Source organism: Dermacentor albipictus, chromosome 1, assembly GCF_038994185.2.
Source record: "Dermacentor albipictus isolate Rhodes 1998 colony chromosome 1, USDA_Dalb.pri_finalv2, whole genome shotgun sequence".
In the NCBI taxonomy this organism is placed as follows: Eukaryota; Metazoa; Arthropoda; class Arachnida; order Ixodida; family Ixodidae; genus Dermacentor; species Dermacentor albipictus.
Genome location: NC_091821.1, coordinates 327,404,668 through 327,465,615, shown reverse-complemented (window position 1 = coordinate 327,465,615; position 60,948 = coordinate 327,404,668). Strand labels below are relative to the sequence as shown.

The following is a 60,948-nucleotide window of genomic DNA, read 5'->3' as shown; positions in this document are numbered from 1 at the left end:
GCACTTGTGAAGTAGGATGAAGTAACACTGAACCAATGTTAGGTTACAGTCAAGCGGCGGGAAGTTTTTTCACTGCGTCGGCTCTCGAAAGAGGAATGGCAACGGAGTTGACGTGGTCATGGGCTGATCGGGCAGTTGCATCCGCTCGATCATTGCCATGTATGCCACATTGACATGGCAACCACTTACATATCGTCTTCTTTGTCAACTGTGCGATGGTGGACCTGTCTGATCTCTGCGACGAGCTGTTCACGTGATCCATGGCGCAGTGCTGACAGTAAACTCTGGAGGGCTGCCATGGAATCACAGAATATTGACCATGGATGGGGTGGTTCCTCCTGGATGAAATGAAGAGCCGCACAGAGGCTCTCTTTGAGAATGCAAGTGACGTTTTAGCTGTATTTTAACTGATTTTGCTGAAATCACAACCGCGGCATCAGAACTTGTTTGTGTGACTGAGCCATCAAACGTAAACATGTACGCGATCCCTGTGCACCTCATGTAAAATTCCTAATCTGAACAACAGGGCGTTCGATTGCATGTTAGCTTTCGATGTGATTCATGGGACGCAGAGGCGTATTTCAGGTTTGTGCAGGCACCATAAAGGTGAGGATGGTCTTGCTCCAGGCATGTAATTTGATGGAAACGAGGTACAGTTGGCAGCAATTATACGATTGAAAGTTGTGCGCGACCTCTCTGCAAGCAAAGAAGCAAGATGGTTAGAAGGTAGTCGGTCAGCGTGCCGAATATGCGCCCTGAGAGCATCGGTGGCTAAGTACGTTGATACTGAGTAATCTCACGCCATGACGGTTGTTGCCGCTGTAGACGCACACTTCGCAAGACCCAGACACGTCATTGGGGCTTGAGTTTGTAGTGCCTGGAGCACACGCAGGTTTGTTTTGCAGGTTTTGACAAGTACAGGGACGCTATAATCAAATCGTGGTTTTGGCATGTAAAGCTTCGGAATTTATTTTAGAGCGCTATCTTGCGAAACCGAGTAACTACGCATTATTTTTATTTATTTAACAATACTGTAGGTCTTTGCACAGGCTCAAACAGGAAGCGGATTGTAACAATACACATGAGCATGGGAGGAAACAATATAAAGAAGAAAAGAAAACTGCCATACAAGAACCCTGGCATTCAGCACAAGACACTTTCTTTGTTTCTCATGAGTCAAGCAATAACAAAAGGTGCTCAAAACAATTGCAGTATTAGTCGTATAACATTCTTGTAGTTATTGGGGATCAATAAAACACCACTGTTCAGCACATTGCAAAAAACACCACTATTCAGCACATTGCAATATTTACATTTAAATCATAAGGCAGTATACAATCACACGTGTACTAGTGTCCAATCATTCAACCAACTCATTATCTTTGAACTAGGCGCTCAAATACTCAAATGGCTCCAATTCTGCGACAATGCCATCCACAGAATCTGATTCTACAATTTCCTTTGGAAACGCATTCCAGATTTCGATTGCCCATGGGAAATATGAATATCTAAACGTGTCGCACTGTGTCGGATACTGCGTGATATGTTTATTATGATAGGTTCTATTGGAGTGTCGGTGTGGTGGCTGCACGTAATCTCGCTGTAAAGCTGCAGCGCTGACCGCACCAATGTGCCCCATGACTTTCCGCCGAAAAATTTGAGGAGGTGTGTTACTGTTGGTAGCTTGAAATAATCAGGTATCTTATACATGCTTATCGTTCTAAAGTTTTGCCTAAATCTCCTTAATCTTTTGTCTCCCATAAATACTCTAATTGTCTCTTCATTATCTCGCCTGCTGACCGGTTAGCGGTACCATAAGAATTAAATCCCAACATTTCTAGAAGGCGTACGTTACCTGTAGACCTAGCTCGGTGAATACCTTCTGATTTCATTAGGATATGCTGAGTTGTTTCTGAATGTTTTGCTGGCGCAGGCACATGCCCCGTAGCGTTCCAAGTATTTCTCTGGTATGGTTTCGTCTTTAGGCAACCAGCTCGATTCTCAAATAGCAAGGCACTGCCCTTATTTCATAAGACAGGTATGGTGTAAAGAAAAGCCTACGTACATATCTTAGCGGCTGTGTTCATTCATGCGAATCTGAGCAAATCACTTTCATTTAGTTTAATTTCATTTATGAATGAAATGCTCATTTATGCGTTACAGGGTTTACTTGTGGCGTTACAGGGTGGTAACTGTTTGTTACACATACAGAAATGCAGCGTCGATCAGAGCAAAAAAAGAATCTTCAGGGCTTTCGAACCAATCAATACTCCACCTTGACTTTCAGGTAGATGAAGGAGAGGAACGTAGTATTCGACATGCATAAAGCTCGGATAATTGTCATGGCCGTATTAACAACATGCGGCCAACTGTGATCCGCAGAATTTAGTTATATCACGAACGTGGAAAACCAAAAACATTTAGGGTAATACGGACTGTGTACACTTTCATACTAATTTTCAGTTCAACCATGCTATATTTGTGACTTTACAATCGGAAAGCGAATTAGGAGTTTTGGTTTTCATCATTCGTTATGTAAACATATTAAAGTAAGAGCCCGGTACACCCTGCTGGTAAGCTTATTGTTTATGCGTCACCTGCACATAAATTCGACTAACATAACACGTTCAGGTATATTATTTACTTCGCGTCAGCTGATATTACAGTGTTCGACAACATCTGCTTTATTGAAAATCAACTTCACAGTTATGCCAAGATTTTTAGCGACTTTATGGTCTAACTTCAGTCACGCGTTTCGGAAAACTTCGGCACCACTGGACTCTAACGGCTCATTATGTGTGGTCTTTCAATGTCAAATGACAAAGATGACGCTAACTAGCGCGCATATATATATAAGTTGCTGTACGCGACTGTTATATTGCACGAAACTGACTTCGGAGATCTATTTTATTCTACACTCTTCTAATAAAGTTTTATATACAGTTTATTACCATTTATTATGTCACTTATTTACACTTTTCTACTTACGCAACGAAGCACTACAAGTCGTTACAATGCGAACCAGCATATTGGGCAGATTAGTTATATTGAACCGGTTGTCTATGCGTGTGATGTGCGTAGATCAAGACAGAAAACGCATCAAGACCGGCGGCCATGAATGAGCAAGACGGAATGGTGGCAGAATGTAACGGTAAGTGGTGTCTGCTTGCAAAATACTGTTAAAGAAGTCATTGTAGTAGCTCTTATTATTCTAAACATGATACTGCAAGATTCACTACACCATGGATGCAAATGATGAAAAGCACAATCCACTTACGACTACGTTCGCTCGCAAACGTTCAGGACAACACACTTTATTTATATATTTTATACTAGAAGCAAGCATCTGAAATATGTACAGTTGAGGCGAACTACCTGGAACGTTGTGCTTGCATTATGGAAATCACAAATGCCGGTGGACTAATGCAGCAGCCATCCACATTACCGAGTGGTTGTACTTCTTCTTGCAGCTTACTATTATAGATAATGTGATACTCTGAGAACAGGCCGTAGAAGAGTTGGCTATCTCATAATAATTAAATATAAACCCTAGCTACGATAAGATATAAACATAAAGCGAAAAAGAAATACATACAGGCCAAAAACCAATTGGACAAGTCAAAGCATAAGGTAGCTGATTCAAGCGTAACCTGACGTCGGAAGTCAAGAGGAATGAGGGTGCCACATTCTGTGCTTCGTCGGAGCCACTACAAAAGCTGCAGCACACGAAAGTCTGACCTGGTGCAGAGCGCCGACTACAGGCAGTTTGTATATAGAAAAGCAATCCAGGGCATGCACGCCAATATCAGCCGCACTCCTAACCAAACACTCTTGCATGTATATAGGAACGAAGATCACTGGTGATTCGAGTCCTACGATGATCAGTATAGGCTTTTTAGGCATCACTTTGTCTTGGTTTTCTAAGCGCATAAATCAAACGACCTCTTTTATTTAAGATTACCCGTTATAATCATGGAGTTAGTCTCGCGGCCATGGCCTCATATTATTGCCAACATGTCATTCAAGCAAGCAATATATTTCAGGAACTTTTATGGGGCTGATTTTATGAGCACTGTAAGAATAAATTAAAGTTTCAAGATGCTTGCTCACTGGGGAAAAAACAAACGTTTTAAATACAGCCTCCGTGCTAACAGCAGAAAGGTAAAGACATAAATTGGGTTCCGCCTCGGTCGTACTGTGCTTACCATTGGAAGCACCCAGAAAGAGATATCACTTCATTGCTTTTTTATTTCGCTTCACATACATCAAGATTTAAAAATTAGAAAGAAAGTTGCAGTCCAAGTCACCTGGTTGGACATCGTAAAAGATGGTCTCCGATGAGCAGTTTCAAGACACATAAACCCTTTTTGCAACCGGAATCGACGAACTAAACTTTTATATCTAAGCCCGGAAACAGGAACACCAGGTCACCGTAAACTCTGAGCCGAACTTCTCTGCGTTGGCGTGTTGCTGTTCTCTAAGACTAACTGGTGTGAAAGCCATCGTTGCAAATAATAAATAGAAAAGGTGGAGGCGAAAGGATACGAAAGAATTTAAACTCGCGATCCCAAAAACATAAAATCATAGCACTGTTCACGGTTTGGCCTCAATTTGATTTCTGCTTTCGTACTCTTGTCGCATCCCTGGTCTACTTTAATAGCACCAAGACTCTGAAGTGTGTGCAACTGAACGAGAGCCTTACTTTGAGAAGTTCAATGTAAAAAAAAGAGCATTATATCAGGGATATTTTCTTCTTTCTTTATACATGACAAAAGCGGCCTGAACCTGAGTTTTGTCCTTGATAGAAGGTAGTTAAAAGAACTCGGCTGGTAAAAACCTTTCAGGTCGTACTACGTCATCACTGCTGAAGTCACTTGCTATTTGCGAATGCACTTTCGTCAATCCCGTTTTCTTTTTATGTTTTTCTCATATTGCATAGAATGCCCAAGAAGTTCTCTAGCGTGCAAAGAAAACAAGTATGGCAGCATCCTGCCGCATTTCATAGAGCGAATATAGTGTTCTCCTTTTTTCTTTTTATTTCTTTTTTTTTCTTTTTCAGGAATATGCTATTTCTACTGCTTCCACGCAAAGTGCAATTGCATGATTGGCAGAAAATTTTCACCATTCTGTCAAAGCAATTAGAAGCACATTCAAACGATGGCTGCCTGAGTGTGCCAAAGATATCGCCCCAAATTTCATTTTACGAAACGTACAACAGAAATATTCCAAAGTGGTGAAATTACTAGTGGTGCTGACATCAATAGTGCTTCAGAGAAACTAAGTCTGATTTCACAAAGCTATTCTTTCGTAAGGGCTCTTTGACATTGCCTAGCCACCTTCGCTAGCAATATGTATACATTACAAGGATTGGCTGCAGTTCGCACTTGCGAAATATTTCAGCGTAAGAGTTTTTTTTTTTTGTGATTAGGGGACGAACTACACGACAATTCTTTCAGGCTTTGCAAGTAAATTGCGACTACTGCGAAAACAAACATAACAACGACTAAACTAATGCAAAGACAATCTTGTAGAGAAGGAAGAAGAGTTTGTCATTCATGATAAAATTCTTCGAGACCGAGTTTTTTTGTGATTACGGGTTTGAATTACACAACAATTGTTTCAGGCTTTGCAAGTAAATGACTACTGCGAAAACAAACATAACAACGACTAAACTAATGCAAAGACAATCTTGTAGAGAAGGAAGAAGAGTTTGTAATTCATAATAAAATTCTTCGAGACCAAAATACAGAACAAAAAAAAAGAACAGGATGAGAAGTGATGCCCAGGATTCAGCTGCTTTGCTATCCTGCACTGGTGGAGCATGAAAGAGAAATAAAAAGGAGGAAAGCGTTAAGGGAATAAAGTTGGTGCTCGCACACATAGCAGCGTTCGACGAGCGTTGAAGGGCAATCGCAGAGGGCAGTCAGCTCTCAAAAACGCAACAGGACTATAGTGGGCTTCCGAGCAAGTGATGATCGAGCCCAGTGTCACAATGTCTTTTCTTCTGTGGGTGCAATGTCAAATGGCTTAAGACTTGTGGACTGTGTTTGGTCATCAAAATAACAGCGGGAGCATAAGAAGCATAGAAAATTTTAATGCCCTCTTCGCCATTCCGGTAAAAAAAAAGCTTGACTTTTTAAAGATACATGTCGATACACGTCATTCGTATGCCGACACTAAAACGACATTTCGCCCTAACGTTCTCAGGGCTTAACACTGTGGTTTTCAAGAAGAGAGCATTTCTAAACACGCATAAAGACGACATGGTCTTCATTATCTGCCATGTTTGGTTTCAAATTAGACTCGTTCTTCTAAGAAAATAGTTTCGGCGCATTCACCAACATGACAATGCCTAACGTGGAGCGATGCACGTAAATGAAGAACAAAAAATGTTATGCTTCTGTTCGTCGCCCTAAATATAAAATGAAATAAATGTAAAGGGTGCAGGCAAGGGATACTGTGACTGATTTACGATTTTGTGAAAGTAATTTTGTGATTTTTCAAAGAAAGACATGTCATTTATAACATATAGCTAGGCGCTTTTCGTCAAGGTCAACTTGACATCGCATGACGTTGCGCTTGGTCGGTAGATCCATAGATGCTTGTGCTAATTTATGCTGATCGTTAGCCACATGAAATGCTGGCCCAGAGACACGGAATTATGACCCATAATAGCAAAAAGCTCTTGGGCTACAATTATTCGTAAGAGAATATTCCACCCAGTACCGATGCTGGACATATTAGCGAAGCAGGCCAGCCTATAGAAAAGAGCACTTAGAAACTAACAGATTTGTGAATTTGGCCCAAGATCTTTCAAGAGGATCCTTTACCAGAAATGCTATATTTTAAACATAACAAACTGATTGTGACATATATGTCGCTACTGCCGTTTTCATATTGCCATAATGGTTAAAGTCATATCCTGTTAGAATCGATGAGTATGACAGTTACTTAATTACGGACAAAGTCCGCACAAAGCGCAGCCTTATATGTAAGAATGATTACATGGTAGAACTATGTAACCTAGGAACCAACTGCGGGCGCTGCGAGAACATGCGTTTTTGAAGCTCAGGCACGGTGTGTCGTTGTCTTGATCATTTTTTCTTACTTTATTGTACCCTCAAGACCGAAGTATTACAGAGTATTACTCCTGTTTAATGAGACGGCTATAGCCTGTCTCCTGAACTATACGGGCACCTGTGATCGATTGCACGCTGCCGATAAGTAGAATCACTCCATCGGCCCATTGATAGGAAGATTCATTCTAGTTCTTGAAGCGCTACATTCCGCTTCGTGCTGCAGATAACGACTTATACGCAACAGACGAAGGGCATGAAAGGCATTTTCGACAACTAATTATTGTATGTCGAGCTGACAGCCATATCCTAAAGCGAATCTTTCCTTTCCTGTACACTTATCCTCCAGCTTTACTGCAACCGCCAGAAAGGACCACTTTATTTGCACTTAATGTTCACCTACAAACGACAAAATAGTGCCCGCGAGTAAACCTCTGTTTTGCGTAATCAAACAACAAATCTTGGCATAAAATCTGTACATGAAATGCCGGGCCATGGGTATCTCCATAGCACGCAGTCCTTTTAGTTCACTTGCTCATAGTATTGAATGGCTTCTTCGATTTCCTTAATATTCCTATGTTTGCCTAAACCATCCTTGGGCCAATATTGATAAGTGGCACGAATTATGTGGACATTCTTTGCGAATCCCCCAAAAGGTCTATGTATCACTGAGACACAATTGCTATAAGAGCATTAGGTGCATTTAAATGTGTCTCATGCTTATTTGTACAAACACCTCTCAGCATTCATCCACTGACAAGCCTCGTATGCCATGGTCGTCCCTGTGACGTGGCTGCATAGACATGTCGCACTGTGCATAAATCTGATGTTGTACTTGCATTTTGGCACGCTGTCCTGGATAAGCATAAATATTGCATGTAACTACAGTTGTGACATGTGCAGGGCAGAAACAAACCCTACACGAGATTTCGAATTGCACAAAATAAAAATAAAAAGAATGGTATCACTCAGATTACACAACACGCGTTCCACCTGATTGAATTTTCTCTAAAATTTAGAGAGCCCTGTAAAATCAAAAGCACAAGGTTCACTGCTATTCAGAAAGTTGCTTAAGCATAAAATAGGGATATGATCATGACTTCACCATGTTACAAAAGCGAATTGGGGGATGTAGTTTGCTGACGATGCCAAAATATTCGCGCCACGCATACCTCCCGCTCTGAATGAAATGGCAATATGTGCGAAATGAAGCCCCAAGACGTGAATCGCTCTGCGAGACAAATATGATTTATTCTGCAGCTTTAGCGTGGTCTAGATACCTTAAGAGCCATTGTAGATACAGCATGTGCTTTTATTTATACGTTTATGGGGCTGCGTAGCTGTGAGAATTGGAGCTCGAAGGAAAACTGTACCTGATGGCACCACGACAAGGAAATGTATGTACTATCGCCCTCAATATGAGTTGTGACAAGGTAGCCTATTACTGTGGAATCTCGGGACTGCACAGCAGCGCCGACACACGAAAATCTGGTGAACTAAAACACCATTTCAATTACTGGAAGCATCTCGCTCCCCACAAAAAAAAATATGCGAACTGTAATTTTTTTCTTAGCAAAAGTAAAGTGGCGGGTGTACGCTGCAACTCACACTAAGCGCGATAGTAACTACACTAGGGTATGGACACTTAGACACGCTGGTATATTTCCTTATCCGGAAACGGAATTGCGTGACGACGGAACACGGGCAGGACGACACATGCCGGCGTGGTTTCCGCGAAAACGTGCCCCCCGATCACACATTTATTTATTATTATTATTTATTATATATATATATACATATATATATATATATATATATATATATATATATATATATATATATATATACATATATATATATATATATATATGTATATATATATATATATATATATATATATATATATATATATTTATATATTGCGTTCACCTTCTCTGGCTTCTTTCGATGCGTTAGCGTAGACACGCTCAAGTTATTTCATGGTGTTATTCACTGGGTTATATATTCCAGGAAAAGAAAGAAAGTGTCCCACTGCAGTCCCCTCAAATGCTACACTTTACATAAGCACCTGCATACCTGTCGATACACCTAGAACGTAGGGGCTGGGTAAAACTGGCAAATTTGTCGTTCGGTGCACAAAACCCGCACGTATCTCTTTCGCAACGTCCTAATATCGAAGCACTTCATCTACATATGGTCCACTTATGAAGATTTTTTTTTCCTCTGCAGGAAGAACACTGAACTTTATGCGCTTCCAGCATTGTAAGCTGCGGTGAATGCGTCAGGCCCCAACATCTAGTCGTTCACACCACGCGCAGTTCGATCGCTGAATCGATGAAGCGTGCCTCGAACAAAAGGCGACGGAAAATAGCCAGCTCGCTGCGTCCATATTCTATTTGCTGCCTTGCTCCCAACATAGGAACGTAGCGAGCTCTGGCGTGTTTGTAGGCCATCTGTTATACATCGAGATGGGCCTCATAAACCGCGCTTTGCGGCACAGGAGAAATGACCGAATCTAAGCATTGTTTACCTCCGCCTTTACCGGTCAATGCGTATTTTCATACACATTATTATTTTCCACCGTTCATTTACAGTAAGAAAACGTTGAAGTAAAACGTAAATCGTATCAATAATTGCCACATAATGGTCAAATTTAGGATTTATAGGCGCTCAGTGATTCATTTTCTTTCTTACAGCTACTAACCGTGTTCGTTCGTGCATCGCCAACAGCAGTGTATTATTGATAGACTTCCAGCTTACAAAAATGTGTAACAAACAAAATAAAATTTGGCTGGGGCAAAAAGAAAACTAACATACGACCATGAAGCTGCAAGAACTTCAAGAAACACTGTGTTGCGCCATGAGATATATCTTTTAGTCCTGGGAACGTCCAGAAATACACATTAATTGTGTTTTTCACCTCAGTCAACCAACCCTTACGTTCGCTTTTTCACTCGTGGTTGTTCTGATGCTGCTTAAGTAATGTTATACGTTGTTGTGCGAAGGGAAATAAATTAGAATTTTTCAGCATGAGGGATGCACGCCAAAATTAATGCAGGTTTTGTTGACGGATTAATGAGGTTTAACGTTATACGGCAGAATGCAAGGCCGGTGAGCCCCAATTAAAAACATTATTGCTATTATAAATGTCGTAGTGGTCGGCTGATGTTCCTTATAGCGCTATAAAAGCGCGGTACACGAACGTTTTATCATTGCAGCACCATAACAATTCGGTAGCCGCTGCCACGGTTCGCAGCTGCAACCTCATATTCAGTTGCAGATTGTCATAGCCTCCGTGACAACTTCAGCATGCCTAACCGTTGGACCATACAATTTCCTACAATAATTAGTAGAGGGAACTATGGCGCTGCAATTGTTCAGCCACCATGGTAATGATTGGAAATATAGGTATTTGCCTTATCCTCATGCTTGTCGACTCAAACGTTCTTGTGGCTTTGTTTATTGTGCTTTTTATGCCTTCATTGTCGTTAATTTTAGAGCAATCTATACTTTTTGACATGCAGAAGACGCTGCGAACACGCAAAATTCCTACTAAATGCAACGGTTCAGCTTCTCAAGGTCGCCACATCGAAACGCGCCGAGCGTCTGAAGGCGCTAGTTTGCCCACGATAAATTCATAGGGGCGCTTTATGACACTTGTCGATTCATACGTCCATGGCTTAGTGGCATCAATGTCGGGCTTCTGTGCTAGATGCTCTTTGTTCGAATCCTGCCATTGGAAAACTTTATTGATGCTTGTTTAAATATTTATTGCACATTTGTTGAAAATGACAAGTTTATAGAATCACGAAGCTGTTTCAAGCCAGAAGGACGAAATATAGGCAAATCCATGTACCTCCCATAATTCCATGAAAAAAGGAAAAAGATAAGGCGGCAATGCTATTGAAACCAAGCCTCATGGAGACCTGGGGTCGTATTGTGTAAGAGTCCGCCTAGTAGACTCCATTTCGGCCGCTGCTGATTGGCTGCAGGGGCCGCTCGTCTCCTCCTCGCTCGTGCAGCTGCATCCATTCAGCAGCGGCCGAAATAGAATTTAAACGAAGTGGACTCATGCAGAATACCCTCCCCCCCCCCCCCCACTTCTGGCTCAACATGCGATCGGACGCCAAAGTGCATGGTTGGTTTTAGTGTTCCCGCTCTGCAGGCAGAGCCGCGACAGGGCAGCAGAAGAAGCGCTCATCGAATGAACAAATTTGGAGGACCCTTAAGCTTCACCTTTAAGAGTGGAATGTGATACCATTCAAAGATCCCCGACTGCTGCTCAGGCTGGCTTCCCGGCAAATGCAGTGTATGTAACTGTAATGTTTACTGGGAAACGCTCGCGGCGAACGCTACACACAAGGGTGAGCTTTCTCACAGAAATGCAGCCTCTTGCATGGACCGCGATGCGGCGGAGGTGAGCGCCATCTGGAAGTGTTTCAAGGAAACGGGAGCGCCGCTTCGTGGCCTCTTAGATATTTACTCGCCGGCGTGCGCAAATGACGGACGCCGTATCCGGTCTATGCATTCTATAAACGCTGGAAAAAAGGCTTGTTTGAGTTGTCGCGTAACAGAATTACGTTTTCTCGTATATTCAAATTACAATCCGAGATTTATCATATCTGCGGGTTGTGTGTAAGTCCTTGTTTACGATTTTGCTGCGTATTTTAGCTTGAAAAATTCAATAATTTCAGTAAGTACTTTGCATCACATATGGAAGGTCTGAGTTCGCGTGGTTCGAAAATCTTTTTATTGGAACGCCGAATTTCCTCGACACGGGCTCCTGTACGCTTCGCGTGAAAGATTGGATGCGGCTTAGCTCAGCTAACCGTGGATATGCAAAGCGAAAGCTTGCTTTAGCCTGGTTAAGTTTTGGTTTCACTTGGTTATCCTTTGATTTAGCTGTAATTATTATACTTAGGTATACAATCATCGTTAAGCCAGGCATGACGGTTGTGCCTAGGTCGGTGGCGAGACATGACTGTGATTAGGCTTGGGTAGGCACGGGTCGTTCGACGGTGCGACGACTGTTGTGCCACAGGGAAAGCGCAAGTGCTAGACGTACAAAGAGACGCATCGAACATGCGTAGCGTCGAAGCAAAAACAGGGAGCGAACGCGGTCGCTACATTGATCTCGACAGCGCGACGCCTGTTACATTCCGCACCCTGTTCAGTGAAGCCGTTCGCCGCGCGATATCCGCGGGATGGTCAGACGTCGCTTGGCGACGACGGCTCAAAGCCTTCCGTTCCCGCGCAACGCTCAGAGAAGACAGCCCGGCTTCAATCTCATCCATACACTCTAAGAACAGTTTACACCCTTTGGCTTGCCCCTTCTGCCACACAAAAATAATCGTAATCTGCCTTGATGCGTTTCCTTTCTTTATCGCTGCAAGCCCGGAACTTTCCAGTGACGAACGGCACGCGCGTTATCAGAAGAGGCCCTCCAAAGGGTGTAAACTGTTCTATGCTGATAACGCGCGTGCCGTTCGTTACTGGAAAGTTCCGGGCTCGCAGCGATAAAGAAAGGAAACGCATCAAGGCAGATGACGATTATTTTTGTGTGGCAGAAGGGGCAAGCCAAAGCGTGTAAACTGTTCTTAGAGTGTAGCCAAGCTCGCACGGAGTAGGCGAGCGCGGCGAGTCACGTGGTCAGGCGGCGGCTCGGATGCAGAGAGCGTATGCGCCAAACCGGCGGCGGTTGCAGCGAAGTGCGGCGTAGCGAGTCACGAGATACGTTGCCAAGGCTACGGCGCAGCTGCGGTCAAATGAAGGTCAAATTCGCGGCGACGGCGAAACTCGGCTCCACGAGGTTAGCACAGCTTTCACTTTAAAATTACTGGCATAGCTACTGGGAACCAAATGACTCAGCAAATCTCAATTCTTGCTCCGTGATCTTTACGCAAAAGGTCACGTGTTGGGCAACCACTATGGCTCCACGGAGTTTCGGTTGCCAGCGGCCGTGGCTTGTTAAGGTTGGTTGCGTGGCGTAATGCTTTCTATTTATTAAAGTGAAAGCCTTAGATTTCTATGTATCAAGGCTGCGTTGTAAGGTACAGAAAATATCACATGACCCAAGGAAGGCCAGAAGCGAACTAAAGCACGCCCAGCCATGTATAAGATATCTTTAATGATTAGTAAAGCTAACAAGGCAGTACAGGAGCATACATGAAACATACAGGAATCTAACAAAAGACAAACGCAAAATTGATTCGATTTAAATTATCACAAGGAAATCAAATATTTGATTTGATCAAAAACATGACATATCACGTGGCGCAGTTCGCGAACTGTAGTGCGACCTAAATCAATTCCACATTTATTCAGATCATTAAGAAGTTTAGGCAAAATATACGATAGTGTACCCATAGAATAGCTAGCACGGGAAGTGCTATCTGCAACCCATTAAAACTGGGTGCCCGGTGCGGTACCAAACTTATCTTCTTCAATGAACACAGCGGACCTGCAAATATCTCTACGTGTATGTGAGGCATGCTGTTCCTTTAATTGCTTCATTATTGTCATTACGATAGTGCACCGGATAACTGAAAGCAGCCGTTTATTATGCAGAGGCTGCCTAGTTGAGCGGATGGCATTACATTTAGGTATGTAATATAGTATAAGCCTAACTTGTTTTTCTCATAAATCAATCTCGAGAATAATTTCTTTCGTTTACACCCCTGAAAAATATGAAGCACGTCTGCCGATGATTATGAAGCACCCTGTTCAATTCTCAACACCTGGGGTTTTTTAACGTGCACATAAACGGAAGCAAACAGGTATTTTTCCTTTTAGTTCCCATCGAATTCCGCGACTTGGTTTGAACCTGTGAGCTCGAGTTGAGCAGCGCAATGCCATATCCACTGTTTAACCACTAATTAGGCTACCACGTCACTTTTTTTGTTGTTGTTAAGCGTGGACTGGACAAGAAATTTTACGCGGCATATATAATGGCTACCTAAAGCTATTTTAGGCGCCAGAGGTCCAACCGCAATAAAGAACCCGTACCAATTAATGCGCATTCTCTTACGCGAGGAAGACAGAAACGTGAATGGAATGTTGTACTTAAGCTTTTTTTTTCTTTTTCTATATGAATACTTACCGTAAATATGAGTACAGGGCAGCGGATGGGGCAGATATGTTTTATTTGTTTGAAGCGGCAAGCAGGACATATACATTTGTTTCTCCGCCTACGTTTGGCAAAACATACTGATGGAAAACTATATGCGCAGAAATACAAAGGATATATACATGCTGCTTGAAGAACAAGAAAAATGTTTGTTCTCCAAAGGGAAACGTTCAATAACATAGTAGGATGAAAGCCGACACTGCGGCCGCAATGCACGCGCAATCACCCAGCGGGAAAAAAAGAAATGTCTAGAATGAAATAAAGAACATAAATAAAGGCATCTATTCCTAAGGCACAAATACATGTCATATCTAATTATAAACACCGCTTGAGCGTACACGAAGTAGTACGAGTTACCCTTCCGAGAAGCGTCGCCAGCAGTTTAGAACGGCGCGACCTCGATGCGGCCCAATCCACTTCGATCGCAACGCCGCTACAGTATTTTTCGTCGTCGAGCGCCTCGCTGCAATGCATGCGGTGCCCCAGCCGCTCGGTCCACTCAACCGTATTCTAGTACACTCTAACTGAGGATGCCGTGGCCGCCGGCAACGCCGTGCATGCGCAGGCCCTCACCCTTCCACTCCTCCTCCGCTTTCCGCTTCATGATACGATTGTAGCTTTCTCCTACACTTTCCCCCTCATGCGAAATTTCCTCTCCAGCTTCTTTCATATTTCGCTGTGCTCGTTCGCTCGATTAGGAGGTAAGGTTGCCAGTTTGGGCTATCAATAGCCAAATTGGGCTACTTTTTATGCGGGTTCGCGTCGAAAATTCTGAGTTGGCTACATGGCTATATTTGAGCTATTTTCGTCTTAAGGAGGTCCGAGTCCTGAGGACACGTCGACACTAACAAAATTTGGGAACGCTGGTTTACGAAAACCGAAAGCTCATTTCTGCTAGGAAGATATCTAGGCAATCTCGAAGGCTGTGTCTATAGACAATGTCGGCGAAGGGAGGATGGCCTTAAGTCATGGTTGCCATGTTTTTACGTCATTCCAGCGCTAAGCTCTCTTTGTTTTGGTTTCGGTGCCATCTGCTGCGGGTTCACGCGTGGTTCAGTAAGAAAAACGGTGGGGCTGACAGCTGTCGAGTACGTGTGTCGTACCAGCTGGTATACAGCAAACTGTTATGTAGACTTACACAGCAGCTCAAGTTTTCGCACGCACGTCGTGGCGAGTAATTTTTGCCCGTGGTCCATCAATGTATACCAAGGGTCCCCGAAGCCCGAATTCTCCTCTGGTATCACCAAGCATCACCAAGCATAAGGAATGCAAAAAAAAAACCGTGCCGAAAATCCAATGCTCCCCCCGCTGTCTGAAATTGATTTGTGTCTATTCGCGATCACTCTTTTGAATGCACCCGTCGAACGCGTGTTTTGTCTGAATTTGTCTGCTTGTACCCTTACTGCATCTACGTTGGCCTGTTTCTTCTTAACCAATTTTACTCTCTCTTCAAATTGAGGTGAATCCTAGCCCTCACTAATCTATCATCACTTCACTTTACCCTACCTAAGAATTCTACATCCTCCACTATGCTGGGATTGGCAGAAATTATGAAATCAATTTCATTTCTTGTTTCATCATTACGGCTTTTCCAGGTCCACCTTATGTTGCTACGCTTCCTGAAGAAGGTGTTCATTATTGGTAGCTTATTGCATTCTGCGAATTGTACCAGCACCTTTCCTTTAGCGTTCCTAGAATCGATGTCGTAGTACCCATTGCTTGTTTACCAGCCTTCTTTTCCCCACTTTTCCATTGAAGTCACCCATTACTAGAGTATACTGAGTTTGCACTTTGGTCAACGTTAATTACACGGCATCATCAAGGCGTTCTTTTTTTTTTCAATATCGTCGCCGGTGGCGGATGATCTTCGGCATTTATATAAATAGCAACCGCGCCTCAATAGGTTGCTGATTTTAGTTTTCCAGATATGCGCTTAAAGACTGACCCCGGGCTGAGCCAGTGTATGGTGGAGCTGCGGCGACATGTATCGTCCTGGTTACGGCGAACGGGAAGGTCGTCGGAATCGCCACTGCGTTGCGGCGAGGTAGTCGACAATATCACGAGGCCGTTCACCTATGCTATGTGTGCGGCGCATTGACGGCGAACCCGCGCAGTCCCAAGTGGCGGTATGGGCGTCGGCGGTAGACGGGGCCCATTTCTCAGGAGTGATACCAGGCAGAAGTGGTGGTGGTCCGCGCCCCACGTCTGCCTTCCTCGGGGCATTCCGCAGGATGACACGGGGAGGTACTGGTGGCGGTGTGGCTGGTGGTGGGGGGACTTGACGGTGGGCCACGGCTGCGTAGCTCATTGTTTGAGGCTGAGGCTGCGACGATTTCAGGACTCCTAGCGACTGCTGAATTCCTTTCCAGATGACTTCACCAATCGATGATGTGATCACTTCAGGCTGCTGTTGTTCAACCACTTCTTTTTAAACTCCATGGAGAATATAGGAGGTGGCCTTGCCATTCCAACTACACTTGAGTCTTGTGATGTAATAGAAGAATATAGCTTTGTCACAAGAAAGTAGGAAACCTTATGCATCAAGAAGGGCACAAATGTTTTCGCTGTTTTGTATCGCCCTCCTATCAGTTCCATTACTGATTTTTTAACATTTCTGATCGTATTTTGTCACATGCAAGTGCTTTGAGTTACAAGCTTACTGTTGGTGGGAAGCTTAATATAGATGTATCGTGACGTTCATAACAGCGCAACAAAAGACACTGACAGACGGACGATAAAAATTACAACATGGCTCAATATAGATGTCTTGAAGAGCTCAGTTACAAGTAATGGATTTTTATCAGTGCATGAGTGCAATTCTTTCAAAAATGTCATTACTATGCTTACACGTGTTACTGAATCAAGAATGTCATTGTTGGATATGTCTGTTACTCATTACATAACAGAAAAAAAATTCAGGGGTGCTGTTGTGATACAAGCAATCACTTGTTTATATTTATTTTCCTAAATATGCGCACCAGCCAGTGTGCGTGAAAGCGGAAAAATTCACGTGCCGCCCAATGACACTTTCAACATTGGAGCACTTTGGGCACCGTATCAAGCAATCAAATTGGAATAATATTTTGGCCAATGAAGGAAATATCTCACATAATATCTTCATAAACGCATTTGAAGAAGTTTACTTTGAATCGTTTCCTCTTAAGAGATATCACAGACCAAACAAATCGCGGAAACCATGGATAACAAATTGATAACAAGCTACCTTAAATGAGAGATGAACCATAAAACTAAACTACCAGAAGTTTGTCACAACACGTAAAGCGGACTTATGGACAAAATACAAGACTCTTAGAAATCAGTTGAATAAAGAAAAAGAAAGGGCGAAATGGACTACTACTACCAGATGTTTGATTCGCTGGTCCAGAGCGGTGTAATGCTACGTGGAAAAATACTAAATGATGTACGGAACAAAGGAGCCACTCCCAATAAAATGGAAAATATGGGAATAGATAGAAAAACATGAAATGGAATAAAACTTGCACAACAATTTAATGATTTCGTTGTGAAAACAGGGAAGCACAGAATGAAATTCTATTCTATTTTAGCACAGAATTTCTATCAGCACAGAAAGAAATCATATTACGCAATATCGAAAAAACACTTTGAACACTATCATTATATTTGGATTTCAATCAGAAGTTTGATCGCGTAAGTCGTTAAATAAATTAGAATGCTATGGATTTAGAGTGATCCCGCTCAAACTTTAGTCGTGTCTGAGCACGCTATCTCAGTACGTTGAAATAAATGGCTTTAAATGGCGTACACAAGCAACTGAAACCTTGGTGACATAAGGTAGCATTCTAGGATCTGTATTCTTTTTATGCTACATGAATTACTTAATCAGCATTGACGAAGATTGTAAATTTATCATCTATGCTGATAGATTGCACAATGTTTTTGCTGGAAAAAAATTTAGGTACTCTCGAGGCGCTTGCAGCTTCGAGATCGGTCTACTAAAAACAATTAAACGCTAAATGAAACAAAAACAAAAAGTGTCCTTTTTGAGCCCTTGGCACATTCTAGAGTTAGCTAAACATAATACGCTAGGCCCATGCTCAATTTCTGTGACGAAATCAATTAAGGCGCTTGGAGTAATTTTCAGTGAACATGTATCCAGGACTGAGCATATAGATTACATTACCCTAAAGCTGAGGTGAGCGTGGTCGCTTGTTTAAATCGAAGTCGACGTGTTTTGCCTCTTGCCATGAAGCGCCATATTTATCAAACTCTCTTCCATCTCCACTTGAATTACTGTGCTTTAATACGGGGAAACACTACATTAACTAATTTGAATAAGCTAAAAGTACTTCCGAAAATAATAATTAGGGCAATAGAGGAGATATCATGCCTTTTACACAGCAGACAACGTTTTTCTAAGCATAAAATTGTTACGGCGAACGACATATACAAATGCAGATTGCTACAATCCTACATTAGTGCTATTCGCGGGAAGTTCGACACATTTCTGACACTTGCAAACCTTGAACATACCCGAAGTATTTACTTCCATCCCCGTGCGAAGCTCCGTGCAAAATCAACCCCTTGTAAAACTCCGTTATCCCGCACTATTTATTGAACGCAAAGGCTTAGCCACACATTACCAAGCACTGTTAACGCATATGAGCAGTAAGACGTTTAAATCGACACACTAAAACACCACCAATGTAACTAGATTGTTTCTGCTACTGCACATTATTTAGATTGTACTCCTTTGTACCACCGTTTTTCAGTAAGCATAGAACTACGATGCCATTTGTCGTTCTGCTGCTTTGTTATGTACGAATATGATGCTCTAGGTAATAATATTATTTTTCGTATAAGTGAACATTAAGTATAGGTCTCTCGCTTGTGTATTTACCCTGTAACCTCAATTACTCGCTTTTTCCTTCTATAATTAATCGCTTTTGCTTGTATATTTATCCTCTCATTGCTTACATGGTGGATAGTGCTTAGTCAAGCTGCAGTATTTGGAGCTTTCTCGCCGTCTCCCCCTGCCTCCCCCCTCCCCCTCCCCCCCCCCACTTTTTCTTTGACCTATGTTTTTGTTTGGTGAAAAACAAACACACACTGATTGACTGACTGGTGCAACCCGGGGCTGCGACGCTGGGGAACCTTCTAAGGAGTTCCTCGCGCACGACTGCTTTTGTAGTCTCCCTAAGATCATTAGAGCAGAGCGCTTGAGCTTCGGAGCAGTCTGACGACGAGCGTCGATGTTATTGTCTAGTTCGCATTTACTGCGTCTTCTCAATGATTGTGGCCTCTGTGAGAGATTCTGCTACGATGTTCGGTAGGTTGAGCATCAGGCCGGCTAAGAGCCCTTGTTTTACACCACACATACGGAAACGAACTTTCTTTTCTTCGGACATTGCGAGTACGGGGTGGCTGAACAAGCTAGTCATCTCCTCGGTGAAGATCACGGTGTTTGCGTTGGGTAGCTGCATGAGGGATTCTAAGGGAACTTGGGCTCGCTGTTTCATTCATTTTAAATAGCGCCAAAGAAAAAAAAACAGGGACAAGGAAGAGCACAGGGGTAGCCAATGAATGACCCGTACCACGCCGTTCTAAGCTCGCTCTTCGCGCATGACGCTCGTAAAGGTCTGCAGCAAACTGCTTCGAAACAGGTCCCACGTTGTTAAGATGGTTTCTCGATTATTGATTCATGTCCTGGCAGCGCCTTCCAATGAGAAAAGTGATATGGCGCAGCTTGTCATTGTTGCAGTTGTTAAATGGAGCAACCGTTTCATACATCTACAGCCATCTTTCCGAGTCTTCAAATGTTGAACGGTGGAACGTCGGTGGCTCCCTAAGGTGCTGCAGCACCATCTGTGTAGGCGGCACTGGGGCGGTCATTGCTGTTGCTGTCATGACCGTGCACTTTCCGGTATATTGAGGAAGAAGTCCAAACTCCGGGGACTGGTCGCGTACGCCGAGGCTAACTCGATGGTCCGAGGGTTGCAATGTGGGCTTGTTGGTAAGGCATCTTCAAGGGCCAAACTTATACTTCGTACTTATACACTCAGCCAACATGAGTCACAGCCACGTGAACAGATTAACAATCAGAGGGATACATTTTGTGTCACGTTGTAATGACGGTGAAAAACACAGTAGGAGAACTGTTATTCACGAAACTAACTTGTTATTGGCCTAATCAGAGCCCACAAAAGCGGTTTACACTCAAAGCACGTAATAGTCGTAGATCTGATCTTAGGGTCAAGCTCGTCGGCTTTTATATATCTCGCGTCGAATGCTCCAGCGCAATCGCTGGTGCCCGCGTGCCTCCTAAAAAGTACTGCACAATTCGTGCGGCTCATAGAATCGGATTACACAACGTTCGGTGACGAAAGAGAACGGAGAGAACTATCAATAACATTCGAGAAACTTCCGATACATGCAAGTGCGTCCTAGGTCGAGCGATAACACATTTGTTAGCCGGTGAAAAGCGATGACTGGAGAAAAGTAAACAAGTGCACGTGTCAATATTTACGTTCAGTCATAAGCGGGCATGCCTGAAAAGCGACAATTAGCAACTATTCGTTAATTGGTGAGAAATATTAAGCTCGCGCACTTCATTCTTGCTTTAATGAGCGATCTGAACAATATCCTTCATTTACAGACCGAATCGCAAAATGTTTCTAATAAGAAGGCGGCGCCCAGCATCTGCCTGCAGCATTTTCCTCAGTAATTACAGAACGCCCCGGTCGCAGCTATCACGACATCGTACGTGATCTCGGCGCCAGCTCGCTCCCCCTTTTAAAGCTTTCTTCCTTGCGGCGTTTCTGCTAACGTAGCATGTACATATAGAAGCTCTTTTGCAAGATAGTGTTTCTATAGCACGCGAAAGTGTCCCTGACTAAACCTTGTGGCGTCCGTAACCTGGCGTGTCGTCTGGGCCCCCAACCTTCTCCTTACTATTTTTCTAGCCCAGTTGCGAAATTGCAACTCACAGTGATTTTGTAAGCATTTGTCCCGCTGAGAGCATGTATCCCGTTAGGTTGCGCACAGTAGAGAAAAAAAATCATCTGCGTGCAAACCACCCGAAGGAGCGAAATTCACCCTCCACTCTACGTCTCCCCTATTATGGCTCCTACTTTCAATTTCTCTTACAGCGACGCTGTATATGGCAGGGTTCTGAAAAACATTGCGTGCGTCTGTCGAGTCATGTAGATCGAGAATTCCTCCCCATGAGTGGGCCGATAACGAAAATAGTACAATAGCGGGCTGACCCGCGGCGGAGGTGAAGCAGGTTTTAAGCACTCTGTCAATTTTCAAAAATATGTCTTATATCTTAGATCCAAATGCAACTTGTTGCGGTTGAGAACAGGTACTACACTTTGACCTGCGCCGGTCATTTCTACGTTGGCATCGCCATCTCTTTGTCGGCGTTCCAAGCGCTTGAGTATCTCCTTTCCATTCATTCCGTTCTCCCGTGTAGTGGTCCTGCAAGCATGCTACCCGCCAGGACTGTAAGGTGGAAAGAATTGCGAACCGTCCATGTGACCCCGATCCCGCAAACTTGGAACCTTTCCCTGGAGCAACAGCCAGTTTTCTTAGGGAGTTTGGGGGGTACCAATTTAGTGCGGCCTGTGTTGTGCATGACCGCTTGTGCTTTTAGAGTGACCTCACAACCATTACTACACTGCAGGACATCCACCAACGCACGGTCGCCTTGGCTACGGTGAAGCACTGTGTATCCTCGGAGCGCGGGGAAGTGCATATATGATCTACGTGCCGAGATTCGCTAGTAAAAGGGGTCGTGCCGCGTTTTGCAACAATACATGGGCATGTATACCACCCTGGGCCTCATCATCTTCCGAGGCTCAACATCGTGGAGGAACGACTAGTCGCGCTTCGCCTTCCATCTATGTGCATACGGTGTATGAGGCACCGCAATGGACAGTTCGCCATTAAAGGGCCCACATACACAGCTTCGCTGGTCATCCACTTTCACAGAGTGAAATGGCACTGATTTTTTTTCGTTTCTATCCAATATGCTTGGAATCTCTTTGAGTTCCTATTTGCTGCGAGTGGTGTGCACACCCTTTGTGAAGAGGTGCAATGAACTTTCAAGAAATATAGAGAAAGAAGTGTTGAACGGCAAACAAGAATGCAAAAGAAAAATTCACCGACGATTACGATACTCCCTAATGCAAAATTTGAACGCAGCTGTCTCTATACGTGTTTTCATTTCGTGATATATTGGCTGGTGCGGGCAGTCTGTCTCGTGTGGCACGTTGCAAACGGAGCGAAGTGGGGCGCGACTGTCTCGGCAATCTGGAGATAGCGAGAGCCAGCGCGTGGGTGACGCGTGGGCGCGATTCACTGCCGCCGCCACCAACAGACCTCCCAGACGAGCGCGCTACTGTCGCGCCATCTCGTCACCATCGTCGTCGCACTACACTTTCCTCCTCACCCTTCCGCCATACCCTCCTCCTGCGTTTTCCTCTGTGCTGCTTTCATCTCCCGCTGCGCTACACGTTCGCTTTCATCGTTCGCTGTGCTCGTACGCTCGCTTATGCCGACGCCGACGCTCGCCGCAGGTTCGGGCGCCTGAGAGCTCAGCTCTAAAATTCGATGCGTGAATGTGGAGCGTGCCCTTTCCGCGTTCGATGTGCCGACTTGAAACCGCATTCTAACAGGCTGCTCGATTGTAAGCGCGGCATTACATTTAGCTAGACCGGTTTCATTGGATCAATTATTCTGTGGAACCCTTTGCCGACAACTTTATGTGGCCCTCGAATATGCTCCCTGACCATAAGAAGAAAATATGGACGCTCTGCGTATATGGGAAAAGTTGTTGGCTGTATACATCTTAGCCGTGGGTGTACTGTCACTATCTTCGTTCATAACTATTCTTTTTCTTGCTGTGATCGAGTGTTCCATTGGAAGAATCGCTTGCTCTAATCTATTATTCATATATGTACGTAGGTACGGGCGGAGCACTTTTTGTCATCACGAACATTTACTTTATAAAAACATGGCGCCAGTGCTAACTTTCTGCCTGCGCACTGTCTTCACGCAAGCAGCGCCCTACATATACGTACGGCGACTGAACAAATGGTCCCTTGTACACAAGTTTAGAGATGCGAGGGCCGGGAAAAAATCAAGAAAGATTGAAATAACGATACGCTTATTTTGTTTCTTCGCTTTCTTTTTTCATCACAGAGAAAGTGGTAATAATTCATTAAAATTTTGACAAACAGTAATGCTTGCCATTCTTTCCTGTACAGCATACAATTCTAAAAGCGACAGCAACGACAAGAAAACGTCGGTATACTTGCCACGTATGCCGACGTAATCGACGTAAACTATACTATATACTATACTATATATACTATATACTACATACTATACCGACGTAAACTATAATACACTTTGACTGGAGTTTCAAATTTTCACACACGTGGCAATTTTCGTTTAGAAAAGACGAAGAAAAAAACTGGATGCTTTCAGTTTCGTCTTCAAAACGCAGTGTAGCCTTCAAACGTAGCGAAATGCAGGGCGTCCTCTAGGTTTTGGTCCAGGATTGGCCTTTGGGACTCCTCGTCAACATTGTGGCAAGGCCCTTTGCACTAATCAGCCGCTGACAAAGATAGCTTCTAGACTGCTGCAGTTACATTCGCAATCTGCCACTTGCGAATACAACTGGTCTTTGTTTGTAAATGTTCATTGCAAGATTCGCAACAGACTCAGAAGTGAACGTGTTCGAAAGCCCGGCTATGTATAATTAAATTGTAATGCGGAAGCAGTCGCAATCGATTCTAATAGGAGTGTACCCAGAGAGAGTAACTCGGGCATTCAGTGACCTTTTTCTCCGTTATCAGATCAGCAATCTTTCGTAGAAGAGAACAGGGCGTTCGTTTCATCGTTTTCGCGTTCTCCATGTAATTATCGCGCGCATTTAAGGACAATTATTTTTATTCATCGCTGCAATAAAAACTATAATACACTTTGACTGGAGTTTCAATTTTTCACACACTTGGGAATTTTCGTTTGAAAAAGACGAAGAAGAAAATCTGGTTTTTCTCTCTCTCACCTTTCCTGAAATTTTGCATCCCTATACATAAGGTATCACAGCAAAGGTTATCGAAATGTCTGCGCTGCGCAAACAAACAGTGGAAGAGTTTGCCACAGCAGCGACATGGTGACCCTCTACTCCCGTATACACAGTAAAAACCGTTTCTGCAAGAATCTTTGTTCTCTGCTTTGTCCGAAAGTACGCTCGCTAACCTACGCTCTTTCAGCATTTCCTCTTGGCTAGCCTAGTGCATTCATGATTTCAATGGCCACGCACGCTCTACACGTTCAGCCTATGGGTGTTGGAGCTTCAATGCCCACCGCAGAAGTTCCACTGAGCGCAAAACCCAAAAGTGAGTTTATGCGAGTCAACAGAGAACGGCGGCTGGTGGGCCGAGACGCTTGAAAGGTTAAGGTGAACGTAGCGAAAATGAGTGGGTGAAACGGGAAAACTCGATCGAAAACTTTCATTCCGGCCCACTTCTATTTGCCTATGCAAGCGGTTCCCGTTTGCTTTCACGGCCGTTCTCTGCTGAAAAGCATCCGAATAGGGTCGGAATTCATTTAAACGCAAATCGCCTTCCCCGACTTGCCTATTTGTAGATTGGTCTCTGGCCTAAAATTACCACAGAAGAACGAGCAAAACATACGAGGTGCGCTTCACGGTAGAACTTATAAACAAGAAAGACGCGCTTCTAATGGCATCTTGGTGCCTCTTGTTGAAAAAAAAAAAGGCTAATAATTCGTCCAACATAAATGGGAATGGCTGCGCCGGTGGGTTACTGGACCGTGAACAAGAGCTATATCAAAACGAGTCATTTAATATGTGCTATAAAACCGGTGTGCAGTTGCGAATGGGAAAAGGCGTTACCGAGTGACTGGCACCTATTAATGAGACTATAGTCCACTATAGAGCCATCGCTTGCCATTTTGTGTGTCCTCATGCGTGTCAATATGGAAAAGTAGGCTTTTAAAGAGCCTGTATACATTAAAGTTTCTCAGTGGGCGCCCCATCCATCCTATCACCGATTTCGTTCGCACTCGCTTTTAGTTTCCATGTACACCCGTGAGCAAAAGTATACGGAGCACAGGATCGCCGAAGAAACAGAATTTCTAATTATTTAGCACGCATAAAGCGAAACTGACGAGTGCACTAGAAAATTCGTAATGCCAAGTTTGGACTGCAATCTTTACTTTCAAGTTGCATTCCCACACAAAGGCGAAAAGTAGTTTTATCGCGGTGTCCCTGGTCCGTATACTTTTGCTCACGGGTGCACGTGCTTTCTCTCTTTCTCTCTCTCTCTCTCTTTCTCTGTCGCGGTCGCAGCGGAATTTTTATGTATCATTTTATCGCGTAAACTGGAACTGCTATTTTTTTACCATGCGTACGTCACAGTCAGGAAAGCTATTCGAGGCGTGCGCCACAGCCCTCTGTTGTGGGGTCACCTGGGGCCAGTCAAGCTGCTTTCTCTGCAGCTTTCTCCCCCTTGTTTTTTCTGCCACAACCATGTACCTCCTTGCTTGTGGAAACAAATAAAATAATATATATATACAACTTAGTTTCTTGCTGCGTATAACCACCATCAGTGGAATGCGTCGTTGCTTTGATATAGTTACAAATGCACTTATTACCTACTTTCTAAAGAGTAAAAAACGTATTTTCAGATTACAAATAGCTGAGAAGAAATTATAGGTAAATCAGGGCCAATTTCTAGCTGAGTAGAAAAAATCTTATATTTTTAACCTACCACGTAACAATGTAGCCAACACATCGTGCACACCTGCTCCGAGAGAGAGAGAGAGAGAGAGTTGATATCTTAGCCACCACTAGCGATGCTTAGCGTATACGAATCAGCATGAATGCGCTAAAGTCTTGGTTTGGTATCGCTGTCTCAACTGGCCGCATACACACAGCCATGGAGCACATGGTAACCGGGCAAAAGCAACACGTGATTCGCGGAAACGGTGTTTGTCAATACAGATCACCCCCTTTTGAGTAGTAACCGCAACGTACTTCCTATTCATCTCTCTTCGCTGTATGCACTATACCTTAGCTCTGGCTTCCGAGAGACGGCGCGCAAACAATTAAAAATTGTGACAAAAACTAGCACTTGGCTTCCCATAGCACAGCGTTCAGCATCACTACCTTCTCGATAGCTTCGTTGAGCAGCGGCGTAAAGTGACTTCCTTGGACCGATCAACCTCCACCACTGATGAGGCTAGAGGGGCTTTGGATTACAAAAAAGTTAATGGTGATCGATCAGGCTCGACGGATACGAGAAATGCCAGATCAAAGGGCTCTGAAATGTTTCGGGTTAGCTGTGATTTTTTAACAAGCACCGAAGACGATGCGATGTATTTGGTTTTTCTTACTGTAAGGGCAAGCATTGCAACGTAACTTATAGATGCGTGTGTTCCCCTTTTGGAAAAATAACTGAAGTGCAAAACATGTGACCGGAAGGGAGACGAGATGTACGAGACGGGCGCTACAAGTGTAACCGTGAATGCTTGATTGAAAATGAAGCCCGTTTCATGGGTTTCGACAGTTAAGCTGGCTCATCACTCGCATATGCTTGGTTCTATGCTTTCTGTAGCAATTGTGCGTTGTACACGGTAGTCCCATGCTGCCGAATTATCAGGTTACATGGCGAAATAGTGCATGTATTTTCTGAATTTCCTGCTGCTCCATTCGGGGAATCATTTCTGCATGCGGGCTGTGTCCTAGAGTGGCAAAAAACAATATCGAGTGAATGTTCACAATTTTTAGCAGCGCCCATCCCGTCTGTCTCATCTGTCTTCTAGTACTGTTTCACGCTTGAATCTTTTCCAAATATGTTTTATCGACTGTACTAGAAGAATATCTTCCTAAACTTACTTGTTTCATTATTACGCGAAGAAATAAACGAGGACAGTAGCTAGTGTTCGTTTAGGTCCCTCGCATTGTCCATTTTATTTTGTGCTATTTGCCTCTCCCGAAAAGCCCTATAGGTGCACTCAAAGCTCTGCACCGCACATACAAGGCTCACCAGACAGCACAGACTTCATTGTCTGTGCCCTTCACTGCAACTCAGACCTCCGGCCGGACTGCATCGACGAGAAGTGTCTCTTCTGTGTCGGTTGTAGCTGGGAGTTGCCTTCACGAAAGCTTACTCAGCACTAATTGGAATGGCTGATAACACTGCATGTGATGTTTACAGACGCAAGGAGAGCATTGACCACTTATTGTGCCACTGTCCTCAATTTCAAGCACAAAGACAATCTTTGCCCAACACACTGAGGAAATGAAAAGATCGTCCTCTGAGGGAACAGACAGTACTTGAGCACGGTGCCCACCATTTATCGGCTCACAAGGCAGCGAAGGCACTTTTGTACTTTCTGAGACCGTTTGGTTTGCACGAGTGGCTTGTGACTCAAGTACAGTCCGTGCACGTCTCTTCACCCTCTTTCTCTCTCCCTTCTCTCTCTTACCCTTCTCCCTTCCCCCAGCGTAGGCTAGGAAACCAGACTCTTGACTGGTTAAAATTCCTGCCTTCCTTATAACCCATTTTCCCTCTGTACGCGATTGTTAGTGCATGAAGTCCCCTTGTACTTAATGCAACGTTTCTCGCGGCAAATTTTATAAAATGTGCGATGTAATCTGCATCCGCCTACTTTAAGCTCGCTGTAGGACCGAGGCTTCTTCCAGGATAGAGCGTCTCTATTCTACACGTCCACCGAGTCAACCCTATGCTTGCAAATTTTCTGATGGTCTCACTCCCTCTAATTCTCTGTGTATCATGTAACAATTGACTACAATGCGTTTCTGTGCCTTCATTTCACGAACTTCGTCACATGCAGTTCAGTCGTATCACGCGGCAAGCCATGCATACCGCACGAGACAAGACAGTGTGTGTCGTTAATGTTAATTCCGCCGAGCTTGAATCACAGCTGTTGAAAGCGACCTATATAAACATCGGCATTATATTTCCGTATTGATAAGGTCCTGTGCAATATATACGCCGAAAGCCCGTGTGGTGTCACTTGTCTCTCACTCGTTCTGCAATGCTATCGGCCTACGACGACTTGTGGCAACGCCTGGGCAAGATCGGGAGTGAATGCTCTCGCACTCAAACTTTTTTTTCTTGCTGCGTGCTAATACTTAAAAAATACACCAATATTTAAATCAGGATGGTGTATTTACTGCGTGGCTTGGCTAGACAACGTACTCAAATTCCAACTACTATCTCGGGCTATCTCGTTCATCAAGTAGGTTTTGCAAAACGTACAACCAAGCGTTGCAATTTCGCACTGAATCCTACGAGCGTATATGAGACTGCGAAATTTGTTCTTCATCATCCATAAAAATTGTTGACAGAATCGGACGAACATTCTCGTCCTTTACATTTAATATGTCCAAAATTGGTGCCGGATTGATATTCAAGTTTGCCGAGCGTGTCTCGAAGAGCCATGTTTCAATTTTAAGAAGGATTCGTGCAAGCCCCTAATGAGAAAGGACCAACAGAAACGCATATTACATCAATAATTCCTAAGTTTAGATGTATTATGCATTGTCCACTAACCCCCCCTCCCCCCTCAACACCGCGTAAAAGCAATGCGTGCGTAATTTTTATTGAAGCTCGGAAGCGCATCTCGTTATGACTCCGCATCCGGCTGGATATTTTTGTCTGCGTCCGAGTTTTTCGATGACGCTACATTGTCCAGCACAGAAGTCGCGTACAAAACGAAACAGCAAGCGGGTTCTTGCAATTGTGATGAAGGGTGAGGAATGTAATTCGTCGCGCCGCCAGTGCGGGTCAGTTTCCCGCCATAACTCACGCTGGGGCTGCAATTTAGAAGACGCGTGAATTAATTACACACTAGGTTCGCGGCGGTTGAGAAACCTCGTCGCCAAGAGGAACCAAAGCCAGCGGCCGAGGGCGCAAAACCGCGCATCCTCAACGCGATTCGCGTCGCTATGGGTGGCCTGGGTTTCGAAAGCATCCACTGAGGGAGAGCCCAGAGCCTGTTTCGCGAGATCAAGGGAAAGGGGGGGGGGGGAGGGGGTGAACGAAAGCGAGTGGAGCATGGAACACGACATTGCCAGGAATGCTTTGCAAGCTCGTTCAACATGTTTCCCCGAGGCGTCACTTGGCCTGCTCCCAGCATCTTTTTCGTTTCCACCGCGACACTGTCGCGCATCAGGCGAGCGCGAGAACATCGCCGGGAGGGCGCTTCGATGTGCTCGCCTCCCTTATACTCACGTCGTTCCTTGCTTCAGCTGCTGTCTTGTTATTATTTTTTTTGTCTCTTGTTTTCCTCGTCGTAAATGCTTTGGCGGCCAAACGCGGCGCGCCCGGGCATCGCCTGAAATTCAATTACGTCGCTGTCTTTGGTCTCGGCCGTTTAAATCGCACGCCCTTAGAAGGCCTAAAATTTTCACCGTTCAGAATAAGCCTATTTGCAGCTCGCTATGATGCGGCAAAAAAGTGTCCCGCCGCGTCCGTGCTCTTTGTGTGTGGCGTGTATCTGCGCACGTCTCTGTGGAGAGGCGGGCTTTCGGCGCCCTGTCATAGTCGAAGGCGTCGATGCTTGGACTGGGAAAAGCCGTCAGCGCCAGAGTCGTTAAAGCTAACGCGCAGATGGTTCTCGTGCTGGTGAGGGAAGCACTTTGCTTGTGCGGCGGCAAATAGCGGCGATTCATTACGCAACGCAAATTTAGTGCGCTTGCTTTGAAATGAGAACGAACTACTTCTTCATGCTAGCATTGTCGCCTATAGTCAGTCTCGTGGAGACCGATAACGGAAGTGCGGAAAGTGCGAAAGTCATTACAGCGCATCAAAGAGGGCCGATATTGCAGTTCTGTGCCGATTGAGTCAGTCAGAACAGGATAATATGCGTCCATTACAATTGCAGGAACGCCCAGGCCCGCGCATACACGGCAGAGTGACAAAACGAAATAGCGCCGGAAATGAATTCAGCATCTATGTGTCCTTGTTACTACAACTAATGATAGAATGATATAAAAGAGCGCTCCCGAATAGCAACAATTTAGGCGATGATTTGCCGTAATCCGCGGTAGAAAACGCAATTGAAGCTTTAAAGTCTAAGTGGATCTCGCAGTTTCGCTGCGTCCTTCTCTCAGTGAAGAGACATCGAGCCGGTTGCAGTCGCACATACATCGCGAAAAATATCAGCAATTCGCAAAGTGCATTGTAGTGCGCAAAATATAACAGATCTGTTACCTCAAAATTCGTATCTGTAATGGCAACTTTATTGAGTTTGGTGAAGAAGCAGCGTAATTCGGCTGGCTCTCAGCAGTTTTTTCTGTCTATATTGTTGCCGGCGACGTATTCCTGAGAAAGGAGGAGTAAGAATGAACCTATTAGCTGTAGAAAACGGCCTAGCCATCGAGAGAAAACCTACGAGTAATTTTTCACACGGTTGAGCATTTCACTCATGCATTCGTTTTCCAGATTGACAAGTATATAAAAAAACCTACGTACCATCAAGCTTGTCAACGAACCCGTTGTCTATGTTTTGCTTTTCTTTATTTCTATTTGTTGTTTTTTTCTTTTTCAAGTAACGCACAAATAGCGATCACATTTGCCACTACTCCGGCGGCGACAAGTGGGGATCCATGCAACCGGCTCCAGTGCAGGATAGTGCGTGTGAAAGCAAAAGTTGCCGCGCTGCTCCCTCCTCTTCCGCGCAACGTGAAGGCGACAGGGAGTCGAGGACGGTACGATGGGCTTCAGCAACGCTGGATGGCGCAGGGGAGACCAGGAGGTTAGCGCCATCAAACACAGCCAAAGCCAATGGACGCCGAAGACGAAATGGCGGTTTCGAAAGGAGAGAGGGGGGAGGGGAGGTGCGTGCGTGCGCACTCGAAGGTATCCGAGATGGGAGCAGGCTGGCGGCGGGGGCGTCTCGTACACTCGAACGCTCCACTGCGGTTGACAGTGGCATCAATCTGTCATTTCAAAGTAGGCTCGCCCCCGAGCCCCTCCTTATCCGATCTCTGTCTGCGTTTCCTTCGACCGCCTAGATTGTCCCGTCATCTGGGCCCATCTTCGCTTTTAGCAGTTTCATTCTTCTCTTCGCTCTTCTTTTTGCAGAAAGCACGGATAGGCTCATTTTAAAGGGCATATGCGCTCACACATTTGTTTCCCGTACAGACGGCGCATCGTGTTCGATATTTTGAATCTAAAAACAAAGCGCGCACTGTGGTTGAACGCATCACTGATCGTCATAGCGTTGACAATTTGGGCTCTAGAAATTTGGGCACTAGAAATTGACCCAGCGACGGTTAGGCTCTTCTTTCAAAGAACGACGAGTGCGTAGTCGGGAGCTTAGTAAATGCGGAAAGTATTAGCACCAAACTGGACAGTGTCATGAGTGCGTTCTTGAGAGTAAATTGCGTTCGATGCTTAATAGGCACACAGTTCCCACCAACCAATATATATCGAACCTTGGCTATGTGGGAGCGGTCTGGTGGGTGGAATGAGAATGACTTATTTTTCTTTTGCCACGATTTAAAAATGGGCAAAAAGAAAAGAAAGGCTTTTTCCCCTTGCGCTTTCTGTAATCCTCATTCTTTTTCCTTTTATTAGATTCCCTGTAGTTAAACCCCTATTTAAAGGGCCATTTGAGTAGACCAAATTGCTTGCTACATGTTTTACATCCTCCTCCTCTGGTCATGGTCACCCATCATGCGCCTCTTCGTTCCCTCTTCCTTTCCCTCTTCCTTTCCCTCTTCCCCTTTCCTCAGGGCAGAGTAGCTGGCTAGATGAATTCACCTCAGGCCAACCTCTTTGTATTTCGTATAATTAAACTTTTCTCTCTTTTCTAAAGGCCCCTGAAATTGTTTGCACGTGGCGTTGCACATTTTCACAGCAGAATAATTACTGTAAGACTAGCGCGGTGAACAAGTTAACTGAAACAGACGACACTGAATGGAATACGGGTCCTAAAATCTGAAGGGGCAAAAGGGAATTAGAGGATGTAAAAAAAAAGAGCCAAATGTTCAGTCCATTATCCCCAAGGGCACAGCAGCATTAAAGAAGCCTCGTTCTCTAGAAACACGAAAAACAACAAAATGGTTCTTTTCCTGAACTGCTGCGCTGCGGGTAAAGATTAGAGTGACATTAAACTCTTGAGAGTGTGACATGACATCATTCAGTTTATGTTCTTTTTACTGAACACCGTAAAAGGGTTCCGGCTGCCAGAAAAAGCTCCTAGCGGTACAACCTGTGGGCGGGATTGCGGCCTCCCGCCAATCATTTTGTAGTGTTTCGGACAGATCTAGGCCAAAATTCCGTCGTATCAGACAAGGTGGCTACAAAGCGAAACTTAAGACGAACAGTGATGGACCAATAAACCCTGCACCGCGTCTCATGTTGCCTGTGACTAGTAGTCGGCGAAACAGTGAGAATTTTACTTCGCTTGTTGCAACGTTGGCTGTCGCTGTCACTATTATACACGTTGTGACAAAGTGCATGCAACTTTCAGTTTCAGGGATTATCTCAGTGGATTATTCTTCTGCATCAAGCATTATATGAATTCTCTACTCGACAGGTGAATACGTAAGGCCCTCTATAAGATGTTTCCCATAAAGCGTCTTCTTCATGGGCATGGAAAAGTCCTTGCACAGTGCCAACTACGCCTGCTGACGCAGGAACATACAGCCGACAACACCTACTTCTATCACATGATATATACACTTGACAACAACAGAAATCCACAATATTGTCGCCATAGTAAGCACAGACCACATTGTTCATTTTCTACATTTCGTATATATCAATACCGAGTTGACGCAAGCAAGCAATCACGCACAATCTAGGCCAAAGTAGGTGCGTACACAAACACTCACATGCAGATAAATATGAAGACGCAAAGTCGGGTCGCTCCTCCTGGTAAATAAACAGCGCAAATTAAACATAAGCATGTCAAATGGGCTATACATGGCAGCTAATTAATGACGCGCGGACATCGATGACGACTAGAACACAACAGGTGGCTGTAGTCAGTATGCGATCATGCTTTATCCTTGAGACTTCATTTATGAAGGAACTGGTAGTTATCGATAGCGAAGGGTATCGCTGGCTTCAACACAAGTCTGAAATACCACCAATGCTTGCTTTTGTAATGGTCCTCAGTGTCACTGGAGTCAATTTTATATTCTTTTAAGCTAAGATTTCGGCGGTCACTATATTAACGATTTTGAGCAACGAATTTCTACCCATGCAGATTGGCCGCCTTTGTGGACAAAAAAACTTCACCACTACCTCAGCATGACTGAGAAAGCATCTGCGGTCTGCACTCACCGCCACTCTCTGTCATCTTCTACATCGGCATGCGTGCTACTTCAATGTCCTCTGTTTATTGAAGGCGCAAGTAAAGGCCGTCTTTTTTTCATCGGTTCAGGCTCCGTGTCACCTGAATCTGACGTTTTTTTCTTTTTTTTTAATAACGCTGAAGCTTATTTTGGCAACCGTAGCGGCCTTTGCTGACAGGGGCTGCGGCCGCCGCTTTCTTGCCGAATAGCTCGTCCACACGACATAAAAAGAAATTCGTGTCTCACGGCAGGATTGAACCCCGGCCTTCGAAAATAGGTAGCCGTTGGTCTAGCCATTAGGCAGAGTGTTTTCGTACCAATGCAATATGTAGCTCTCTCAGATGACTGGCGCGTACATCACGTCGCACGTAGCACATCTGAGAATGTGTGTGCAGATATATTGGGCTGCATGACTCGGAAAATAACGGGCAAAGCAATAGTCGATGTTAACATAGTCTTTTACGTTGTTTTTCCCTCTCCACAGCACTCACCTCATCATTCTTCCCTCGGTAGACATCAAACATCACTTTCACCCTAGTGACGTCACTACGTCTTCGTCCTACAGTGTGCATATGCATGAACTACTCTTGATATTTCGGCTTAGCCTGCAAAAACATAAAAACTGCGTGTTGTAACCTGTACGGTGCGTAAACACAAAATTGCATAAATAGAGAAAGACATAATTTTAATGACAGAAAGCTGGAGTGGTTGGACTGAGTCAAGTGCCTTTATCCTGTTACTCCACGCTCCAAGAGATTGCACATTACATAGGAAGACAATCAATTTGCCAAATGTATGCATCGCATTGATTTTTATGGCACTTATTTAACCGTTCTACGAACGCTTGGCCTAACAGATTCTAACATGCGCGTTGCGTATGCATTGTTTATTTATATCTCGCAGCTTAGTTCATGGTGAGATCTACAATAAGCAAAATAAGTGAAGACAGTGAACGCGCATTTTGCCAATGCAAACATTTTGCCTCTGCGTTTTGATATTGGAGCAACGCTGCTGCCTTGCTAGTTCATGTAATTCACGTATAACAGGCATCCTTAGCAGTAGATCATGGGAGCGTCATTTTGATTTTTTCTTAGATGGGTAAACATGAATATAAAAATAAATGATGGAGCAACTAAAGACGTGGTGAATACGTGTACGCACGTGCACAGCTCCACACAGTGAAAGACACTCGCACAGTCCTGTCATCCTGAAAAGCCCACCAGTGCCTTCACTGCCTTATGGGCCTACGAGTACACGGCTACCAACTATACGTTTTGCTGGTTAACAACCCTGCCTTCTCTCTTCCTTTTTAGAGTACAGTTATTTGGCGACCATACCTTGGTTGAGCATCGGTGTCCCACGGCGTAACCACGCGAGCACCCTGTTGCCACTGCTCGCACGTTGGGCCTCGTATTCTTCCACAGCTGGATCACCGCCGTCTATTTCATGCCATTGCTCGCGCGTTCTTCGTCGTCGTCTTCCACAGCTAGATCATCGCCGTTCCTCAGCGGAACCGCGTGAACGAGCTCTTGCCACTGCTTGCGCGTTCGTCCTCATATTCTTCTTAATCCTTCCCCCTGCGCAGGGTAGCCAACCGGAACTACCTCTGGTTAACCTCCCTGCCTTTCTCTGCATTATTTTCTCTCTCTCTCTCTCTCTCTCCAAAGCTGGATCGCGGCCGTCTATCTCGTGCCATTGCTTGCGCGTTCTTCGTCGTCGTCTTCTACAGCTAGATCATTGCCGCCCCTAGGGGTAACCACACGAACGCGCTCGTGCCACTGCTCGCGCGTTCATCGTCGTATTCTTCCACAGCTGGATCGTCGCCGTCCCTAGGCGTAACCGCGTGAACGCGCTCGTGCCACTGCTCGCGCGTTCGTCCTCATATTCTTCCACAGCTGGATCATCGTCGTCCCTAGGCGTAACCGCGCGAACGCGCTCGTGCCACTCCTCGCGCGCCCTTCATCGTATTCTTCCACAGCTGGATCGTGCCGTCCCTAGGGGTAACCACACGAACGCGCTCGTGCCACTGCTCGCGCGTTCATCGTCGTATTCTTCCACAGCTGGATCGTCGCCGTCCCTAGGCGTAACCGCGTGAACGCGCTCGTGCCACTGCTCGCGCGTTCGTCCTCATATTCTTCCACAGCTGGATCATCGTCGTCCCTAGGCGTAACCGCGCGAACGCGCTCGTGCCACTCCTCGCGCGCCCTTCATCGTATTCTTCCACAGCTGCATCGTGCCGTCCCTAGGGGTAACCACACGAACGCGCTCGTGCCACTGCTCGCGCGTTCATCGTCGTATTCTTCAACCGCTGGATCATCGCCATCCCTAGGCGTAACCGCATTAACGCACTCGTGCCACTCCTCGCACGTTCATCGTCCTATTCTTCCACAGCTAGATCGTCGCCCTCCCTAGGCGTAACCGCGTGAACGCGCTCGTGTCACCACTCACGCGTTCGTCCTCATATTCGGTCACAGCTGGATCATCGCCGTCCCTAGGGGTAACCGTAAAACGGGCTCGTGCCATTGCTCGCGCGTTCGTCGACGTATTCTTCCACAGCTGAATCGTCGCTGTCCCTATAGTCGTTACCACGCGAACGCGCTCGTGCCACTGCTCGCGCGTTCCCCGTCGTATTCTTCCACAGTTCGCGCCGATACCGCTCATTATGCCAGCGTTCCCATACTTCTCTGTCTGCGAAGGCGCTAGCGGCACTCTGGCCCACTGCCAGTTGGTGTGGTGATTTCTGTCTCAAATTCTTTGAATCAATATATCGCGAAATGAAAGCACGTATTTAACAGTGTTCAAATTTCCTATTGGGAGTATGGTAATCACCAGACACTTCTATTTTGCCAGTGTGCTCATATTCATCACATTACCACTCATGTCATATAAATGATCTCCATTAGCACGTAGCAAGCATCGCCAGTAAAGGTGACGTTTTCAAATTTCGCTGACTAACATCTATTTTACTTTTGCTTCGATTTCGTCGGTGTAATCGCACGTACAAGCAGCGCTGTGAAACCGCATTGAAAAGGGCTCCCAATGGCCTGCGCCTATAGCCTACAGCAAATATACATAAAAATAAACAAGCTATGGACATACTACATATAGTAGCGGAGGTTGAGCCCTTGTAATATACGCCAAGTAGAGGATCACATCATCTACGCCAAAAACAGTGGAAGCGAAGGTCTGCTAATGCAGCTGTAGCTGCAGGGTCGCTGCCAAAGATCTAGCCATACTTAAGGACATGCGCGAAACAAACAAACAACGAAGAGTAAGTGTGGAGACGCATTAACGCCCTTTGGACGGCGCCACGTCTTCCCGACCTGCGGCTTGTTCCTCCTCTTTCCTTTCCATACAGCGCCTTCCTGACTTGCGGTAAAAAAACAGTTAAAAAAAGAAATAAGAAGCTTCGTGGAGCAACGTGCCTCTCGGAGTGATATATTAACAGGATAGAAGTTAAAAAGGGGCCGTATTTAAACTACGAAAGAAGAAAAGGCTAGCGAAAAATGTAGCAGTACGGAGGAGTGCTATATATATACATATATATATATATATATATATATATATATATATATATATATATATATATATATATATATATATATATATATATATATATATATATATATATATATATATATAATATGTGGCGGCGCAGCCTTCTTGACGCATTCGATGGCAGACGATCATCTTATTCTTCTTCACATTCTCCCCACGGCGGAGCGTCTCGAACCCCTCTGCCGTCACACTAGTCGGATCCGGGGAGCGCGCAGAGACGACTCACAGCTCTTCTTCGACAACGTCAGCGGGGGCCCCGGCTTCTTTAAAAAAAAAGCCACGCGACCGACTTATCTATAGAGGTCCGCCGATGCGTGCCGGGAATCATTTGCCAAACGATGCCGGGCCTTCCGTTGCTCCCCCAGCTCCCTTTCCACGTTCGTCGCCACCGCTCACTGCAGAAACCAGAGGGGAGCACGACGCGAAAGAGAGAAAGAGCCATGAGGGAGGCAAGACTTCTTCGACGTCTCCGTCAGATCGCCCTTCTTCCGTCCCGGTCCTCTCGAAGAGAGAGCCTGTAGTGACGAACAAAGCCGATGCGCTGCGGCGTCCGTCCATATACCGCTCCTAGACTCGAGGGTGCCCATCCCGCAGCCCGCACGAGAAAGAAAAGCAATGGGGGGGAAAATCCAAAATAAAGAAAATGAGCAAACAGAAAGAAACGGAAGCAACGATGGGTTGAACAACCAGAACACAACGATGTGAAATGGAGAGGACGAGGGCGTCCCAAGACGGTGGGGAGGGAATATTTGTATTGATTGGGCACTGGTATATAGGAGCTGGGCGTAACGGGGGCCATATTGGAAACTTCGCACGGCTAGTGCATGCGTCGGTCCAACTCGCGGTTGGCGGCTATGCGAGCGACGTCTTGTCGACGGAGAGCGCAAGCCAAGTATAAGAACAACAATGTGGAAAACAGGACCTTAGAAAAGCTTCTGCCCGTTCCTGCCATCGGGGGAGTCGGTGCGTGTGGCCGACAACACGCCGTAGGGTTATCGGCAATTCAGTCGTTCGGTTCGCTCTCGCTTGAGCGGTGGCTCCTTTCGACTATCTGCCAGAATGACTACATTCTGCTGGCGCATGCATGCGCTCTTCGATCTCTTCGCGTATATCGCAAGGAGGACAGGGAAGCGTGGCGGGGCTCTTTAAGTGCTGTAAATGAAAGGGCAGTGACTTAGGAAATGAAGTGTGCGCCCTATTTATGCGTGTTCTCGAAAGAAGCGAAGCGCGCACTCTTACAGAAAACGCCCGAGCGTCTAGAAGTAGAGAAGGAGCAGGGAGATGACAAATGACGCATGACGCATCGAAAGCCTTGTTTCGGTGTGCCAACTGTTCTTACTATATATCTTAATGGAAAAAAAAAAACTTCATATTCCTGACAACTTGTACTTGGGAAGCATAAGTTGTTACATTTTAACAAATAAAAAGACGAAGGCATGATAAATGCTCACTATCAATATGTGCTTGTCTAGAAGTTTTGTTGGCCCTATTCACAGGAAGAAATAAAAATAAACTTGCCTATAGTGCTCTGGAGAGAACAAAACAACGATTATTTTATAATTGAGGCTGTGGGTTCGATTCCCAACGCCGCCGGGCACCCACTGGTTCTCAAATGGGTACAAGCGTTCCCCGGCCTGGCGTTCGGCTTTCTTAAGGGGTGAAACGCTTGGTAAAATAGCCTGCGCCCTGAATTCCCGTCGAAACTCTCGTGATGATTGCATAATTAATTTCTGAAGGTCTGTCCCCAGCTGGGAACGGAACGATGGTTAAAAGGAAGGCACAAAACGTGCTCACTGTGGTGTCTAGCGCTACAAATCTGTGCCCCATATTTTTTATTTTTTTTGAAATACGAAAACCTGCAGCAAGGCGGTGCTCAGAAGTCCGTCTCCTTTGCTCACGTGTGTGTCGTAAGATGCTAGCTGCATGTCCACTAGTTCATAACCACACACATATGCACCGTTTCGATACACTCAGTGCTCAAATCAACTATCCACTGCTCTTTGACGCCCTTACTTCAGCATAAATGAAACACATTTTCACTGTAGAAACAATGATTTATCTTGAAGTAGCCATAAAATACATGCTGTAAAGGATTCACGCGTACGTTTATATGGAGGGCAGATATACATCACTGCGATACTATTTCTAGCTAGCCGGACCAATTTATTGTCACTCATGTAAACAACTAATATCGTTTGACCACTGCTCTAAATGCTGTCGATGAAAGAAAGAAAAGAAAAGTTTATTGGTATCGGGAGAAGATAGCGTAGCGGCAAGTTGGCAAGCTACTCCAGGTGAGATGGTTAGGCATGAAAGAAAAGAAAGGAGAAAAAGGAGTGAGAGAAAAAAATATGTGTTCTTTTTGTGTGGTGCTCAGGGCTTACGCAATGTAAGCTGTATAGATTTATGTACATTTTTGTCTTATTCCTAAGGCTGTCATTTTATTTATGTTTTGTTTATATTTGCTTTATACGGAATACTACATTATTGGCGAAGAAACTGTGATTCATGGCACCATTTTTGTGATTACTAAGTGTATATATCTAATGCCGTTTAGCTACGGGTTGCCAGAGCTACTTGCCAGTGCCATTATTTATTATCTTTTATTTCAGCAAGCAAATAAAACACGTTAATTCACAGCACATCGTATTAGAACAGCGCTCTGGTTCTCTCATCCTCATCATCGCTGCTGTTTAGTGTCAAGTGCACGTGCAATGTCGTTCATTAGAGGAGCAATGGCGGCTGTTGCTGAGCCCTAGCGCCAAGTACACTGGTGCCTTATCGCAGGTGTTGGAAATGTTCGGCTCCATTAGGGAGGGTACTCTCGAATATCGGCACTTACTAGCCCCACTCAATTAGAAGGTGTTAAAGTCATTTCACTATACCAGTAGGCATGTGTAATGATTACTTTTAAATAATTCCCTCGACAAATTCGTGTAGTCGAAGACTGCTGGTATATAGAAGCCACCAACAGAGAACGGGGCTGGCAGCGGTGCTCGACAGTGAAACACAAAGCAGGCTTGACAGGAATACTTCCTAACCCCAGTATAAGGTAGCAAAGCGGAGACTAATACCTGCTTAAAATCCTTGACTTTCCTTTTCATCTCTCTCTCTTGCAGTAGCTTCAACTTGTTTCAAACACCGCCAATGCTGCAAATAATGGAAACCAAGTCCGCTAGAAGCTACAGCACCATCGAAGAGGAGCTCAGATTGCTCTTCAAGGTAAGTGCAAAACAAACATATTAGCTACCCTTTCACCTGCGACCATGGCAAGCCAGCGGCAAGCAAGCAGAGAAGTCAGGGTGCGAAAACAAATGGGGAACACCGAGGCTCTGGGTTGGGGAGATGACCTCGGAAGTAATGAAAAGAAGAACAAGCAGGTGGGGTGCAGATGCAGGGGGCGGATCCAAAGGGCTAAGCCTCAGCGAGCAAAGCACACCTTGTGGCGGTACGTGTGGCGCGGGGAAAGGCCAAGGAATGGGGAGGGGAATAATCCGGTCCTTAGCTCCGCGAACCACCTGTAACCCGCAAGACGGCAAGCAACGAGAAAATAGAAGCTGTTGGGAAACCGTAGGGAGAAACGAGGGAGTGCGGTCGAGAGGGCAAAAGCGGAAACGTGAATCCACCGTGAAAGGAGAAGGATTAATAGCGACTTGGAGACAGATTAATCCGGTTATTGCACCAGCACCTGACGCTCTCGGCGGGTATCCGGCTTCCGCGTGCCGCTGTGAGAAAGAGCGGAGTGCGGGGGGGATATGCTTTCTTGCCCTTACGCACCGCTTGGTCCGGCAGTTTCGCGCCGGGACACCAGCCGAGACAGTGCCCGTCGGTGCGCGGTTTGATGGAGAACGATGAAAATGGCCGCGAGAAGAGGGGCTGTTGCCATTTCCGCCGACCCAAGGCGTGACCACGCGCGCGCAAGCGCGTGATTTATGTTTACGATCGCCGGTCGGCCCGAGCCTTGCTTGTCCCGGCGCTGTCGCGGCGCCGGTAATGTGCGCAGACTAGTGGGCGCTGGCGCGCGTGGTTGTCTCGAGGCGACCTTGGTCGATCGCGCCAAGTAGGCGAGTAAGCGGCGTGGTGGCCGGCTCGCTCCTGTTTGTTTCCTTCGGCTCTCGCTGTTACTTTCTTTTCCGTCTTGTCCTCGTCTTTTATCTTTGTCGTTTCTTACGATAAGTAACGACGCGCGTGCGTCTCCGTCAACTCGGTCGGGCCGCAGTGGCGTTTGAGCCGTGAGTTCCGCGGTTGGAGTGCCGGCTAACTACAGCAATTGCTTAGGAGTTAGTGAAAGCGCTCAGAGTGACGACAGGAAAGAAAGACGTAACAGCAAAGTGCTCTTCAGAATCAGCTCCAGCCTTAATTTTTGTTGCGTCTTATCCCTCTTATACGAGCGAAACTTCGATATACACGTCAACTTCGTTTATGGCTCTTTCCCTAACTGCTCTTTCATGAAAACGGCTACTTATATGCCATAGGTTCGAGCACACAGCTTATTCCGCATTTGAAAACGTGCGATGATGCACCCTTTGAGTTGTTCGGAACGACTAACGCGTCACCGTACGCGCAGGCGTTAGCACATACGTCACTGCAGAGCACAAATCAGGTGCGCATATTCTCATGCACTATTCTGAGCGCAGCTGTTCCAGCGTGTTCCAGTGTTCCAGCGTGTCATGCGACTGGCTCCCTCTGCACAGGCGTTTGCAGGGGAACCAAAAGAATGTCAGCAACTCGCCTATCCCGTTTGATGCAACCTGAAGGAACCCCGACTGGCCCCTACGATAGACGCTTGCTCATATGGCTTGCTGACAGACGAGGCCAAGTTTCCGCCCTCGACAAGAGCGCTGATTGCTTCCCTATGCGGGCAGATACGAGCGTCGCTTCCTGTCCCGTTGGAGCGACCGTGCACATGTTTACGTCGGTGCGCGTGCTACCCGTGGTTGCGTTTCCACGATGTCAAGCCTGGCCTCATCAACCTCCTACCTTGGTACAGAGTATTAACGCGGGAGCGTTAAGGGCGCCGTGTCGTAAAATATCTGATGTCGGCGTCGGATGTCGCTTGGCGAAAAATTATTCCGAACCACAAACGTGAACGCAGGCGTTCGGGTGGCGCAGATTCATTACTCAACTAAATGAATGCCTCAAAGTAAAATACGTCAGCAAAATTGTAAAGTACGACTTAAACACGATCTACAGACGTGATGGCATCGGAGTTTAATTTTAATATAACAGAACACATAATTCTGTTATGCGGAAACTCAAACACAAACCCCTTTTCCGAGCAGTGCGGCCCGCTCCGTTCCATGCAACAACTCCATCGCGCTCGGCTCCGCGCATCCGCAAGAAAGCTGCGGTTCCCGGGAAGCGTGACAAACAATCACAGACCTTTGAAACCTATCGCGTTCCGCTCTTGGAATGGCTTGAGAGTCGTCGTCTTCTTCCACAGCTGGCTCCGTGGCCACTTGTGATTCCAGCGCAGAATTTCACTTCTGCCGTCGTAATGGGGAGGAAGGTTTACGGGGATATGATCCCTTTATTGCCTTACCGGATGGACAGATTCAATATTGAAGAAATTTAATTTTGAAGAATCGCCAGCGGCAATGCCGAGTGGATGCTGCTAACCGTGACACTAAGCAAGCTCGAACGCCAGCGACAACGACGGACTGCGGGCGTACAGTCACTGACGTCATCCTCTCCGTCGCGGCCGAATATGTGTGTAACCTCATTAAGAAACACCAAATACGTCAGTCGTCAAACCAGTCCAAACAATCGTAAAAGCGATTGCAGCGCCTGCATCTTCAGTAGTGGGCCTTGCGCCTAATATACGGAGCTTTGGATTAGTGGTTCAGCACATTACATCCCAGTTATATTTATGGGAAGACTATGGGGCGGAGCAACTTGCAGGCGAAAAAAAAAAAGCACTACAAAGCACAAACACAAACTTCACGCGCCAAAAAAAAAAATACTAATATACTGGAAAAACCGAAAAAGAAGCTCTCCTAAAGCTTGCTCACCACGCGAAGCACGCAAAAAGCGAAAACGAGGTGAAAGAATTGTGAAACAAAAGATATACAATATAGACTGCTTGCGAAGTTTGACTTGCATGGTGTAACACTCGGTGTAACTAGCACAGCTTCTCTGTTGAACCATCTTCACTGACTGTAAGGATTGGTGATCTTTTTTTTTTATCGTTCATTGCCGCAACAGCCTCGAACACGGAGGCCAGACCGTGACACACTGTATATGTCAGGGACATTTGCAAGTTATACAAGCGCCGAACTATACCTTAATTCAGCTCTATGTTGCAGAAGATCTTGTCGATTTAGTGCAAAACATACTTGGCGTTTGTAATTGCGTCTTCCTGTGTCCACATTTTGTTTAGCGAACAGTTTGACGCTGTAAATAGCAGACACAGCAGACGCTCGCCTTTTACAGTGGAGCTGTTATAAGTTCGCTCGCTTTCTCTTGGCGTCTACACCTTCGCCGACCTGGGGGAGAGACAGCTGAGAGAGAGCGAAAGCAGAGTATAAAAATACCATCGCGCAGCATAGCGACGAGGCGAGGAAGGGTGGACCTTAGCGGGGGCAAAGGAGTGGCCTGGCAGATACACATGTGGTGTGACGTCATTTTTATCCAATAAAAACCGGCGCGCTCGCTTCGGCGGGTTTCAAGAAGCTAGCAGGTACACGGCGTCGGAGTTAGCATGCATCAGAGCTAAGGAACGGCGGTTGCGGCTGCGTCGCGTCGGTGCATCGTCTGGCACACGACGTCAACGCATACGCCGTCTCAACAAATCGCTTCTGTTGCGGCGGGCGCCTCAAATGGCACGCCATCCCAACCGAAACGCCCCACAGAGGAAGACGGCCTGGATTTTTCCTGAAGCCTTAACTTTCCCCAGCTGCGCTGCTCTCCAGTGTTTGGGACAGCAGAGCCACACATACTTTTTTCGTGTTCCTGCCATTAAAAAGTTGTACTGCGTCGGAAAGGCTCTGCGAAACGGCAGCGTAGTCTACGAACTGCCGCTTCCCAGCCAGTTCATGGCCAGTCGTTCAACATACAGCGCTAGCGTCACAAGCAGCGAGAGGGAGAGAAAGAGAGCTCGCAGCCCCATTTTAAACAAATGTACCAGCCGCCAGCGGAGCGCTGTATGCGACCGCCGAGGCGAATTTTCTCAAGGGGCAACTTTTAGCAAGTTAAGTGCAGCAGCGCTGCCTCACTGAGGTTGTAAGTTTATACCACCATCGCTGATACGAATTGAAAAAGAACAAATAATCCCGAAAATTTTGCGGTGGTACGAACGCGCTTTATGCGCTATTCCGAATGATGATGAATCCACAATTCGCGACAGCCGGTGGCCACGTGGCGAGGAGGCCAAATCACAGACTGGACATCATAACAATACGATTGTGATTTCTTGCTGTTTCTCCCCTTTTCTTTTCGAGTGCAATCGCATGTCCGGGAGCGCTCCGCCAAAGTTATCACTAGAAAGGCAAAGAAAGAATAAAACGACTCCTTCGGCAAGAGGCCCTTCACCAGAAGGTCTCCGAAGCAATTGTCCTGCCCTCGCAACTGATCAGACAACACCACATGAGCTCTCCTACAGTATACGTGAAGGCGACATGAGTGCCTAGCTGAAGATGTGATGCACCTTTTCTGGTGCGCGTGATTGATCTGTGCACCTGTCTTCTTTCTCTATTTTCCTCTCACCCTCCCCATGTCTAGGTTAGCAAGCTTGACAGTCTAACTTCCTCAGCTTTCCTTCATCCCTTGATTCTTTCTCTCTCTCTCTCTCTCTCTCGAAACAAAGCCATGCAGTGTACTTATGCCGCCTTTGTGTTATAATATATCAACCCTTGTTGCGTTTCTTTCCCTTTCTTGTGTTTTTAATGCGACAGCAACTACATGGACACACCGAGCGAATTTTTGCGGCCGACGTCCCCTTGAAGTTCCATGTATAATAATGCGAAAGCATTATATGCCCCCCTTACGCGGAGATCCGGCAGCGTCGACGCCGACGCCGAGCGATGGAAGTAAAGAAAGGCTGATGGCGGTGAATAAAACACGTTAAAAACGCTCGAATTGACGCCAAGTTTATCAGGGACGTTACTGTAAACAAAGTGAAACAATGGCTTTGAAGACAACATTTGATAAATTTTGGTGAGGGTGGGAATCGAACCCGGACCTCAGGGGTGCGGAGACAAGCACGCTTCCCCTGTGCCAGGGCGGCTCTACGGCCACGGCGGCTCCACGGTTCTGGTTGACTATAGGTGTACCTAGTGCGTGCGTCATTGCACATGTCACGTCGAAAGGTGCGGCGTAGTGTTTGCATCATTGGGGACGTGACGACGCAGCCAATGGGGAGGAGGTGGCGCCACGTCACGAGTGTATGAAATGAATGCATAAAATTAAAACAAATGCACTAATGTCCATTTGAACGCCACTGAGCGATACTTCGAGCTATAGACTCCTCGCGGGCAACCAAGCGCGTTCTGATTTGCCCTTACCGTGGCGCACTTAGAACGCACGCGATAGTTAGCGCGGACGGGAAACTCGCCGAATGAAACATTTCACCAAAGTAATCATAACGCTTTAGCATTTCCACACGCAATCAGTCAAGTGTCTGCCGAAATTTTTTTAGGTATATGTATGATATATTCCGTGCCATGCTATAGGGCACGCGGTAAATATGTGTGGAACTACCACACTCTTCTATCACTTAAGTTGCGCGTACCAAGTCCTACATTCTTGACAAAATAATTCCTCAGAATTTTTAGAATGGCAGCCCCCAAACAAATGTCATGAAACAAAACACCGACAGCGCATGCCTTTCACCTGAAGCCTTCTCGGACTTAAATATTAAAAGTGTGAAACAATAACACAGCTCAATTGAAACTTAAAATTATGTAATTTTATAAGCGCGGCTGTGCACTACCTCCGTGATCGGCCCAGGAAAGAGCTTTTCCGATAGGGAAAAGTGGTGGTACAGTTGCTAAGGAAGACGTCGGTTTTAATTAATAAACATACATGAAATTGTCCAATGGCAGAATTAAAACAAAAGACCCCTAGCACAAAAGCTCATTTTTACATACCTTATGTTTACTTAAATTCATACTGCCACTACAGCTACGAGTCTTACACTTCGTGTAATATTCATACATGTTTCTATCGCGTTCATTGTTTCGCCCTTGTGCCGAAACTGACTTTCTTTTTTTTTTTCCTTTAGCGAAGTAATAAATTGTGTTCAGTAAAACAATATATATTTCACCAGATGACCACGATGGCGCCACAATGATGCCACGATGGCGATGCCACGATGGCCACGATGGCGACGCAATGGCACTAGGATGACTCAATATTAGTAGCTGCGCACTAAATAATATATTCCAGCTAACGCGAAGCAAAGTGTACAATAAAAGAAAAGCTTAAAGATATGGTGCAAGGTACGATTTCGTGACATACGGTGTTCAGCCGTCAGACCTCTGGCGAGCGAACACAATGGGTCTAAAAATTGAGTCTTGTCCCGTATTTTTTTTTTAATCTTATATTTCGATAAATAGCTGGCACAAACGGTGTGCGCGGCACGTGTTCCCAGAAATGTTCGAGTCCACACACTGTATACTATACATCGCTACTTACACGAACCGAAAACGTGAACCCAGTTGCATAGAACAAATCGGCACATATGCATACATGATGTTGAATATACAAAAACACACCAAAGTTATGTACAGTCGATCTAACAGAAGAAAGTTACATATTAATGCATTGGTAGCATCGCATGGTGTATGTACAAAAATTGACAAGCATGCTCAAGCACATACGCGCAGAAATTACGTATGCATGCGTAATATAGGCTAAATACATTCAGTAAACGTATTTTTGATTGCCTGCCTACGAGAACCAGCCTGGCTGAAAAAGCTGCGACGTGCAATCATCGGGTCCCTTCGCTACTGTCAAAAACGCTCTACAGATATGTCGGTTGGTTAGGCACATAAGTGTCTAACCAACCAACCCGGTGGTCGGGCGAGGCAATAACCTGGATTGGTCCTTTCCTTTCGCCCCACAGGCGCACGAATCGCCTACAAAGCGATCGCGATGCAGATTGCCTACATTTGGTAAACATGGAGCGGTGGAATACTCCTGCGGGCACATGCGGGCACGACCTGCGGTAAGGCGTGAACCGTGTCCCGCATTCACCTAATGAATCATAGGTAAGACTATTTGCGCACTTACCGTCGTCAGGCGCCCGTAAGATGCGGCAACAGCCGGAGGCACGACGAGATAATCATCGTGGCGATCTCTAATCGCGAATGTGCCTACGTAAGAGAGTGCTGTTAATTAAAAATTGATGGCTTTCCCGCAATCTAGGGCAGATGTAAGCATGAAATCGCAATCGTCAAAGCAGATTTGTTGGAGATGATACCAGACACAATCTTAACATAGGCGTAGTGCATGTTTGCAATGGCACAGCCGACCCCACCACACCGCCCCACGCCACAGTGTGCACTATGGTGCACTATGGTCCCAGCAAGAACAAAACCGGCTGAAGGCCGCACGACAGGCAGCGAAAGACGCCAGGGAGACAGAGCGCACTGCCCAGCTAGAAAAAGAATGGAATGAATTCTGGGATTTGACGTGCCAAAACCACAATTCGATTATGAGGCATGCCATAGTGGGCGACTCCGGATCAATAATGTTGACCACCAGGGGATCTGTCCCCCCAATGCGTACCCCCCAATTCATGGAGCACGGGCGTTTTTTTTGCATTTCACCCCCATCAAAATGCAGCACCCGCGGCCGGGATTTCATACTCGCGACCTCGTACTCAGTACACCATAGCCGCTAAGCCACCCCGGCAGGCTTTCGGCGATTTCTGGTGTACTTTTGCAAAACACGTAACCTTATGACCTCTAAACGCTTGCGACTCTTTTTGTCGACGTAATAATTCGCTGACGAGAGTAGTCGAACCACGGGACAGTCAAAGTGTCCAGAAAAGGTTAGGAAGTTACGGGACTTGCGGGTTTCTGCCTTTCCTTGCCCGTTTCATTCCCCAAGATGACTGCAAAACACGGAGAGTATTATCAGTCGGGACAAATCATCAACGCTTGCTTTTTATAGGTTGTCACACCTAATAAAACCCTGCCGCAGTAGCTCAGAGGCTATGGCAATGAGCTGGTGAGCTCGAGGTGATGGCTTCGATCATATACAGGCCTATAGAGGCCAAATGCAAAAACGCTTGTGTGCTTATATTTAGGGCCACGCTAAAGAAACTCAGGAGGTAAAAATTAATCCGAAGCCTTCCGAGACGGCGCGCCTAAAAAATTTATTCTGGCTTTGGCACGTGAAACCCCAAAGTCTATTTGAACAGTTTTCTTAAAAACGCGCTGAAGACGATGACGAAAGGAACACATACGAAAAGATTGGCGCTACGTCCAACTGGCGCTCATTGCAATGGATAATCTATTTATGCACTGCGCATCACGTACATCATGCACTCATCATCAGACTTGACAGTAGCGACGAAAGTATACAGTGCACGACACTAAGCATCGTTCTGCTTATCCTCCAGGTGTGCTTCTGGACGGTTGAGCATCGAACCCGGAAACGCTGAGCTACAGCGCATGCGCCCAGGGTACTACAAAGGAAAAGTTTCGCCTCGCAAGGAACGGACATCGTCTGCGCCTTCGGCTTGAAACGACAGAGCCTACGTCACTGGTCTCTCCGTATAAAAGAAGCCACTCAAGCCCCGAAGCCTTCACTTGGCAGTAGCGACGAAAGTACAGTGCTCGACACTAAGCATCGTTCTGCTTATCTTGCAGGTTAGTGCAAAGCTACTGCATTTGCATATATTCTGGCTTTTTTAGTCACTGCTTCCGAGTATGGTGAGGTTTATTGGGGCTACTTGTTGAATTTCTATTTTTCTCGCCTGTTATTCCTAAGTACGACTGCCAAACTATGTCGAAAGAACTGGCTAAGATGAAGGATGAACTAAACTCTGATTTTGCTAAAGTAGGAGACGAGATGCGGCATGAACTGAAATTGTTTCGGGGAGGTTTAGAAAGAGATCTACGAACAGAAAACCACGAGCTCAAGAATGAGCAGAGTAACATGGCAAGAAGTCTGGATTTTGCATTTCACGCAATTGATGAAATAAAAACAAAACTGATGGAATGTACTGCAAAGAATGCTAAACTAGAGAGTGAAAACGCGGCTCTGCACGCTAAGTGTTCCTTTTTAGAAAGCACTGTTCAAAGCTTAGAAAACCGACTCGTGCAAACTGAGCAATATTCTTGTAAGACCAACCTAGAGATTCAGGGTGTAGTGAAGACCAAGAATGAGTGCTTGAGTGACCTACTTTCCAAACTTGCCTCTATCATCAATGAACCAATCGCTGTATCGTACATTGAAACGTGCCGCCGTGTACTTACACGCAATAGTGATCGGACAAATATAATCGTCCAGTTCAAGAGTCGCGCGAAGCGGTATAGCGTTTTCCACAACGCCAGGAAAATGCGTCTCACAAACACAAACCTTGGGTTGGAAAGCTCTTCTTCGGTGTATGTGAATGAGCACCTTTGCCCTGCCCTGAAGAAGCTTCTCGCGATGGCCGTGAAAAGAAAACACGCGCATCACTGGAAATCGGTGTGGTCGTTTAACGGAAAAATTTTAGCAAGACGAACTGACGACACGCCCGTTCTTCAGATAAGAAACGAGAGTGACGTCGAGAAGATAACGTCGCGGCAGGCGCAGGTGTGAAGTGTGCGCGCAGCGCGAATTTGTGTACCGCGCAACTTTGGCTGCTCACCATCGTCGAAATAGCTTATCAAGAGCTTGTTCTCCCGCATCTCATTGGTGAGCAGGATGCATCGGCCACGGCTGTTTTGCATCTTAATGTGCGCTCAGCATGCAATAAGAGTGAAGATATCATCCATTTTTTGGAACAATTTACTGTTAAATTTAATGTGGTCATCATATCGGAAACATGGTAGTACAGTAACTGTGCTATGCTATCTTTACATGGTTTTCACCGCTTCTTTATTAATCGGCCCAGCAAAAAAAGGCGGTGTTGTTGCACTTTTTCTTGAAAGCTATGCAAAATATGAATTAGTACCAGACTATACGACGGTAACAGATGACCAGGAAATACTCACTGTAAAGAGTAAAAATGGGATAATATCTCTGGTGTATTGCCCACCGAGCGGCAATGTTGTCACTTTTCTAGGTTTTGTGGGACCATCTATAGATTTTATAAGCTATAGGGGTATTACTCAGGCTCGCGCGTGCGCACCTGACCCTTCTCTGGATCGCACAGCGCCGGCGGAGCGGCAGTCGCTCCCTAGCACTTTCGCAGCAGCCCTAGCAGTCAGAGCTGTGACCCCTAACCCGCGGTTCGCAGTGAGTTGCGACCACGGCGGGTTCAGGCAAGTGGGGACAGGGTGAGTCTCGACCTAAGGTGTTTATTCACCTTGGTGTACAATGATTCCAACAGACAACAACAGCCACAACACACACAAATACAACACAAAACACAACCACAGCGGCGGAGCATTCCGCACGTCTGGGGTGAAACAAACCGCACAATGTGGGAACCACAAAAGAGGCTGATAAGAGTTCAGCTCACCCAAAGTGGAACCGCGCTCGGGCCCTGGGGCGGTGAGTCGCACACAACGGCCGGGCGCAACAGGGGACGGCGTGCGGCGGTCTCAGCGGCTGATTTGAGATGCGGCCGTTCGCAAGCTCTTCTACCGTGAGACAAAGATCCGTCGGGGGAATAGCGCTTCTCCCGAGCGGCGGAGAGGAGTCTCCCCGGTTCCAAGAAAGGGAAAGGAGGGAACGGGGTGCCTTGGCTGCAGCGTCGCGGCCAGGCGCGAAGAGCAGCGGGAGTGGCGAAGGTGCCCTCTCCTCGCTACCCTCCGCGAGCGAGCACGTGATTATCGCGTGATAACCGCGTGGCCGCTCCGGAGATATCGGGATGCGCGTGCGATCCCCACATCCCCCCCTCCTTAAAATAACCCTTTAGCCGCTAAGAGGCCGCCGTCACCTGAGGCTTTCCTGCGAGAGGGACATGCTACTCCGACAGCAACACGGTTTGAGTCCATCCATGTTGGTGAGGGAGCAGCTCTAGCTGCAGACCGTCGTTGTCGCCGTGTAGGTGGTCGCGAGCCAGGCCGGAACGTTGAAGGATGGTACGGAGCAGCTTGACAGCAGCGGGATGCAGTGGGAGGCAAGAGGGGCGCTGGGTCCAGGTCACCTTGCGTCTCGACGGCGTCACCTGCCCAGTTGGACGTGCCGGGTCCGTGGTGGCGAAAGGGTCCCAGGATTTTTCTTGGCTGCCTCGATTACGCTGACGCGATCCCCGAACCAGCCTCGAGATGGCGCAGGACAGCTCTTTTGATGTTCTCGGAGGTCGATGCCCTCTGGTATGGTCGAACGCGTTTCTTCCGGTTCGTTCCGACACAGCTCGCCCCCTCGCGGGTGTCGGCACGCAAGATCGGCAAAGGACCCGCCCCGACGATGGCTTGCACCTCGCTGCGCAGCAGGGGTCCACTCTGTCCTTGCGGGAGGAGTGTACGCTCGGCCTTGAGGCTGGATGCTTGGTTGCGGGGCTTGCAACTCGGTCGCGGAGCTGTGCGGTGCGGTTCGGCGAATTCTGCGCCGCTGCGACCATTCCGGACCGGAAGTCGCCCGCTGCACCTCTCACCTCGCTGTTAGCCGCCGGAGGATGTTTTCTCGCCGCCCGTTGCCTGCACTGCGCTGCTGACTGCTTGCGGCCTGCTCGTCCCCACCGGCAGTGGAGATGGTCTTTTCCTTTTTGCTTGATGGTTGTTGCACGGCTCCCGACGGGCGGTCTGCTGCTGCGACAATTCTGTTAGCCCCTCTCGCTTCTTCCAAAGAGAAAGCGCGTGCTCGCTCTGGAAGCCTGCATGCTAGACATCGGAGGAGCATTCCGTCCGATATCGCGCACAATAAAATAGCCTCCGCGAACCGGACAGAGTTAGTTCTGCCGAGATCGCAAGTTATAATGCCGCACCGGGCTCGAACGTCGAGCCGTGCCACCCGATGCCGCTGCCTGCGGGCGCGGGAGAGCATTCTCCTCGGGCCACTCGTTCCCTCTGTCATAGTAGGGTTTGAGATCGCAGACATGCACCGGTCGGCTGATCGGTCTTAGCTTCAAGTCCGCCAGCCTGTACACGAGCGAAGAGGCAGTCTCTCGCACCCGGTACGGTCCTGTCCATTTCGGCGCCAGAGAAGCTGAGAATTTCTTACTGGCGTCGCTCAGGACGTGATTCCGTCTCAACACCAGGTCGCCCACTCTGTAGTGAACTTCCCGATGAGAGCGGTCGTACTGCGCTTTCTGCTCGGCACGTGCAGTGCTCAGGTTCCGTCGCGCTTTTCGTAAAGCCTCCGTTACCTTCGCGCGCAGCCCAGTCGCATAATCGGCGCGTGCCGACGAAACAACCAGTTCCGTGCTGCTTCGTTCCTGTAGAGTAAGTTCTACCGGATTCAACAGCTCCCTCCCAAGGTTGAGGGTGGCGGGGGTATGCCCAGTCGATCGATTCACTGTCGACCTGATAGCAAATCCAATTTCAGGAAGACAAGCGTCCCACTCATTGTGCGTCCCCGCAAATGCAACTAGCATGTGCTTGATGTTGCGGTTCACACGCTCAGTGGGATTCGCCTGGGCATGGTACGTGGTTGTTCTCCTGTGCTTAATGCCGAGAGCTGCACAAGAGTCCACGAAGACTTTGGCAGTGAAGTAGGACGCATTGTCCGTTATCAGCTGCTCAGGATAGCCGAATCGTGTAAACACCTCGATCAGCTTTCCCATGATTACGCGTGCCGTCAGCTTCCGTAGGGGGAACAGTTCCACCCACTTGCTGAAATGGTCTGTGACCACGAGAAGGAATCGGTTCCCGCTCGGTGTCCTGGGGTAAGGCCCCATGACGTCACATGCCGCAATTTGCCACGGTGTTCGGCTATTGATCGGCTGCATGAGCCCGGGTGGGCGTCCACCACGCGGCTTCACGCGTTGGCACACGTTGCACGAGCGGGCGTAGCGCATCACCTCCCGCTTCATTCCAGGCCAGGTAGCAAAGCGACACAACTTCAGATAAGTCTTAGGGCCACTTGCATGCCCGGCCAGGCACGTATCGTGAAAGTAGCGTAAAAGTGCTCCTCTCAGCGTGCGTGGAATCACCGCTTTGAAGGACTCGTGTGTATCCTTCTCCGCGGGAATGTATCTCAGCAGGACGCCGTCAGAGTCTAGCAGGTAGGAATCCAACGCGCTCACAGCATTACCAGCTGTTTCAGAGCGCCGCGCACCCACAGCAATACCAGCTGCGTCCATGTGCGCCGCGGCCGCGCCGCCGGGCTCCCGGAGCCCCTCAAACACTTTCTTACAAAATGGATCCTCCCGCTGTGCCTCTAACAGCTCCTTTCTGCCGAACACGCTCCCCACTGAACTGACGCAGTCCAAGTGGTTCACGCTTTCGTCCTGAGAAGGGGGTTCATCCGCCCTTCCTTCGGGACCAGCGCCGTCGAGCATTGTAGCAGTTACTCTGCTCTTCGGCTGAGTCACTGAGGGGTCACGATGGGTATTAATATTACCCCTCCTGACAACCTCAATCGTCGCAGCGGTTAGTCCGCTCTCAAGCTCGGTTTTGGGCGAGGTGAGTTGAGTAGTAATATCACTCTTCTCACAGTCAACGGCCGCGCGCGAAAGTGCGTCCGCCACAACGTTGTTCTTTCCTCTCCTGTAGCGCACGGTAAAATCGTATCGCTGCAGGAGAAGTGCCCATCGCGCGAGCCGGCCGCTCGGCTCTCCTAAGCGCCTAAGCCAAGTTAATGCCATATGATCGGTCTCAATTATGAATGGGACTCCATCAATATAGTAGTCAAACTTTTTGAGAGCGAAAATGATCGCTAGACATTCCTTTTCTGTCACGGAGTAATTTTTCTCTGCGGGAGTCAAAGAGCGGCTGGCAAAAGCTACCGGGCGCAAGCTACCTTCGTGCTGTTGGAGCAAAACCGCTCCTAGGCCAAGGTCGCTGGCGTCCGTATGAATGACAAATTCTTTGTTCAAATCAGGTAGCCTTAACTCGGTGGTTTCCACGAGCGCGTTTACGAGGTTGCGCAGTGCCTCCTCTTGCTCGGGACCCCACCTCCACTGCTCACCTTTCCTCAACAGCATTGTCAAGGGGGCTTGCAGTGCAGCGCAGTTTGGGATGAACTGTCGATAGAAATTCGCCAGCCCCAAAAAGCGTCTCAGTCCGCCTATGTCTTCCGGTGACGGGTAGTTCAATAATGCCTGAACCTTGTCATCACACGGTAGAAGGCGTCCGTTATCCAGTTTAAACCCCAGTAGCGTTACTCGGGTTGCCGCAATCTGGGTCTTGGTCGGGTTTAGCGTTATCCCCGCAGACCTCAGACGCTCCAACACGTCCCTGAGATGGCGTAAGTGCCCATCAAAGGTACGCGAGTATACCACAACATCGTCCAGGTAAGCAAGAGCGTGGTGCCACCTTGCGTCACCCAAGACACGGTCCATCAGGCGCTGGTAAGTCGCAGGCGCACCGACAAGTCCGAATGGCATACGGGTAAACTGGAAAAGTCCCCTGTGACACGTGAAGGCGGTCTTCTCTCGGTCACAGGGATCTACCTCCACCTGAAAGTATCCTCTGCTTGCATCGAGCGTAGTGAAGTACTTCGCTCCGCCAACGTTGGATACGATCGAGGGAATGCTAGGAAGCGGATATGCGTCCTTGCGTGTCACCTCGTTCAGGCGGCGATAGTCAACACAAAGGCGGGGCGTCCCATCCTTTTTAGGAACCAACACCACAGGAAAACCCCATGGGCTGTCCGATCTTTCAACAACGCCTGTATCGAGCAGTTCGTCCAGAGCGCTGTCTAGTGCTTTCCTCTTAGCCAAACTCACCGGCCGAGGATTACACTTCCACGGAGAGGCGTCGCCTGTCTCAATTTTGTGCCTGTATAGCGTAGTGCAACCAGGCCGCTCTGTGAATACGGCATCATATTCAGTCAGAAGCGCTGAGAGGCGAGCCTTTTCTTCCCCCGACAAACTGCTTGAGTCGTCCAGCAGCGGGTGGTATCGTTCGCCCCTCACTGCGGCACAGTCTGCCACCACAGCGGGGGTTACGGGCTGTGCGGGAGGGGAGCATTTCCCCTCCGCGCCTCTTTTCTCAGCGCGGTTGGCCGGACGGCATTTCGACCCGGCCGCAACCGTTCTGAGGGACCTTTTCGGGCAATCGTTTGGTCGGTCTGCGCGCGAAGCATCATCGAACGAAGTTGTCTCTGACGCTTTTTGAAATGAAACGAAAGGTTTCAGGGTGCCACATGCTCGCTCCCTATATCCTCCGTTGCAGACGTCAATAACAATGCCCGTCTTGGCGAGGAAATCTCTACCAAGAATTATAGGAACCGACAGGCCGGGAAGGTGAGCTAGGCGCTGTCGCCTCACCCGCTTCTCCCACCGCACCACAAGCCTAGCAGCACAGCTCGCGTGTGCCGTGCCGCTGGCCAGTCGGAAGGTCACATTACTCTCTCTCAGTCGGATAGCGTTCCGACGGAGATGTTCACACACCTCGTCGCCAAATAGTGAATCGCTTGCTCCTGTGTCTAACAGCGCAAAAAACCTGCGCCGGGCGACTGTAACCTCTATGAGCGGGACTGGCGTGTCGCTGGGCAATCCAAAACGACAAGCCAGCGGGGCAAGGAGTTCGTGTGTCTCACTTCGCACCGCTGTAACCGCCGCCGGCCATGCAGCATTGCTCACCGGCGGCCCCGCTCGTTTCCCGAAAGCGCGTGCTCTCGGTTCGCAGGCTGTCTGCAATCCCGGGCGTAGTGCCCCGGCTGGTTGCACCGATAACAGAGGAGAGCCGGCCTTTGACGGGCTTGGCGTCCAGTGCCTCGCGCCGTTTGACCGTTATTCCTCTGTATCGACTGCTCCCTTGCAGGCACGCTCTGCTCTCGCATCATCGAGCCGGAATATCGACCACGATTCTGCATACCTCGGCCATCGGCAGCGCATGCTGCACGCATGGCATAAGTGTACGGATCGAGAGCCCGGTCAGATAAGCCCCAACCGTTTCTCAGTTGTCCGTCACTGAAAGCAACCACACCATGTCCACCGGAACGAGTGCGAAAAGTGTCCCCGTTCCACGCGCATCGCGGCTCAAGTGCCCTCGACGCTGGGGGTGGAGGTCGGTATGAGCGCAAGGCGAGTATGTCCGCCTGTATGCGCTTTGCCTCCGAGGCCAGCTCATCCAAATCCCTGAACTTGCTGCCTCTTAAGTACGCTGCGAAGGTGGGATGAGCTTGTCGTGTGACTCTCTCCACCTTATCGCAGTTCGGAGCGGTAGGGTCAGCGGTACGATAAAGTTCGTCCATCGCCCTGACGTATTCGAGCAAGGATTCGTCCGGATGCTGAGTACGTAGCTCCAACTCGCGCCGCAGACGACGCTCGTAATCTGCGGGCAGGAATTCCTCGCGTAATCCCGCTCGGAACTCAGCCAGCGTGCTAGACCGCTAGCCAGTAAGCCGGAACCAGCGGGCAGCGTGATCAGTTAACGACACTGGTACGACGCGTTCCAGTATCTCGCCATCGGACAGCCCCGTTGCGCGCTGGTAAGTCAGCACGCGATCGAGGTATTCGCTGACGCTAACTGAATCATGATACCCGCTGTAGGTGGGTAAGTCCACCCTCACTCTCGGTCTAGCAGCGGCGGCAGATGTCAGCAGAGTGTTCTGCACGGCACCTGTCAACCTCTCAATCAAGCGCATCGCATCCTGCAACAGCGCCTGTTGAGGCTCGCTCTGGCCAGTAATGCCTGGCACAGGAGCAGAACGCGTCGAGCAAGTATGCCGCAGTGGCTCCATGCTCTCCGCAAACACTGGCGAAGGGTTCGGCGTAATGTGCCTCACGCCTTCAAGGGTACGAGGCTCGCTCTGGCCAGTAATGCCTGGCACAGGAGCAGAACGCGTCGAGCAAGTATGCCGCAGTGGCTCCATGCTCTCCGCAAACACTGGCGAAGGGTTCGGCGTAATGTGCCTCACGCCTTCAAGGGTACATCCTGCCGGAGAGAGCGCCTCGTGTGTAGCGCTACCCTCTTCGAAGCTTATCAAATTCCCAGGGCTAATGTTCGCCGCAGGGCATGACTGAGCGGTAGCAGTTACCGCCGCTTCGAATTGTTGCCTGTTGGTAGCAACCTGCGACAGCGTATACAACGGCTGTAAATCAGCCCCGTATGCTGCCATGGTTCGTTCGTGTCGTGGCAACCACTTACACAAACAGACTCAACCTGTCACACCTCTGGCCCCACGTTGAGCGCCAAATATAGGGGTATTACTCAGGCTCGCGCGTGCGCACCTGACCCTTCTCTGGATCGCACAGCGCCGGCGGAGCGGCAGTCGCTCCCTAGCACTTTCGCAGCAGCCCTAGCAGTCAGAGCTGTGACCCCTAACCCGCGGTTCGCAGTGAGTTGCGACCACGGCGGGTTCAGGCCAGTGGGGAGAGGGTGAGTCTCGACCTAAGGTGTTTATTCACCTTGGTGTACAATGATTCCAACAGACAACAACAGCCACAACACACACAAATACAACACAAAACACAACCACAGCGGCGGAGCATTCCGCACGTCTGGGGTGAAACAAACCGCACAATGTGGGAACCACAAAAGAGGCTGATAAGAGTTCAGCTCACCCAAAGTGGAACCGCGCTCGGGCCCTGGGGCGGTGAGTCGCACACAACGGCCGGGCGCAACAGGGGACGGCGTGCGGCGGTCTCAGCGGCTGATTTGAGATGCGGCCGTTCGCAAGCTCTTCTACCGTGAGACAAAGATCCGTCGGGGGAATAGCGCTTCTCCCGAGCGGCGGAGAGGTGTCTCCCCGGTTCCAAGAAAGGGAAAGGAGGGAACGGGGTGCCTTGGCTGCAGCGTCGCGGCCAGGCGCGAAGAGCAGCGGGAGTGGCGAAGGTGCCCTCTCCTCGCTACCCTCCGCGAGCGAGCACGTGATTATCGCGTGATAACCGCGTGGCCGCTCCGGAGATATCGGGATGCGCGTGCGATCCCCACAAAGCATGAACAATTTGAAGCTTGTGTGTGGCGGAGATCTTAAGATAGATGTGCTTAAACAGAGTAACTCATCCTTCCAACTAAAGACCTGCCTCCAGTCTGCAGGTTTTGTAAATACAATCACCACACCAACACGCATTACAAGTCATACATCTTCTTTGCTTGGCTTACTTTTTGTTGATATTTCTACTACTGTATGCAATATAGGCACATTGGTGTCTGACATAAGCAACCACTGCCATATATTTTTACTCTACACTGATGACTCTAAGAAAACAGCCGATGCCTGTCAACAATTCACTTATCAGCTTATAACACAAGCAAGTTTAGAGCGGCTCAAGAATGACGTTATGAATCACAATTGGTTACATATTTTGAACAAAACAGGTGCAAATGAGGCATATAACAAATGTCTTAGAACTTTTACCCATATGCACGCCAGCGATTTTCCAATAAGGACAGCTAAACATTCCAAAAATGTTAGAAAGCCTTGGCTTACTCAGGGGCTTGTAAAAATGATCAAAACAGAAAATAATCTCCATCATTCCTTCTTGGGCACGCGGTGTGAATTAGCATTACAAACATTCAAAAAATTTAAAAACAGGCTGAATGCTGAACTAAGAAAGGCAAAGGCGGCAAACTATGAGGACTTATTTGCAAATGTTTCTAGACAACGCCCAGAGATTGCGTGGCAAACGATTAATCTTGTTCTAGGTCGCCGCAAGGACGATACGCACCTGGCATCGATGAAGCTGGGCTCTCGTGAGATAACGGGCACAGCGCTTTCCGATAACTTTAACCCCCACTTCGTAACTGCACTAAGCGGTATTCCTGATGGCAATGATAGCATAGGGGTGCCTTGTCATAGCGATACTGTTCGCGAAAGCGCATTCTTTGTGCCTGCTGATGAATGTGAAGTATACAGTGTGTACATGGGGCTGAAAAACAGTAAAGCTTTAAATGTAAATAAGTTGCAGATTAAACCTATAAAACATGTTGTGCAATTTATTGTACTTCCACTTGTGCACATTTACAACTTAATTTTAGAGACTGCAGTTTTCCCAGATTTACTGAAACACGCGATACTTTCTGTTATTGATAAAGGTGGTGATCGAAATACTGTGTCTAACTATCGACCGATATCGGTGCTCCCAATTTTTTCAAAAGGAATGGAAAAGCTTATTTTTTTGCTCGAATGACGGAAATTTTCAATAAAGAGATCATGCTGACGGATTCACAATACCGATTTCAGAAAAACAGGTCCACAGAAATGGCACTTCTTACGGTGAAAGAATGCGTGCTGCAGAGCTTTGAAAATAACTACTACACAATCCGCATTTTTATAAAATTTAGTAAAGCTTTCGACAGCGTCAATCACGAGGCCCTTATTCGGAAGCTTTGTTTGTATGGAATTAGTGAGAAACCGCTAGAATTACTCAAAACATATCTCAAACGTCGACGTCAGTACGTTTCTGTTAATAAGCATAACTCGTCCCTCTTACCTATAGTATATGGTGTGCCTCAAGGAAGTATTCCTGCGCCACTTTAGTTCAACATTTTTATAAATGATATCGTAACCATAAACGGTGAGGTTCAATTCATTATGTGCGCGGATGATTGCACATTGTGTGTCTCAGGTCCTGATGCGAATGAACTTGTGCAAAAATGTAATAAAATTATGGCAAATTTGTCCGATTGGACACAGACAAACGAGTTTAAAGTAAATTCAAAGGAAACGAAACTTGTAATATCTCGCGCACAAAATGAACCACTGAACATTAATCATGCTATTTATTTTCAGAGCTGGCGCATTGAACTGGTTGAAGAATTTAAAATCCTTGGAGTATATTTTTCTTCTAATTTACGTTGTGATGCCCATATCAAGCATCTCTACGGCAAACTCTCTGCGGTTACCGGTGCTATGGCACGTTGCCGCACATTTCTACCTACGAGAGCGAAACTTCAAATATACTATGGTCTCTTCTTATCGTATAGATAAATTACTCTTACCTTGTCTGAGGTGCAGCATCAAAATCTAACTTGCAAAAGCTGGTAACACTTCAAAAGAAAATCGTTCGCTATATAGAGAACGTTAATCAGCTTTTACCAACGTATAATATATTTCTCAAATGCAGACTAAAGTGCGTAGATAAATTAGACGAACATAGATTACTAAAAACGATTTACTTCTCATCCGAATATGTTAAGAATTATTTTACATCTCTTGCTCAGCTAGAACTCTGCACTCACACGAAACATGCTACAGGAAATCCCGAGGTGTGGAAGGTACCATGGTTTCGAAACAATTACAGCGTACAGTCCTTAACACATAATATATCGACTGTACTAAACAAATATAAGCGCACAGCTACGCTAAATAAAAATGGTTTGCGTGATTACGTTCTTTCTTTTTAGTGACATTTCTTTCTTTTAGTGGCATGTATTTTTTACGAAATTTTATATTACGAATTATGGATATAGCGAACTAATTTACGAATTTTTAACTGTTCGTTATAACGAGGTTTCACTGTATTGCATACAAGTGTAAAATGTCATTTTTTTATGCATACGTGCGATGTGTAATGTTTGTTGTGTATAAAGCCTTCTGTGTATACATCATGTGAGTGCTACTGCCATGTAAGGGACCCTGGGCCTCCGTCAAGCTGCTGCGACAGCTTTTTGCCCAGGTGTCCCTCCAGTTCCTTTTGTTTCTAGTAAATAAAATTGATTGATTGATTGATTGATTGATTG

General features: G+C 46.9%; 1 long non-coding RNA gene and 1 other non-coding gene across 2 annotated transcripts; both read right to left on the bottom strand.

Annotated features, from left to right (window-relative positions):
• Positions 1 to 238: 238 nt before the first annotated feature.
• LOC139054547 (uncharacterized) lies at positions 239 to 35,013 on the bottom strand. Its single transcript, XR_011511312.1, has 3 exons — positions 34,891 to 35,013; positions 34,045 to 34,158; positions 239 to 338 (listed from the first exon to the last, which is right to left on the bottom strand). It is a non-coding gene; the product is annotated as an uncharacterized lncRNA (long non-coding RNA).
• Positions 21,404 to 21,586, bottom strand: LOC135910274 (U2 spliceosomal RNA). The gene has a single exon (XR_010566985.1). It is a non-coding gene; the product is annotated as a U2 spliceosomal RNA (small nuclear RNA).
• Positions 35,014 to 60,948: the final 25,935 nt, after the last annotated feature.